Source organism: Cryptomeria japonica, chromosome 1 (genome assembly GCF_030272615.1).
Source record: "Cryptomeria japonica chromosome 1, Sugi_1.0, whole genome shotgun sequence".
NCBI lineage: Eukaryota > Viridiplantae > Streptophyta > Pinopsida > Cupressales > Cupressaceae > Cryptomeria > Cryptomeria japonica.
Genome location: NC_081405.1, coordinates 70,443,845 through 70,515,933, shown reverse-complemented (window position 1 = coordinate 70,515,933; position 72,089 = coordinate 70,443,845).

Genomic DNA, 72,089 nt, shown 5'->3' with positions numbered 1-72,089 from the left:
ATTAAAGACTACCTTGTTAGAGGATTTTAGATTCACAGAAGTGAACCACCTTGTTAGAGGATTTTACAAAGGCTTTTGGGACTACCCAGTTAAGGGCTACAGACTTGTCAAAGATGTGAGTAATCAACAAGCGTTTGATCTATCTAACTACACAAACTGCTTGGTTAGATCCAGTATTGCTCACTGTTAATGTGTTTCAGCATTACTTCAGTCTTCTCTATCTCTCTCTATTACAACTTGATCTTCTCAAAATAAGATCACTCTTACAACAACTCAACAACCACCTTAAACCCTAGCCACAACATAAACCCTTTCAGCAACAACAACTACTACTCCTCAAAACCCTAGACATGATGTCCTTTTTAAGGAATCTGATTTCATGTTGGTCCAATACGATTACATTACAATTTCCTAGGTTCAATGAGTCTAGCCATACTTAGTAACACGACACAAAAAGCATCGTCAGTGTGTCGGCACCATTAATCAATCGGTGGGTTGGTAACTCATCACTGAGTATTACCGGTTCATACAAAATACCGGTTGCCAGTTTGACAAAAATGAAGACTGGTAAAAATGTGTTATGCCACTTTGCTCCCTTGTACCGATTGACATCTGCGAACTGCTTGGGGTCGACATACCGCTTTAGACCAGGAAACACATTCTGCAAAATCACCAATAGTCTAAAGACTAGAATACAACATACCGGTTGGAACAAATATCGGTTGAGCTCTAAGTCATACATATAAAGGGGATCTCAATACAAGTGCTTGTCCATCAATGACAATCACAACATAAACATAAAAAATGCCAACAATCTCCCCCTTTGGCATTGATGTCAACATTTAGGAAAATAAAATTTTGACATCTAAGTGTTTTACACCAAAAACATGCCATTAACAAAATTGCTCCCCCTAAGCATATACACTATCCCTTAATCAACACAATGTATAGCAATTTTGCATACAGAGCATAAACATTGAGATATCAGAGCACATAGCATATATCAAAAACATATATCAAAATTTTAAAATTAGATGCTTCTCCCTATTTGTCTTCAAAATAGATAGAGTACTTCTCCCCCTTTGCCAACAATGACAAAGTACCGCTGAAGAACCCTGTTTCCATTTGATATAAATAAAAAGTTGATGACAACAATGAATAATACTTGTCAAAAATTGATTTATAGTCTTGCAAAAATTGTTTCATGGATAGAGACCAGGACTCAAGTAGGGAGGTGGCCACTTCTTTTTTTGTTTGCATCTGGTATACTTGTTCCTCCATGGCATCAACTGTGCTCAGCTCCTATGTAACTGTCAATGCATCTAGGTTCAGGTAACACTTCTGAAGACTTTGCAGACCTAGAAGTAAAACCAGTTGTAGCTCCTGCAAATCTTTAGATCATGTACTGGTCTCTTTCTCCATTTTGGCTGACTGGATCTGGAACCAGTGAACGGTTTGCCCATATGTTGCACAAGAATCATAGGGTGTCTTAAATGTGCCCAAGTAGGAGTGTTAGTCTGTTTGAAGCTTTTGCTTCTTAGCTAGCACATCATCACAGAATAGATGAGGTTGACATATTTTTCTTAGAGGCAAGTTTCCCTCATCCAAGGCATTCCTTATGTCCTTTTGGTCTTTCAGCAGTTCAGACCGAAGCTCATTCATCTTTTCAACCAGAGCAATTTTAAGACCCTTTTGGTGCTCTTTCTTGACATTTGCCTCAGCTACTTCTTCCAGGCTCTACACCTGATCATCCACTATAGTACATAGTAGTTTGAGCTATGCTAGTGATGATTTAGTGTTAGGAAGATTGGTATCGGGGATTAAACCAATAAGGGTGTCTACAGCCACCTGAATTATGTCTTGTTCCTTTTTCCTGTGAATGATCCCAAGGCGCTCTTGAGCAACCTTGATGCTTTGCATAAGCTCCGACTCACTTGCAGATTGGAGATCGATAGGACTGGAGATATCAGCCAGTTTGGATTGACTCCCGGTTGCCTTCGGAGTCTCCATCTGTGTGCTCTCCATTGCTTTCGTTGTCTTGTCTTCTTCTTCCTTCTTCCTTTTCTCTGCTTCTTTCTTTTTTTCTTGTTCCTTGTCTTCCTCTTCTTTCTTTTTCCTGTCTTCTTCTTTCCTCTTCTCCTCTTCTTTCTCTTTCTCTTCCTTCTTCTTCTTTTCTTCCTCTTCCATCTTTTTCTTCTCTTCCTCTTCCTTCTTCTTCTTTTCTTCCTCTTCCTTCTTCTTCTTTTCTTCCTCTTCCTTCTTCTTCTTTTCTTCCTCTTCTTTCTTCCTCTTTTCTTCCTTGTCCTCTTCTTCTTTCTTCTTCCTTTCCTCTTCTTGCTTCTTCTTCTCTTCATCTTTTCATTTCTCCTCTTCCTCTTTTCTCTTCTCTTCCTATTCCTTAGCTACTTCTGGTGTGTCCTTAGCTTTCTCACCACCATGTTCGGCTTGTTGCCCCTATTCTATTCCTTCAGAAGGTATGTCCTGAGTGACATCTTCTACATCCAAGGCATCGACATCAATAGTGTCGATTGGTTCTTCAATCAGGTTTCCTTTTTCATCAAAAACTTCATCCGGTTTGGATATGACCGGTTCTATTTCTACTTGCCGGTTGACCATTCATTCTTTGTGAGCTTGAATAGCATGATTCATATACTTATGAGTGTCTTTTTCAACATCATCAACTCTTCCTTCCAATAGCTAGAGTCTTCTTCTCCTTGTGAAGAAGAGTCCTTTATTTTGGTCCAACACATCAAACAATTCTGAATTTGAAAGGTCATGAAAGTACTGTGCAAAGACTTTCTCCCTAATCTCCTATTCCTTTTCAATGGAAATGTGCCATTTATTATCTAATGCTTTAAATAAAGAATCCAGTGTCTGAGATTTAATCTCTAATGGCGACTAGTCATTTTTACACAAATAAATAATGATTTCCTATAATACTTCTTCCTTCTCCTCATTACTCAAATCATCATAATAATCTACTAAATCATGAAGTAATTTTCTCCTAATATTCTTAACTATCCTTTGAAAATGTGTCAATGGTTTGTATGAGGAGATATCAATATTTACCGGTGCGGATGCTACCGGTTCATTCTTCTTCATTTTCTTTGTCTGTCTAGCCTTCTTTGGCTTTTCATTAGACTCGGTCTCTTCAAAGTTCGGTTCATTTGCCTTCGTCTTTCTTTTTCTTTCAAAGACTTTTGTCGGTGTCACCTCCGGTTTCTTCTTTGCAGGTGACTACTTGGTCACTCTTGGAGTTGCAGTGGTAGCCGGTGCCAATGTTGCAAGCACTGCTTTGGCTTTCTTTGCTGCCGGTTCTTTTCCTTTCTTAATAGATGGTTCTTCAATCGGCGCAATCCTCTCCAAGTAGGTTCTGGTCTTTTTAGCCTTTGGATCAAGAGGTGAGGCAATAAGGGTTGAGGCATACCCTTCTACCATATCATACATAACTTCATAGCCCATTGGTTCCACTTCCTCCATTCTAGGCTCAATCGCCTCCATTAAGCATTTGTCCACCTAAATGGTGAAACAAATGTCATCTTCGTATTTCTTAACTATATCACCTGAGATCCTTACCCTTTGACTCATCTTTCTTCTGAACTCATCAAATTATTTGTTCAGTACTTCAAGGTAACCGGTTCCAATGGCTTGTATGCTTTCCTTGATCTACTTGGTTACCTGTTGGTCATGAGACCACTGGACATCTCCTACTCCAGGAAAGTAGCCTTGGAAATAGAAGAACAACCCTATCAGTAGTTGTCCAAACTTAAACCTTAGTGCATTGTCCTGTTTGATCGCCTTTAGATTCAATAGGAGTTGCCTCTGCATATCAGTGCATAGGTCAAATGATGCATCCTCTTTAATCATCCGATAAGCGGCATTTACTGTTGCAGCAGATACAAAATTAATCCTGCTGGCTGAGAATGTTCTGTAGCCTATCACCATGCAGGTGTATTTCACCAAATCATCCTTAATAAGATTAACTGTCATACCCCGTGAGTCACTTGTTGAATCGGTGAGCTTGGCCATTTCAGTTTTTCTTACCGTTCTTAGGGCTGGCACTTCCCCTGTGTTACAAAAACTGGTGACTGCATGAATGGCCTGAGGCATGATATCATGCATCCTCTCCAAGTACATCTTGTCACCGTGGACTCTGCTCAAAATGATCCTGATATGATCCTCCGTAAAATCTTCTAGAAAGTATACTGCATTATGGATTTTCTTCTTCTCTAAGATACTAAACTCCGATTTGATCATTTTGTCCTTGCCGCAAAATAAACCTAACTAGGTGTGAATAGATAAAGACCCTAGGTCTTCTATTTTGCAATCAATATAATTTGAAATTCCTTCTTCAACTATGACTGTGGCTGGAACTTGTGATAAGGTATTATATTTGGACTTCCTCTGAATAAAACTTTCCGACTCAATGGATGTGCTAGAACTAGTATGAGATGCAGAAGCCATTGTTGAGTATTTCAAGACCATGAAAAATACCTTTACAACGTGAATTTAGGGCTTCTTGATTTTGCTTCACTCCACTATCCGTCGGTTGCCAAATCACCGCTTTGTGTTCTCCACGACTACTTGTAAACTAGATTTGAATCTCCTTCAAGATTTATCAATTCCTTGAAATCTTAGTTCAAAATCGCCTTTTCTTTGCTCTGCACTTGAAAAATTTTCTTTGCTCGAAAATAGATAGTGAGAAAATGATTTGAAATATGATTTTATACATGTCTCTCACCTACCGCCATTAATGCTCCTCTATTAGGGTGTAAACCCTAATTTGCCTCTTTTACCATTTCTGATCTTCTGCCAAGTGATAGGTATCACATACCGGTTAAGGTCTTTTACCAGTGTGACCGAGGGTTCACAATCATTTCGCCGTTTGCTCCCCCTAAGCCTCTTTGGAAATTAGTTTGTCAGTTCTGATATTTCCACACTAGGTGCAGAAACCGGTTCCTCTTCCAACATTGTTGGTTTCTTCCTCTAGGTTTTGTTCATGTCCACTTGAACTTTTTCAACATCAACTTCTCCTTTCAGAGTGACCGGTATATCATCAGATATACTCTTTCTGCTTCTTTATAATCTTGCAATGTGACCCTATTTGTTGCAGTGATAACAAACCAATCCAGGTGCTCTCCAAGGTCCATTGTTCATATTTCCATTCTTCCTTCTGCATGTAGCCGCAGTGTGTCCATGTCCATGACAAATCCAACAGTTTTCTCTCCATCGGATTGCTGGTTGGTAACCACTATTGCTGAACTGATAATTGTAGTATTAAACTGGTTAGGGTTCTGGTTTACAAAAGATTCTGGACCAGCTCCTTGGGTCCTCTGAGGATATCTTCTGGTAGTGCTCATGACAGACCTGCATTCAGATGCTCTATGCCCAAACTTTTTGCATGCATTGTTAGGGTTCCCAAAGATACTAAGAGGGGGGGGTGAGTCAGTATCTGACTGGTAATGAGATTTTCTTGAAATTGAATATGCAGAACATAAAGTAACAGTATACCGGTATGCAAGAATTAATGTAAATAACAGAATCAAAAACATGCACATGAAAAGAACACCATAACAAAAGTTGTTTAATGAGGAAACCCAGTGTGGGAAAAACCTCGGTGGGATTTGTGACCCACAATATTCACTTACTGGCCAATAAGAGAATATTACTTACAATAGGGGCCTGCACATGCAGGAAGGCCAACTGCCTAGAGCTCACTACTCAATAAGAAGTCACACTGACTTACAATGAGGATTTACACAGATCCAATATTCTGTACTGCTTTACAATAGCATCTTCAATGCCAGATTCAGTACCGGTTCTTGCTCTGTTCTTTACATATACCCTTGACCTACAATTCACACATTAGGTCTGCCTTATAATTAATTTATGTTTTCCTATCCATATGCTACAAATGTCTACAATGATCTCTTTTATATGCAAGAGTCATTTTACAATTTGCCAAGTCGGCTTACAATAATAAACAAAATGTTACATATCAAAAATCCTGTCGGCCTCTATGCCGGTATACATGTTCTTTTCTGTGCTGGTGTACATCTTCTGTGTCGGTGCCAGTGCAGATTGATCTTGTTGATGCCGGTGCACTGTCTTGTTTGAGTAATGCTTTGCCATTATAATGTCTTGTCAGTGCCATAGGATTGCAAGGTTTCCTGAGTAATGATTTGCCAGTATAATGTCTTGCTAGTGCCATAGGATTGCAAGGTTGCCTAAGTAATGCTTTTCTGGTATAATGTCTTGCCGGTGCCATAGGATTGCAAGGTTTCCTGAGTAATGCTTTGTCGGTATAATGTCTTGTCGGTGCCATGGGATTGCAAGGTTGCCATCAATGACAAAACCTTCAATCACACACAATGTCTCATTGGAGTGTCCATATGCCAACAATCTCCCCCTTTGGCATTGATGGCAACACTCATGAGAATTTCAAAAAGATATAAAAAAAAATGTGTAGACCAAAAATGTTACCAAAAATGTGAGATCTCCCCCTGAGCATGTGATCCCTGTGTTTTGAATTTTCTCATCTACTACTCCCTGTTTGGCATCAATGACAAAGGTTAGTAGATTTTGTAGTTGTACCAATTCATAACCTCAACCTTGTAGTTGGGTAGTTATTATCTGAAGAATATCTCCCAAAATTAAGTTTATGCCATCCATAAACTTCTTGCTCTCCTTTATTGCTATCTCAGTTCTGTATACTATACCGGTGAGATGCTGCAAGTGCTCTACTGGTTTTTTGCTACCCTGTGTTAGTGCCTCTAATATTTCCTTCCGTAGAGATGCTAAATAGTCCAATCTTGGACTTAGTTTAGATCTCAAGAATTTTGCCTTGTTTATTATTTTTTCTTTCTCTCTTTCTAATTTGAGCAATTCTTCCTCAAAATTTGTTATCTTTTCCTCAAAAACTGATAATGTATCGGGTGAGTTAACAAAATTATCAGCAAGTTTATTGATCTCTTCCTATACCTTGCTCATCTTTTTGTCTACATCCATGGTCAAAAAGTTTATCTTACAGGTGTCTTTGTACAGAGTTTTGTACTCTTTCAATAAATTGCACAGTTCTTATAGAAGTGTGTCAAATTCTCTGTTACACTTCTTTATTCCTTCCTCAAAGAATTTTTGTTTCTCTTTTTCTACACTTTCCTTTACAGTTTCTACCTTTGTTTGCTCAAAATTTCCAGAAATATATTTACAAAGTGTATCAAAATGGCCTAAAGAATCTTTATTGGCTATATTACAATTGGGAGCTATTGATTTCAAAATTGGAATTGAATCATCTATCACTTTATAAGCTTGTGAGCTATAATTAGTTATTTTCTTGATAGATTCGAGCAATACCTCTGTCACATTTGATGGTGACCCAATAAACTGAGTGCTAGTGGAAGTGACCATGCTAGTATTGACCTTTGGTAGGTCTATTTGTGTCTCCATCTCTTTAAGCACTAGTTTTCCTACATCATTTCTTACCGGTGGCATCTATTCTAGAGCCTTTAGCTCTGTTGATTTCTCTGAATCTGCTGCCGGTTGCTCTTTGTTATCTGATTTATCTGTTGTATCCTTATCTACCACTATGTTGATTTTCTGAGTATCAACATTCACAGTATATAGGACTTCAGGATTAGGATTATTATCCTCTGTGTCCATACTCTCAGCTGCCGGTTGATCTTCTGCAGTTGTTGTTTTTACCGGTGGAGTGTTTAAAGGAGGTGGGGGTAAGTTGTCTCTAATCTTGATACTTGGTGGTCCACCAACTTTACCTTTCCCTTTGTCCTTTTGATATACCAGAATGGGCTTGGGATTCCTATATTCTTTTTGTTTTTCTTTTTCAACCAAGAATGTATCCCAACCATCTTCTGTTTCCTTTGAAACTTTAGTAACTCTACCTGCCATTAGTGATATTTGCCGATGTGCAGTGGAAAAAACTATCCGGTTGGCCTGAGCTATCAGATCATCAATTTCCTTAGGTGAGTTGACCGGGTATACTGCAAGTAATTTTTCTATTTTAATTTTCTTATCCAACTCAACTATTCCTTGCCTTTTGGCCTCAAGTCTTTTATATAATTCATCAGGAATTTCATTTAGGACTTGCATCAAAAACTTTTTATACATGTCCATGTGTAATATAACACTCTCCTTGACTTGTCCTTTCTCATCATCTGATAGGGTGTCATAGATTTTCCCTATGTTTTTCAATTTACCTTCCTCTGTGATCTCATTCAGTAATATGTCAAAAGGGGCCAAGTCAGTGTTTGTCTTCTTCTTCTTTTTGGGGGTCAGCTTTTTCTTAGGTGTGGCTTTCTTGACCGGAGACCTCACAGCTTGTTGCTTCTATCTTGTCCTTCTAGGTGAAGGAGTGGTTATCGATGAGGGGTCTCTTTTCCTAACAACTGTTTTGAAAGTTGCTAGCATATCTCCTTCTGAGGAGGTATCTATCGGTGATAGATGAGTTTCAGGCTATTGGGTTGCCGACTCTTCTTTTGTTATGCCGGTTTTCTTTAATACATCTTCTTTTATGGCTTTTGCTTGTCTGGTTCCTTTCCTCACAAATGCCTCAACTTTCTTTACTCTCTTTTTAGATTGAATTTGACTTTTGATGGTCTCAGCACTACCAAATACTTCTTCCTTTGGTTCATTGGGGGCTTCCAGAAGTGCTTTGGCATAAGTTTCCACTATTTGGTCATCTGTTTCATAGCCCATCTCTGTAACCCAGATTGTTCTTGGGATGACTGCTTCCATCCAGATCTCATCCTTTTTTATTACAAAACATATATCATCCTTGTATTTGTTGACAATTTCCTGTGATAGTCTGATTCTTTTATTCATTTTGACTTTTAGTGCTTGAAAATACTCATTGATATTATTTTCTTTGTTTTCACTGATGTTGTTGAATAAGTCAGATAATTGTTTTCCTATCGGTATGTCGAATCCAAAATCCTTGTAGCCTATATCAGGAGCCTGTTTGGTTATATGTAGCATTAAGCATACAAGTAAATTTCCAAATCTAAAGGTTCCTTTCTTATCCTTCTTGATTTTTGCTAAATTGTCAATTAACTCATCCCTTAACCATTCACAGATATCAATTTTTACATTGTCCTTGACCATGTCATAAGCACTCTTTATGCATAAACTAGAAACTGAGTTAAGCCTATTAGCATGAGTTGCTTTGTAACCTAGAATCATGCTAACAAATCTAACATTTGTGTCGGTCACATCATTAACCCTCAATGATCTCTTGTCGGATGTTGCACCAGTTAAGTTTGTTACCAAGTCATTGGAGACCTTCTTGGTTTTGTTGGGTCTATTACCGGTGGAAGGTAACCCTGTTACTGCTTTCACAGCTACCTTTCTAATTTTATGCACTCAGTCAAGCCAAAAGAATGAACCATGTACCCTACTCAGAACTATCCTAATCACTTCCTTGGGAAATTCAGGAATGCAGAGGATTTCAGTGAATCCTAGGGTATCAATAATTTTATGTTCAGGTTTCACATTCCCGGAGTTGTCACATATAACAAACTTATACATGTTTTTGATTTCTTCATCACCTAATTCCTCTATGTTGCAATGAATATACATTCTAGGGTCTTCTGCATAAACAACACCTTTTGGAATTTTTTAAAAAGCACCTGTGTTGTCATCTTTCTTAGGTACCTCGGGAACTAGCTGAAACATAGGCCTAGGTCATTTTATAACCTCAACTACTATAGGGTTTTCTATGAGTTCAGGTGCAGAGGAGGATGCCATGATGATAAATACCTTTTTTTGCCTTTGGATGGATTGATTGCTGAAGTGATTTGCCTCTTTGCTCGGAATGCCTTAGCTCGGAAATCTTTGCTCTCTCTGAAAGTTTGAATTCACGGTGAAATGAAATGGAGCCAAAAACCTTATTTTATAAAGTCTTTTCTGCTACCTACCACATTAATTGCTTGCCAGCAATGTATTAGCTTAACTTTATTTGCTGGTAATGAAATATTTTCAACTTCTTTTCTCTAACTGAGGGAATAATTGCACATGTGTCATTTGATTGCCAAACCCTCAAGATAATTTTCTTCAATTTGATGAAGAACATCCTGCCGGTGGAGCATTGCTCTATCCTGCCGGTGGAGCATCATATTGTCCTGTCGGTGAAGCATTTGTTGGTTCTACCAGTGGAAGAGTAACCCCAATATTTAGATCAGCTTTTCTAATCCATTGCTTTGAAAATTCTTGCTTAACCTCTTCAACCTTTTCTTTACCTTTCAAGCTAGTAATTTTGTTATCTACAGTGTACCTTTACTTCTACAAAATTTAGCAATATGACCAATCTTGTTACATGCATAACAAGTTACAGTATTTTTCTGAATAGCTTTCCCATAACCTATGCCAGTTTGTGTTCTGCATTTATTTGATAAATGACCAAATCTTCCACAAACATAACATCTTACATTCATTCTGCAATTTTCAGAGTTATGACCAATTTTGTTGCATTTGGTGCATTGACTGGTGGGAGGATTGAAGTTTTGATAATTCCTAGATCTACATTCATTTTCCCTATGACCAAATTTATTGCAGTTAAAGCATTTTCCATTGAATTTGTAAGTATTAGAAGGTCTTACCGATTTGCTGTGATCCTAGGTATTTGCAGTACTGGAGCTTTCTCCAACTTCAAATCCAATTCCAGAAGTGTCACTTTTGGGTTTTTGATTCTTCAATAAGGTACCAAGTTCTTCTGAGCTTTTCTTGAATTTTTCTTTGTGTTGATTTGCAGTTTGCAATTCCCTTTCCAAGATTTCTTTTTGTCTCATTAGTTCATTCGAGTCATTCTGAGTATGCATCAGATCTATCTTCAACATGCCATTTTCATATCTAAGTCTTGTGTTCTCATTTGCTGCATCACTTAGTCTTCTGGTCAATTCTTCTTCATTCTTCTTTCTATCCTCAATCTCTTTACAGAATCTCATAGTCATATCCTGCATTTCATTTTTTCTTGTCATGATCTCTTGTTTCAATTTGCTTATCATATCATTTAGTGATTCCTTTTCATCATTTTCATTTTGCAATTTTTCACAAAGTTCTCTTCTCTTGCTTCTTGTAACAGTAAGATTTTCTTGAAGTGCCTGAATAATGTCCTGAGCTGCTTTTAAATCATCTTCTAATTTGATATTTTTCAACTTCTCTGCATCATAGTCAGTAAGAGCTCCTTCAAGTTGCTTCATCAGATTTTCCATCTTTACCGGTTTCAAGATCTTCCTCAAGCTATTAGGCTTTTGAAAATAGAGGACCAGGCTTTGATACCAATTGTTAGGGTTCCCACAGATACTGAGAGGGGGGGGTGAATCAGTATCTGACCGGTAATGAGATTTTCTTGAAACTGAATATGCTGAACATAAAGTAATAGTATACTGGTATGCAAGAATTAATGTAAATAACAGAATCAAAAACATCCACATGAAAAGAACACCATAACACAAGATGTTTAACAAGGAAACCCGGTGTGGGAAAAACCTCGGTGGGATTTGTGACCCACAATATTCACTTACTGGCCAATAAGAGAATATTACTTACAATAGGGGCCTGCACATGCAGGAAGGCCAACTGCCTAGAGCTCACTACTCAATAAGAAGTCACACTGACTTACAATGAGGATTTACACAAATCCAATATTCTGTACTGCTTTACAATAACATCTTCAATGCCAGATTCAGTACCGGTTCTTGCTCTGTTCTTTACATATACCCTTGACCTACAATTCGCACATTAGGTCTGCCTTATAATTAATTTATGCTTTCCTATCCATATCCTACAAATGTCTACAATGATCTCTTTTATATACAAGAGTCATTTTACAATTTTCCAAGTCGGCTTACAATAATAAAAAAAGTGTTACATATCAAAAATCCTGTCGGCCTCTATGCCGGTATACATGTTCTTTTCTGTGCCGGTGTACATTTTTTGTGTCGGTGTCGGTGTAGATTGATCTTGTTGATGCCGGTGCACTTTCTTGTTTGAGTAATGCTTTTCCGGTATAATGTCTTATTGGTACCATAGGATTGCAAGGTATCCTGAGTAATGCTTTGCCGATATAATGTCTTGCCAGTGCCATAGGATTGCAAGGTTGCCTGAGTAATGCTTTGTCAGTATAATGTCTTGTTGGTGCCATGGGATTGCAAGGTTGCCATCAATGACAAAACCTTCAATCACACACAATGTCTCATTGGAGTGTCCATATGCCAACATGCATAACAATGACCATTGAACTTATTGGATCTAGGTACATTGCTGATAAAATATGGAAAATTATTGTAGGCTTTGCTCCTACATACATTGGTAGTGTGTCCTTCTTTAAGACAGTTAAAGCAAATAGGTTTGAATTTTTGCTTACCTTTTCCTTTGAGTGTTGGTTTCTTCTTTGATGCTTCAACATTTGTTCCTGAGGATTCTCCTTCCTCATGTCTAGAGAAACCAAGACCATTGGTATTCTTTATCGGTCTAGATGACTCAAGATTTTTCTCTAGCTTGACAGTACTTTTGCTAAACTTAGCAAGAATTTCCTTTGACACAGACAGTTCTTTGGAAATAGCAGTATTTTTCTCCATTAGACTTGCATTTTTAGAGATGGCTATGTTCAGTTCTCCTTGCATGTCTTCCTTTTCCATCTTGCTCTCATGAAGGCGAGCAGTCAGTGCACTAATCTCTTGTTTCAATTTGGAGATTTCATGATCTCTGTCCTTTACCCGATCATTAGCTTTCCTCTGGTTCTCAAGCTCTTGACTAAACCAGATGGTCACTCCTTCCAACTCCTTTCTCAGATTGGAGTTTGAATCATTCAGCTTATTTACTTCTGCAATCATGGCTTCCATATTAGCTTCATCTTTAGAACTACTTTAAGATGAACCAAGTGCTCTTCATAAGGAAAACCCTCCGAAAAAAAAGAAAAAGAGGGTAACCAAGAAAATTGTGGTTTTAACTAGGGAATAAATGTCAAATGACCCTAACACTCCTCCAAAAACCAAGAAGCCCACCTAAATGACAAGGAAGACAGTGGCAAAGCCCTCCATTCAAGAACCATCTGTAGAGGCTTCATCTGCCCAAAGTACACCCACTCTAGGATAAAATACACAAGGCAAGGCCTTAGATCATAAGAAGAGGGAGGTCCCTATGAAGAAAGCCACACCTCAGGATTCTAAAAATACAAAATATAGTCTTGTAAAAGGGGAGAAAGCTTTGGCTCAGCCTAAGCAATCTACAATAGTACCACTGAGAAGGGGGTGAATCAGTGGTTTCTAAACCTTTTGACTTTCAAAGTAACTTCAGAATACCAGTTAACCACTTAAGCACTAAAGAATCAAATTGGTAAAGCAAGAAGGAAATCCAAAGAGATCAATCATACAAATGCAACTCACAACACTAGATGTACGAGGAAAACCCAATGTGGGAAAAACCACGGTGAGAAAAGTTGTTGGAGACTATTGCTCCAATCCAGCCTCACAGGTAAAAAAATTAATTACAAAGATTTAGGGCACCAACCCAAGGAGAACCAACCCCTGCACCAAGCTCCAACTTGGCAATGTATATTTAAATACAGTATAGATACAGTTAAGGCTTCTTGTTGCAAATGAATTTTGCAACTCTTGATTAAATATCCTACTACCGGTTGACAGTCTTTTCTCCTCCATTGAATCTCGCCCTACCAGTTGTGAGATTTCTCTCTCTTATTCTTGGCCTATGTTATCTCTCTCTCTCACATAGTCTCACAACACATTGTCTCACACTTGGATGTTGTCTTCTCTAGCACACCTTGCTAGTTTTTCTTAACTATGAAACTACAATTACACCGGTACTCAATCACTGCCGATTAAACCCTCTCACCAATTTTCTTGCTCACTTCCTCTGCAAATTTCTTAGAATAAGTTCTAAGGCTAACAATTCTTCTTTGCACTTAATCTCTCATTTATCTTTTTCTTCTTGCTCTGTCTTGAGCTCATATATTTATCATCATGATCTCCCGCCAAGAATGCATTCAAACACTGAGTGGTTAGGGTTTCCTTTACCTGGCACAATCTTCATGAGATCTGATCCAACCTCTCTTGGATTGATCACATGTACTCCAGGGATGCATCTGTACATGGTTTCTATTATCTAATGCATACTTTCTAAAGATAGCAATCACGTACAAGATTTCCTGCCTTCAAATCTGTCGACTCATAAAACACTTCACTTGTTTCCTTTTCAAAGTCTTCTTGCAATCGGATTTACTTTGCATTGATTCAGGCACCAACTACTCCCTGATCTTCCTCTGTCGTTCTTTCTTCCTTGAGCCGCATCAATCAGTTACAATCCCATGATTTGTGGTTGTTTCATTTATGTCGACTAGCTGTTTCACTAACCATGTCGGTGGTGGCTTTACCGACCTTTGCATATTTTCCACCTTGGCTCCACATGGCATCATCATGGTCAATCACTCAACTCATCGACACACAGTCAGTTCATACTTGAACATTCAGAAAAATCATATCGGTACACATCTTTACCAATGAGATCTTCTTCTTCTACTAATCGAGTAGCGCACATTATACTGATAACATATCTTCACCTCAAATGGTTTGTGATATCTTTAATATTCTCCCTCTTCATCATAAATAAGCAACCAATCTCCAGACTGGTTTATTTCTCTATCGGTTGTTTCTCAATAATGTTAATACACATAGCCTTCATCCCAATTTATGCCTTACCGATAAGCCTTCATTCTGTCTGCTCACTCTCATGTGAATTGTCATCATGCTAGTCTTTCCTTCTTTCTTACAGGTGACCTTGCCAAACTGGTTGACATCAATGATAACTTAATGCCAAAATGCCAACAATATCCCCCTTTGGTATTGATGTCAACTTATTGCAAGACACTTCATACCGGTACATTTATCCCCCTTTGATACAATGACAAAGGGTATGACATACTCCCCCTTTGATCCATACTGAGCTCCCCCTGAGCCATATAATACCTTCTAAGGTGGATGACACAACCCCCAATTTGTGTCAGAGGTACTCAAAAGTGCTTATCGGTAAAGGTTTGCTGAAAATGATTGCTACTTGTTCTCTAGTAGGCACATAATCCATCCTCACCTCCTGTCCTTCAACCTTTTCTCTAAGAAAATGATACTTGATAGAAATGTGCTTTGTTCTAGAATGCATAACCGGATTCTTTTCTATGTTGATTACACTCGAATTGTCACATCAGATGAGAATAGGATCAATGATGTCCATCTGTATGTCTTTGAGGGTCTTCTTCATCCAAAGCACTTGAGAGAAGCATGTAGTAGCAACAATGTATTCAGCTTCAGTAGTAGATAGAGAGACTGAGTCCTTCTTCTGATGAATACTAAGAGGGGGGGGGGGGGGAATTAGTATGCCAAAAGAATTCTCTATACTTAAACACTTACACAGTCTGAAGATAAATTGTTAAAATAGTCTAACAGATAGACCGGTTATCACACATGCAAACCAAAATGCGAGTAAAGCATTCACCCACAAAATGAATACAACCATAACACAAGATGTTTGACGTGGAAACCCAACTAGGAAAAACCACAGTGAGATGGAACTCACAAGTCACTATCTGCAGAATAGAAACCAGACTGGTTAAGGTCTTACAATGTTCTTCACCAGAACAGATCCTATTAGGAATCTCAATCTCTGTTAGGAGATAAGTCCAATTAAAGACTACCTTGTTAGAGGATTTTAGATTCACAGAAGTGAACCACCTTGTTAGAGGATTTTACAAAGGCTTTTGGGCCTACCCGGTTAAGGGCTACAGACTTGTCAAAGATGTGAGTAATCAACAAGTGTTTGATCTATCCAATAGCACAAACTGCTTGGTTAGATCCAGTATTGCTCACTGTTAATGCATTTCAGCATTACTTCAGTCTTCTCTATCTCTCTCTATTACAACTTGATCTTCTCAAAATAAGATCGCTCTTACACCAACTCAACAACCACCTTAAACCCTAGCCACAACATAAACCCTTTCAACAACAACAACTACTACTCCTCAAAACCCTAGACATGATGTCCTTTTAGAGGAATCTGATTTCACATCAGTCCAATAGGATTACATTACAATTTCCCAAGTTCAATGAATCTAGCCATACTCAATAACATGACACAAAAAGCACCGTTAGTGTGTTGGCACTGTCAATCAATTGGTGGGGTGGTAACTCATCAGAAAATGCCAGTTGGTAACTCATCACAGAGTATTACCGGTTCATACAAAATACCGGTTGCCAGTTTGACAAAAATGAAGACTAATAAAAATGTGTTATGCCGATTTGCTCCCTTATACTGGTTGAGATCTACGAACTACTTGGGGTCGACATGCTGCTTCAGACCGAGAAACACATTCTGCAAAATCACCAATAGTCTAAAGACTAGAATACAACATACCGGTTGGAACAAATACCAGTTGAGCTCTAACTCATACATATAAAGGGGATCTCAATACAAGTCTGTGTCCATCAATGACAATCACAACATAAACATCAAAAATGCCAATAGCTTCTTGCTATTTCATGAGACCAACCGGTCACCTAGAAAAAATTCACCACCACTTGTGCTCTTCTGATCATCAATGCAACCTACCCAATCAGCCTTAGTGTATGCTTCCAAGATAAAATCTCATTGTTTAGGATACCACAATCCATAATTGAGTGTCCCTTGTAGGTACCTAAAGATTATGCTCACAACATTCATATGTGATTGCTCAGGTGCAACTTAGAATCTGGCTACCATGCATACAGCCTGAACTATATCTAGTCTTGAATCAGTTAGATACAATAGACCACCTATCATGGATTTATACAAAGTTTGATCCAACACCGGTGATTCATCATTCTTGCTCAATTTACTGTCGGTCCCCATGGGAGTACTTACCAAATTACAATCTTCCAGTTGGAATTTCTTCAACATCTCCTTTGCATACTTGAGTTGTGAGATAAATATTCCCTTATCTTTCTATAATATCTGCAAACCAGGGAAGTTTGTTTGTTCACCAAGAATTGACATCTCAAATTCTGATTGCATCTGATCAGCAAATTCCTTGCAGAGGGTGTCCTTGTTGCCTCCAAAAGATAATGTCATCTACATACACAACCACAATGATCATGTGGTTTCCATCTTTCTTTATGTACAAATTGTTGTCAGCACTCCCCTTTTTGAATCCTTGCTCCTTCAAGTATTGATCTAATCTTGAATACCATGCTCAAGGAGCTTGCTTTAGACCATACATGGCCTTCTTCAAACGACACACAAATGTTGCATTATCATATAGCATAAATGTTGGTATTATGGATATGTTGCATTGGTTTTGTCATTGATGTCAACACTTATCAACACTTATCCTTCTGGTTATGTTCACCGACAAGTTCAGTGACTTATGCATTATCACCAATATTTGGTTCACTGATAGGTTATATTGTTCATTGACATTGAGTATGACTTGTTATCATCTACTGATCACTTGGTTATGTTAAAGACATGGTTTGGACACTTGGTTTTGGTATTCTGGTTATTGGTCTAATCGTGTTGACATATTTGTTGTCATCGACAAATTGGTCTAGGTTATGGACCGACATCTGTTATCTATTCCAGATCAGCATGGCATATTATGGAGATGTTTTAATCAATTGGTATTGTTGTTGAGCCAATATGATGCATTACATCTTGACTTACTTGTAAATGATTTAATTGTAATATTCTTAGTGAGCCAACCTACACATTTGGTCTTAGGTTTTGGTATATATGTAAGATCTCAATAGTAAGATGTAAGGACATGGTATGTAAGGTTATGGTATTGTAACATGGTATGTGTGAATATTTCAGATAATACGGGCAGAACATAGAGAAGGTTCAAGGAAGGTTTGAAGGAGACTATCAGAGCTTAACTGGTACTAAATCTAGCATTAAAGATGCTACTTTGATCAGTACATTATCATTTTATTTAATCATCCAATTGTAGTCAGTGTGACTCTCATCTTGTGATTGAGAAATGAGCTCTTGGTAGCTGGCCTTTCTACATGTGCAGACCCCATTTGTACACATACTATTTGCAGTAGTATCATCTAATTGTGGGTAAGGGACCCATCATTGGTTTTCCCCTTACAAGGTTTCCATGTACAAATCTCTATGTTATGTGTTGTGGATGTTGCTTCTCTTTCTGTTACATGCATTAAGTTTCACCAGTATTGATATTAATTGTTAATCTGTTAACCGACATTAAGTTTGGTTTACCGGTATTATGTATCAAGTTTGATTAATTTATATTTGAGATGAAATTAATAGACAACTTATTCGTCCCCCCTCCACCCTTCTTAGTTGCCTCTGGGTCCTAACAATAAACCCTTATGGTTGCTCCATGTATACTTCTTCTAAATTTCCATTTAGAAAGGCAAATTTTACATCCATTTGATATACTTTATAACCCTTGTAGGCAAAGAAGGCTAGAAACATTCTAATTGCTTCTAATATAGCTACTGGTGCAAATGTTTCTTCAAAGTAAATGCCCTCTACCTGAGAGTATCCTTTGCACACTAGTCTCTCTTTATACCTAACAATCTTACCTTCTCCATTCATCTTATTTTGGTAGACCCATTTTGTGCCATTGATGTTCTTATCCACCGGTCTTGGGCCTAACTCCCAAGTCTTTTCCTTCTCAATTTGTTGCAGTTCTTCTTCCATGGTATCCATCCATTCTTGTCTTTTGCTAGACTCATTGAATGTTTTGGGTTCTACTTCAGTCATGAGGCATAATTTGACTTGTTCATCATTTTGGGCAAGTCTTCTTCTAGTCTACACACCATCATTCTTATTTCCTAGAATTTTCTCTTCTGGGTGATTCAACTGCACATACTAGTTGGGACCCTTCTTGGATGCTTCTTCTGGTTCATTGTCTTACTGAGCTTCATCATCTTCATTACTAGAATCATAATATCGGTTAACCTATGGTTGACATCCTTTGTACATATCCTCATCAAATTTTACATGTATACTCTCAATGACTCTTCTTAGCCTTTTGTTGTAGCATTTGTAGGCCTTGCAGTTAGATGAGTAACCAAAGAATATTCCTTCATCACTCTTGGAGTCAAAAATTCTTAGACCATCCAAATCTTTCTTGATAAAGTACTTGCTTCCAAATACTTTGAAGTATTTGACTGATGGCTTCTAATCATACAACAACTCATAGGGTGTCATTTTGTTGTTTGTTCTTAATTGAACCTGATTCAAAGTATATACATAAGTATGAACAACTTCCTTCCAATATGTGTCTGGCAGACTGGCCTCATTTAACATGGTTCTGGCCATTTCCTTAACTGTCATGTTCTTCCTTTCTACAACACCATTTTGTTGTGGTGTCCTTGGAGCTGAGTATTGCCTTCTAATTCCATGTTTTTCACAATAGTCTTGAAATTCATTTGATGTAAACTCTCCACCCCGGTATGATCTTAGGCATTTTAACCTGCACCCACTTTCTTTCTCCACCATCTTCCTAAATATATTGAATCTTTCAAATTATTGTGACTTATCTTGCAGGAAGGTGACCCATGTCATTCTTGAGTAGTCATCAATAAAGAGCATAAAGTATCTTTCTCCTACAAGTGCTCTTGTCCTAATTGGACCACACAGATTTGTATGCACAATTTCAAGTTGTCTTGAGGTGTTGTTCTCTTTTGTCCTGAATCTCACCTTATTTTACATACATTTCACACATTCATCACAAAATATGCTTACTGATTTGATGATGGGTGGAATATTCCTCACACACCCCTTTCTGCTTACTGCAAATAGGTTATCAAATTTTATGTGGCCTAATCTTTGGTGCCACAACCAACTTTCATCTACTTTTCCTAACACACATTTAGATTCATATCATTCCTTCAGATTATAAACATTTCCATCTACTCTCTTTCCTTCTGCCACAACTTGACCAGTACTATTTTTCTTTATTTAGCAACTAGTTGAATCAAAGGTGAATTTGTAACCTTTTTCACACATATGACTCACACTCAACAGATTGTGCTTAAGGCGTTCCACCTAATATACATCATGTGCCTTTAATTTTCCATCAATACTTGATTAATACTAAGAGGGGGGGTGAATTAGTATACCAAAAAATACTGTACTTAAACACTTTAATAGTCTAGTAGTAAATCGGTAAAATAGTTTTGCAAACAAACCGGTTAACACACATGCAAACCAAATAGCAAATAATGCATTCACCCACAGAAGCACAATCACCATAACACAAGAGATTTTGACATGGAAACCCAAATGGGAAAAACCACAATGAGATGAAACTCACAAGTAACTATCTGCAGAATAGTAACCAGACCAGTTAAGGTCAGACCGGTTAAGGTCATACAATGTTCTTTACCAGCACAGATCCTGTTAGGAATCTCAATCTTTGTTAGGAGATAAGTCTGATTAAAGACTACCTTGTGAGAGGATTCCAGATCCACAGATGTGAACCACCTTGTTAGAGGATTTACAAAGGATTTTCTAGGCCTATGCAGTTAAGGGTTTCTAACTTGTCAAAGACGTGAGTAATCAACAAGTGAATGATCTAGGAAATGGCACAGTCTGCTTGATTAGATCCATTGTAGCTCATAGCTAATGCATTTCAGCATTACTTCAGTCTTCAGTAACTCATCACTCTATTACAGCTCACAGACTTGATCTTTTGAGTTAAGATCGCACATTCAAGAAATTTTTCAACTACTACAAAACCTAACAGCTATACTTGCATACTCTCTCTCTCTCTCTTAAAACCCTAGACATGATGTCCTTAAAAGGAATCTGATTTCATGTCAGTCCAATAGGATTTCATTACAAGTTCCTAGTTTCATTGTATCTAGACACATTTGATAACATGACACAAAATCATTGTCAAAGTGTCAGTGAATGGTAACTCATCGCAAAAAAATACCGGTTGGTAACTCATCACAAAGTATTACTGGTTTGTCCAACTTTCTAGTTATTGGTTGGTAACTCAAAGTAATACCGGTTCAAACAGATTTCCGGTAGACAAAACTTGAAGACTGGGAAAAAGATAACTGCCACTTTTGGCTCCTTTGCTTCGCTCCGCTTGAGATCCTTAGACTGCTTGATCTCTCTAGGCCACTTGGGTCTTTCTATCACTTGAGATCAGTAAACACTTTCTGCATAACAATAGTAGTCTAAAGACTACAACATGATACCAGTTCGGAACAATTACTGGTTGAGCATAAGTCATACATTCTCAAAGTGATCTCATAGCAAGTGTGTGTCCATCAATGACAACCACAATATAATCATAAAAAATTCCAACAATACTGCCTTTTCCATTTATTTTGATGGAAGAGTTATCTCCAAACCTTACTGAACCACCATTCTAGCTTCAAGTTTGATGAATTTCCTTTTGTCCCCAGTCATGTGGTTTGAGCAACCACTATCTACAACCCATAGATTTTTCCTTTTAGCATGTAAGGTAGTCTCTACTATGAGACTTGATTCTACCTTTTCCTTTTCTTTCTCAATCCATACCAGTTTGGTTTCCTTCTTCTTGTCAATAGCTATATTGTGCTTAGATTGAGTTACCGATTTTTGATCAGGATTTGTCTTCTTCTGCTTGATCTTCTGGTCTTTACATAGCTTTTCTATGTGTCCAAACTCTTGACAGTTATAGAATTTTACATCTTCATATAAGGGAAAAAATTTAAAATTATTTTGGGGTACCGGTTTATTCTTCCTATATTTAAAACTTTTATGACCATATCCATTCCAATGATAGCAGACAACATTCATATCATAGAGTGCATTAAATGGATTTCTACTTTTATAACTCATAGAGGGCTTATTGATTAATCTACAATCAGCCATTTTATGCTCAAATTTGTTACACTAGTAAACGTAACCATGAAAGTTTGAAACATACTAGTTAGGTTGCCTTGAAGCTGAATGGGACTGCCTTATAAGGGGTCTTCCCTTCATGTTGTTGAATCTGGGGAAACCTTCATGATCAACCCTTGCATTTCTCCTTGGATCTGCATGTTGATACAAGAAATGTGGCCTCCAGTTCATTGCTATATAATTATTTGAGTGGCAATTTCCAATAGCATCTGCATATGTATTTTTGTTGGTATCCTTGCCCACAATGAATATCCTCTTTTCTTCACCTTCAAAAGAAGAGGTGAACTTTATTTCTTTGCCGGATTTATCTTTGTGGGTTGAACTTTGACCTACTTCAAAGCCTAAACCATCAGTATCTTTGGATTGCTTTTGTTTTCTTAGCATCTTGTCTAAGGCCTCATTGCTGCCTTCATATTTGCTCCTTATTTTTATTTCTTCCTTACTTTCTTCAAGCTCCTTTCTAAGCTTCACTATCTCTGCTTCCAACTCTTGATGCTCCTTTTTCTTCTTTGTCAGATCATAGGATGTAGCTTCACATATCCTCTTAGTTTCTTCCAGCTGCAATTTCAAGTTAGATATAACTTGACTTGATTCATCCAGGGATTGCTTCAAGAGATCTTATTCATCTACTGCAGCAAGCTTGACCTTTTTGAGCTCTCTTCTTGTTTTTCTCAATTCTTCAAGAGCACTGATAAGTTCACCTTCCAAGTCCACTTCAACCTCAATATCCTCCTCTTCATCAACTAGTTCACCAAGTGCCATGAAGAGATTGACTTTTCTATCATTCTCATGGTAATCATCTTCTGATGCATTTTCTTCATATGTTGTATCATCCTCAATAGTATATAGACTATTCTGATTCTGGTAGCCTCTCCTTCCTTTCCGATAGTCGTTTCTTTCTCTATCTTTGCCAGCTGATTTTCTGAACTCTCTTGACCCATCTCCATCAGTTTCTTTGTGAGGACAATTAGCAACAAAGTGTTTAACCTTCCCATAGTTGAAACATTTAAGTGGTAGTTTTCCTTTATACTAGCTAGATCCTCTTTTGAGCTTCCTGAAAAAGTTTGCTACTTCTGCATTAGAATCTTCATTGGATTCTTTATGAGTAGCTTCTTCTTTCCCCTTTTTGGTGATGTTGAATGCTGCTTCTTTCCTTAAGGAAGTGTCACTAATTGTTCTCATCTCATAGGCTGTTAGTGAGCCAAATAACTCATCTACTGTAAAGGTCTTCAAGTCCTTGGCTTCTTCTATGGCAGACACCTTAGTATCATACTTGGGTGTGAGAGATCTAAATACCTTCTTGACAAGAGTCTCATCTGCAATATCTTCACCAAGTCCTCTGATGGTGTTCATAGTTTCATCAAATATATGAAGATAGTCAGCAACCTTTTCATCATCTTTCATCTTGATGCTTTCAAGTTGGCCCCTTAGTGCTTGCAGCTTGGCCTCTTTGACTTTTGCATATTCTTTAAACAACCTCTATAATTCATCCCAAGTCTCCTTTGTTGAAAAACAATGGAAGACTTTGACAAACTCAGTATTGGACAAACTGCTCAAGATAGCATGTTTGGCCTTTGCATTGTTCTCATATTCCTTTTTGGCATCCGAATTAGTGGGAGGAACACTAGGAACAACATAACCATTCTTGACACACATCCACACATCAAAACCCAGAGAGGAAATGTAGATCTCCATTATTTTGCTTCAGAAAGTATTATTAGAACCATTAAACATGAGGGATTTTTAGGAAGTAGACTCATTTCTTTCCATTGTGTTCAAAGTCTACACTCTTCCCAAGGTTTAATGATAACTAGGAACCTAGGCTCTGATACCAATTGTTGAACACACAGCACCACTGAGAGTGGGGTGAATCAATGGTTCCTAAACTTTTTGACTTTCAAAGCAACTTCAGAATACTATTTAACCACTTAAGCACCAAACAATCAAATTGGTAAAGGAAGAAAGGAAAGCCAAAGAGATCAATCATAAAAATGCAACTCACAACACCAAATGTATGAGGAAAACCCAATGTGGGAAAAACCACGGTGAGAAAAGCTCTTGGAGACTATTGCTCCAATCTAGCCTCATAGGTAAAACACTGAATTACAAAGATTTAGGGCACCAACCCAAGGAGAACCAACCCCTGCACCAATCTCCAACTTGGCTATGTATATTGAAATATAGTTTAGATACAGTTAAGGCTTCTTGTTGCAAATGAATTTTGCAACTCTTCATTAAATATCCTATTGCCAGTTGACAGTCTTTTCTCCTCCACTGAATCTCACACTATTGGTTGTGAGATTTCTCTCTCTCTCTCTCTCTCTCTCTCTCTCTCTCTCTCTCTCTCTCTCTCATATTCTCACAACACACTGTGTCACACTTGGATGCTCTTTGCTCTACCACACCTTGCCAGTTTTGCCTAACTGTGAAACTGCAATTATACCGGTACTCAATCACTGCCAGTTAAACCCTCTCACTGGTTTACTTGCTCATTTACTCTACAAATTTTCTAGAATAATTTATAAGGATAACAATTCTTCTTTGCACTTAATCTCTCTTTTCTCTTTTACTTCTCTACAACATCATCTTTCTCTGTCTCGAGCTCATATATTTATAATCATGATTTCCCACCAAGAATGCATTCAAACACTGAGTGGTTAGGGTTTCCTTTACCTGACATAATCTTCACGAGATCCGATCCAGCCTATCTTGGATCGATCACTTGTACTCCAGGGATGCATCTGTACACAGTTTCTTTTATCCAACGCATAATTACTAAAGATAACAATCATGTACAAGATTTCCTGCCTTGAAATTTGTCAACTCATAAAACACTTCAGCTGTTTCATTTTCAAGGTCTTCACGCAATCAAATTTTATTTGAATTGATCCAGGAGCCAACTACTCCCTAATCTTCCTATGTCATTCTTTCTTCCTTAAGCCACATCAGTCAATTACAATCCTATGATTTGTGGTTTCATTTATGTCAACTAGTTGTTTCACCAACCATGTTGATGGTGGCTTTACCGACCTCTGCATATTTGTCACCTTGGCTCCACATGGCATTATCATGGTCAATCACTCAGCTCACCGAAACACAGTCGGTTCATACTTCAAAATTCAGCAAACTCATACTAGTGCACGCCTTTACCGATGACATCTTCTTCTTCTTCTTCTAATCGAGCAGTGCACACTATACTGGTAACACATATTCACCTCCGATGATTTGAGATATCTTTAACATTGTGCCTCTTCATCATAAATAGGAAGTCAATCTCTAGACCGGTTTATTGCTCTGTCATGTTAACGTTGGCATTGTATTGTCATTGATTTCAACCGGTATGGGATGACTACCAGTAGAAGAGATGTATATGAAACACAGTTATGTAGGAGTATAGGATGTGATATCTTGGATAGCACTTTGTGTTGTTGAACACCGGTAAGGTAAGGAAGAGTATTCACTGGTGTTATCGGTACACAAGTTAGTACTTGACTTGTGTGGATGAGATGGATAGGTTAGTGGTACAATGTATCACCGGAAAGGAAAGGATGTCAACCAGCAAGTGAAGTGTTGACAATGAGCAAGATGATTGGATGGTGTTTGTGATGACGAGGCAGAATGTTACCTGAATCACATTACCACCGGAAGAGAATAATGAATAGGACATCAATATGTTGTGAGGTTGCATAACAACAGGACTCCCACCAGATGAAGATGCAGTCACCATGGGAAGAGATGACTGACAGTGAATGTGTCCACATCAGATCACATGTGCCTATTTGAAGAGATGTTGCACAAACAGGGAAGTGACTTGAGTGCATTGCAAGATGTAGATGACAAGGTGTCACTCTAGCGGTAAGTGGAGCTTATCGCCTATTATGCATTGTGTGCATCATAGTCTTGTGAGATAAGGTAGATGAGGTAAAGGTGAGTGCTTAAAGGCTCACACTAAATCCACTGGTGAAACAAAATAATGCCTCAAGTGCATGGAATCAGGGTTATGCACTGGAGCGACTGAGAAGGCATATTGAGATGTCGGTACAGAGGAAGAGTGATGGATTTGTCAATTTGACAAACTGGTTGAGATATGGTTTGAGTTGATCAGAGTCGAAGGGTTAGATTGAAGATGGAGTTCATTGAAGGTTGATGACTACCGGTATGTAAGCCCACTGGTAATATGGACAAGGTGCAGATACAAAAGAATTCCCTCTATGTGGGAATGTTCATGCTTTCGATAGACATTTCTGAAGATTGGTTTAGGTGTTCCACTGATAGTTCAACAATGTACAAACATGAGGAGTCAACCGGTAAAGTGTGAGATACCGGCAGGGTCAGTGAACTGGCCGGAAAGAGGACCCGGTAGTGTGTTTGGTCAGTGATCATATCTAGACCAACATGAAGAGGTCAAGATAGTAGTTGGTTGACATGGATACCACATGGAGTGAAGGTAGCGGACCTACACTTGGATGAGGAAGGAATGTATCGATAGGGCAGATGCAAAGTTGAGTGATATTAATGGAAGATCCCACAAATCATGGGATGTGATGCAAAGGTTTGTGGCTCGAGGTCTGGAGGACAAGTTAGAGCCAGCTAAGAGTGATTGAGGAGATCAAGGTGGATTAAAGAAACAACAAGACCGATCTTGGTGTTTCACCAAGAAATCAGCCGATAAGGGAAAAAGCAGATCACCAAAGATGGAAGCCGTGATCAAGAAGGCCCATTAATGGCGGACTTGTACAGTTGGCTATCTGGGTGATCAAATCAGGCAAGATCTGATTGGATTTGGTTTGCATCGAGGTTGATGAGGAAGCCCTAACTGCCCAATTTTTTGAATTAGTTTTTGGTGGGAAAATGAGGCTATAAATAATGAAGCCAAATTCATTGAAGGGTGTTGTTGAATGGAAGAAGAGTGTGTTGGTGCTAAAGAGAAGAAAATTGTACTGTTGCGAAGTGATTGAGTGTTACTTCTACATGTAAGATAAAATCAGTCAATTACTCATCAATTATCTGAGAAGAGACCAAGTGTGAGGGTGAACCTAGTTGAAGTGTTCAACCGATAGAAGAGCAAAACCGGTAGTGTCCATACTGAGAGAGAAGAAGAGAGGAAAGTTGTAGAGAAGGCAGATAGAAAATTGGCAAAGTGTTGTATCGGTGATGAGCATAGAGTAAGGTGGAGATCCAGTAGAGCAGAAGAAGAGGAGAGATGTACCAGTAGTGTTTACCGACAGTTAAGTAGAAGAAGAATGAGTTGGTGTAGGAGAGAAGGCATCTCACCGATAGAGTAAGGTATATGAAATGGTTGCAAGATTCACTTGTTGATAAGTTGAGAGTTTGACATGTTTTTATCATCATAGCTCTTAGCTTTTTGACATTTTTTGGTTTGCATAGTAGTAGTGATTTACTGTAAATTGACTATATGTATTCCATGTGTTAAACTTGAACTTATGAAATCATGTTTGAACTTTGTCGGTTTATTCCTGCATCCATGCCATTTATTCTTGCAGCCATGTGATTTGTTCCTATTGCTATGTGGATTATTTAGGGTAATATCATATGTGAATTAATAGATGTATTAATTAAATAAAATGTGTATGTATGTCCTTGTATGCTGTTTTTGTTGTAGTGCAGGTAATAAATGATGTCGTGGTGGATATTCTCCTTTTGCGCTTGAAGAAGGAAAGATCACGTAAGAGATAACAGAAAACCAAACTGAAGAGGAGCTAAGCGAGTGCAAGGTACAGCATAGGCGGAGCAGCCAAGAGACACTACTGAGGTCTAACTTTAGTGGGCATTGAATTTGCAAACACCACCATGACATGCAAAGACCATGGTTTGGTTTAGATCTACGTTTCCTGCAGCCAAGCTCTACTTATCTTCTTTATCAGTCAATCATCCGCCTCTTCTTCTGGGTGTGATTTGTGTTCTCTATCATAGTTGATATTCTCTTTATTAATAAACTCTTCTTTTTTCTTTGAGGTTAGACAGAATAGAAACGAATAGAGCAGAGGATTTTTAATAAGCATTCTTAAGTTTCTTTTCAAAATATGTAATCACTTTCAGGAAGCAATGAATAAAAATTATGTTGTTCTGATCCGTTAAAGGTAGTTTTCTGGAAGCTTGATATCACTCATCCAAGGGGGCCCACTTGGTGAGTGATCCTGTGTGTGCTCATTGAAATTAATTTTTCTTTAGTTGCAGTAGAAGTTCTTGCTTTGACTGTTCCTACAACCACTGAAAAATAGATCCACTGACTGTTCCTGTAGCCGAGCTAGAACAGAGTAAATTTTGTTATCCATATTAGATCTTTCCAGCATTGTTTTTAGAAGTTTTTCCTGTAGCCTTCCATAATTTCCATTCTTGCCTTTCCTTTTCACATAATGTTAGTTGTTGTAGTAATGCAGAATAGCCATTGAAGGAACTTAGTGCATATATAGTGCAGACCCATTTCAAGTATTACGTCCCTGGGTTGACAATCAAATGAGAACTAGCCATGAAAATAGTAACTTTATCAGATGAATATCCAAACTTTGGGTTGAGACTTAAATTAGAGATAATAAGGTAGATGAGTTTCTTTATGAAGAGATATTTACAAGATATGGAGTACCAAGGGAAATTGTCTCAGACTAGGGACCTCAATTTACTTCAACATTGATAACAACTTTGGTCAATGAATACAATATAAGGCATAGAAAATCTACTCCATATCATCCACAAGCTAATGGCCAAGTAGAAGTTACAAATAGAGAGCTTGAGGCTATTCTTACAAAAACAGTATCTGTTCATAAAAAAGACAGGTCTCATAGGCTTTCAGAAGCAATTTGGGCATACAGAACAACTTGGAAAACACCAATTGGCTTTACACCTTTTGAAATGGTTTATGGAAAAACAACAATGATGCCTATTGAATTTGACAATAAAACCTTGAGGACAACTTTTTAATTAAATATGACATTATCTAAAGCACACAAAGAATGCATTCAACAATTGAATGATCTAGATGAATGGAGGAAAATAGTTGTTCAACAGACATAATTGATTCAAAATCAAAAGAGAAAAATGGCATGATAAATATATCAAGGAAAAGAAATTTAAAGCTGGTGACTGGACACTACTGTATGATTCCAGATATAAAGATGCTATGGGAAAACTTCAAACTAGGTGGTTAGGTCTGCATGAGATAGAAGAAGTTTTCCAGAATGGAGCTGTTCGTTTGTCCACAATTGATCTTGTTCGATTTAAACTCTTGGTAAATGGTCACCGACTGTGTCTATATCATAAGTCAGCCACCAAAGAGGAGTTCCTACAACAATTTGCTTGATAGGGTGAAACAAAGGTTCCTACAACAATTGACAATGATCCTGCAACAACTCATTAGCTTCCTATTGCAGTTGAGAAAGGTAATAAAGGTAAAGTTCCTGAAGCCTCTGTAGTGAACATGTTTGCTGCTTCATAATAAAATATTTCCATATCTTATGGGAATATTCTTCTATGTAAATAAAATTCTATCCATGTCATTCCATCCCACATTCTTACCTGTCATTTCACTTCATTTCGCCATCATTTTTCATACAACTACAGGTATGTGTATATTGTGTTTTGTTTTAATTATGCATTTATTAGTTCATTATGATTATTCCCTTTTTAAATCTGCTCCACTCCCCAAAATCTCATCAGCTTGTGTGGACACGTGCTAGGTTTAGTTGGGGGGTGCTTTATGGTTCGGTTTCCAAAGTTATTGATTATTCATCCTTTTTGGTACTTCGAATTGATTTCTTGCCATCATTGCTTATTATGCTATTATTTCATGCAAGGGAATAATAAATTCTACCGCTAGAATTAAGATATGTATGGGAATTTCAATTTAGAAAGTCTCTTAGATATTCTAGTCTTCTATTTCTCATCTGCAGAGTAAAAAATAGCAGAGTAACAGATGGGTGGTGATCCAATTCACCATGAGCCAACAGTTCATGAAGTGTTGCTACAGGACACTCTTTGTGAGCATTATTTTAGACACCATGGTTGGATGGATTACTTCTTGAAAATTAGAGATTATAAAGAAGAAATTGTTGTAGAATTTATGCATTCCTTTAATGAAGGAGAACCTTATTCACTACAAAATTTTTAGGAAGCTATGTAAGGAGCCTCCAGATAGATACAGTTAGGTAGGGAGAAATCCAACAATTGGTTACCATTGATCTTTCAGCCCCCAATCCTCATGTGGCCGCTTTTGGCATGTCACCCTACAGGACAGAACTATGATGCAGTCATAGAAGAGTCAGCTAGATGGTCCAGGCTGGAAAAAATGAAGGGATTTTATTGGAACTTGGCTTCAGGGGGGACACGTCAAGGCACTATTGGTGATTTGAGAGTTACTGCAAGAGTCAGAAATTTTCCTTTTACTATAGGATCAACAAGCTCTTAAAGTTAGGGGGCATGATAAGTTGAGACATTGTCATGTTTTTATCATGAAAACTCTTAGGTTTTTGACATCTTTTGGTTTGCATAGTAGTAGTCATGTATTGTAAATTGACTATATGCATTCCATGTGTTAAACTTGAACTTATGAAATCATGTTTGAACTTTGTCGGTCTATTCCTCCAGCCATGCCATTTATTCCTGCAGCAATGTGATTTGTTCCTGTTGCTATGCAGATTATTTAGGGTAATATCATATGTGAATTAATAGATGTGTTAATTAAATAAAATGCATATGTATGTCCTTGTATGTTTTTTTTTGTAGTGCAGGTAATAAATGATGTCATGGTGGATATTCTCCTTTCGCGCCTAAAGAAGGAAAGATCACGTAAGAGATAACTGAAGATCAAACTGAAGAGGAGTTGAGCGAGTGCAAGATACGACATAAGAGGAGCAGCTAAGCGACACTACTTAAGTCTAACTTTAGTGGGCATTGAATTTGTAAACACCGCCATGGCATGCAAAGACTGTGGTTCGGTTTAGATCCATGTTTCCTGCAGCCAAGCTCTAGTTATCTTTTATTAGTCAATCATCCACCTCTTCTTCTGGGCATGATTTGTGTTGTCTATTTTAGTTGATATTCTCTTTATTAATAAGCTCTTCCTTTTTCTTTGAGGTTAGATAGAATAGAAAGGAATAGAGTAGAGGATTTTTAATAAGCATTCTTGATTTTCTTTTCAAAATATGTAATCACTTTCAGGAAGCAATGAATAAAAATAATAATGTTTTGATCCGTTAAAGGTAGGTTACCTGGAAGCTTGATATCACTCATCCAAGGGGGCCCACTTGGTGAGTGATCCTGTGTGTGCTCATTGAAATTAGTTTTTCTTTAGTTGCAGTAGAAGTTCTTGCTTTGACTATTCCTGTAGCCACGAGAAACAAATCCACTGACTATTCCTGCAACCGAGCCAGAATAGAGTAATTTCTATTATCCATATTAGATCTTTCCAGCATTGTTTTTAGAATTTTTTCCTGTAGCCTTCCATAATTTCCACTCTTTCCTTTCCTTTTTGCATAATGTTAGTTGTTGCAATAATGTAGAATAGCCATTAAAGGAACTTAGTGCATATATAGTGTAGACCCATTTCAAGTATTAGGTCCTTGTGTTGACAATCAAATGAGCACTAGCCATGAAAATAGTAACTTTATCAGATGAATATCCAAACTTCGAGTTGAGACTTCAATTAAAGTTATTATTCTTATTGTTGGAGTAGACACTTGTAACAAGACAACTACTTTTGTAATTGATGTTTTCATTGTGATCACTGAGTTGTAGCTCCGTGCAGGGGTTGTAGCTCCTTTGGGTTGTTGCCCATAAACAAGTTAGGGGTTGGTGCTCCTTGGATTTGTTCCCTAAATCAGGGGTTGGTGCTCCTTGGGTTGGTGCCCTAAACATTGTAACATTTTTTCATTGTGAGGCTAGATTGGAGCAGTAGACTCCAGCAGCATTGCTCACCGAGGTTTTTCCCATCTTGGGTTTTCCTCATACTTGTTAGTGTTATGTGATGACCCTTTGTGTAAGAATGCATGTGTATTTTTGTCTCCCCACTAACCGATAAATCTGTATTGTGTTGGATCCCATAACTGGTATACACATCTAGGTTGTTAAAGGGAAAAGATTGACAACCACTGATTCAGCCCCTCTCAGTGGTACATTGTGTCTAACAATTGGTATATGAGCCTAGGTTCCTAGTTAGACGAGCTTTCTCCAGGTTGAGTAGATTTGAGCTTAAGGATACAATGGTTTGTTTAGTGTCAATCCCTGCTCTAGTGTTTGATGGATCAAACTATTCTAGCTAGAGTTGTAGAATGGAAGTCCTCCTATCCTCTCTAGGGTTTGATGTTTGGATGTCTTTTATAAATGGGTGCCCTAGAAAAGTTTGTCCTCCCACTAATTCAGATGCAAAAAGAACAAACCAGTGCAATGAAGAAGCCATGAAGGCTATATTTAGTGGGCTCACTGGTGATATCTCCTCACAGGTGGATAGATGCAAAATATAAAAAAGCTTATGGGAGAGATTGAAGAAGCTCTATGGAAATGAGCCTACCACTACAGGATTGTCTTGTGATGATAGTATGAGAAATATATCTCATGCTTATAGAGATGATGAAGGCAGATCGGCTAGCAGTTTCACCATTGATGAAGAAGGAACCCACCTCTTCATGGCTCAAGAATTAGAATATGAGTTGCACACATTTGAAGGTGATAAGGAAAATGAATCCTACTGGTATGATGTGTTTAGCAGTGATGATGAAGTAGAGGAAGACAAGGAAGATAGATCCATCCATTAGGATCTATTTAATGGTGAAGTTGAAGAAAAAGAAGAAGTGGAGATAGATCTTGAAGGAGAGCTTGTGAGTACACTTGAAGAACTCGGTAGAGTTAGAAGGGAATACAAGATATTCAAGAATGTTGCTATAGTAGAGTAGAACTGGCTAACAAAATGCATTGAAGAATCTGATAAATGCATCTCAAAGTTTAAGACTTAAGAAGAAGGCACCAAGGAATGTCAGTCTGAAGATCTAGAATTAAGGCTAGAAGTAAAAAACAGAGAATATCTGCAACCGGTTGAAGAAATGGAGATTCTCTGAAATAACCTTGAGAAATGTCAAGATGAGCTCAAGGTAAGAATTCGGTTTGATGGCAGCAGTGATTCCTCGGACAAAATGTTGAAAAAGAAAAAGCATGCCAAGGACACTAAAGGATTAGGAAGTGGTGCTGGTGAATGCTCCAACAACATGAATGTCCCCCATAATGACATTCTGTTTGTCTCCTCTAATGGACAAAACAAAGGCCAAACCTTCACAGTTAGAAATGCTCCCCAGAAGAAGGTTGATCTAGATACAACTGGTGAGGACTTGCAAACAAGAAAGAATACCGTTGTAGCAAGAAGGAGGAGCAATGCAGATCCCAAAGTAAAATGGAAGATGGGAGAAGACAGCTTCACCAGAAGCAAGAACATGAGAAGACAACAAATAGGACCTCCTACCGGTAGAGGACAAAAAAATGATACCACCCACAGGGCACAAGTATGGGAGAAGAAGAGACTAGATGGAAGACTTGTACAGAATGGACAACCTAGAGTCCATCCCCAAAGAAGCATAAATGGAGATGTTAAACAGGTAACATCTCCCCATGCATGGTAGAATAAATTTGTAAGTGACTTGCCATCCTTTACCAGTTATTTCTTTGGATGTAATGCTTATGGCCATAAGGCATAAGAATGTAGAAAGATATCTAGAATGAATAGTCTAGGATCTCAAAGACAACATGCATATGAGAAAAATATATCTGGGAGTAGATACATGCATGTCCCCTCTCTCAGTTATGCAAAGATTATTTGTTATAACCGCAATGAATCTGGCCATAGAGAGTTTGAATCTAGGAAGAAGAACTCGTAGTTAATGGAGGTTGGTACAACAGCTATGCTCTGCAGAAAGGTGAATACAAAGCATATGGAAGTCAAAGACCTAAATGGAACCAAAGAAGAAATTTCCTTGCAAGAGAAAGAGGTCCACTCATTTCATCTGCCATTGGGATGGATTCTATGTGCTACTATAGTACTACTTCCGATCGTGACGGAGAATTAGGGAAAGAAATGACCCATCAGCAGAAGAGGGTAAGACCTTCTCCCAAGTCAGTAAATGGGAAGAAGAACAAGACCAAACAGGTATGGAGGGAGAAGACCACAGACCGACACTAAGCATTTAGTGCACAGTTGATATCTCCTAAGGCCTAAAGGAGATGCAAGATCTTAGGGGGAGTAGCACATTGAATTTATCATCACCCCCTTAGTGATGAAGGCAACATGGAAGAACATGTTGTTGCTGGTATGAAGAATGAACATGAAAAGATAAGTGTGTGTAGAGGCTTCTATTGGGAGCATTTAAAACTAAGTCAAGTTTATAGGCCCATTTCAAAATTTTGCCTTGCATTTCCAAATGATTAAAATAAGTCAGTTTGAATGGCCTAGTTGGAAAGGGGGTAAAATGGAGCCGGTTGATTTTTAGAGGGTAAGGCTCGGGATTCATGTCCCACACCTTTCATTTGGCCTATGCAATGATGTGCAATTTTCAGAATTCAGTTTGGATAAGTTTACTAGGTACCCATTTCGAGGGGTGAGCTGAAAGTGCATTCTAGGCATAAGTGCAAATTTTATTAAGTAGCCTACTTTGGGTGTTTATATCTTTTTCCATGTTTATTATCATGAAGAATTTCAAATTGTATTGAATTTTATGCATAAATGTGAGTCGACATGCAAAATTTCAAGTCCTTATGAATCCGTTTGCTCAGTTTTCAAAGCTCAATCCATTTGTAGTTTGTGATGTTTGCACAAGTGTAAAAATGTCCTGGTGAGCGTCATGTCAGAATGTTTGTTTCGGGATAATGTTGGTATAAATGGTGAGCTATGTTTCAAATTTCAAGGCTCTACCAATCCGTTTGATCGGTTTTCAAAAGAGCTCATTTTGCCATCAAATTCAGTTATCCACACTCTAGTGTTATATCAGTTAATGTAGCCATTTTGGTGAGTGCGTCGTTTGCATCCTATCAGTCTGGTGACCAAACTGAGAATTAAAAGATTTAATATGTACTTTAAGGTACATATGTTCCGAATTTGAGGACCTATGGAGGTTGTTTGATATTTTTGAGAAAGGCATCATGTGTTGCCAGAACATTGACTTCATCAGGTCCGCAGTGTCGACAAAGCCAGTTGGGCATTTTTGAAAATTAATATCTCTTTGCTCGGGAATCATCTTGAGAAACCATTTGGTAGAAGTCATCCTTGTATATCAGAGTACACGCTTGTTAGACGGCCAGCTCCAGAAAGGTGTTTTGATAGGTTTGAAAATTACGTCTTCGTGATTAAATGCGAAAATTGTGGCGTAATTGCCTGAAGGATGTAAAATGCAATTTTATGATCTGAAAACGATGTCGATCGTTCCCAGAGGTATATTTGAGGTCCGTGAAGATATTCCAAAGGCCAGTAGCTTGAAAACGAATTTTTTTTTTAGTTGGACCCACTTTGGGGCCCGACCTGGCTCATGCCTGTGCCGTATTATTTTATTGGCAACTTTGTTTAATAAAGGATTTTCAGAATATCTAAGTGCGGATTGTGATTATGTGACATGTCATAAAAGTTGAAAAGACTGTAGACCTCCAGGCAATTTCAGATTGGTGATTTTAATGCTAAATCTCCTTCAGCGACAAAGAAGAGACATCAAAAAAATGCGCCTGGCAAGTAGAGGTTTGGAAGAAGGTTTTAGAACTTTCAAAATGCAATTGGCAACCATAATGCTAATCAATTTTACCCAAATCTCCTCCTTGTGGTAGTTTATGGAAGGGCATTAGAAATTACCAAAGTAATGAAGCTTTCAGCAAATGTGAAAATGGAGTGGGAAGTTTGAGCTTCTTAAACAATGCAATTCCAAGTGCCATCTATGGTGAGAAGGCATTCAAACTCAAAACAAATACGGTGGCATGTGAAAAGTGAAGGAAACTTTGATTTAAATTATCTCCAGCCAACATCCTCCTAGGCATATGGTGTTTGGGGAGTAAAGTTTTCAAGTTTAAAACAAGTTTCAGCAAAATCAAATGCCAATGGCATTTTCCATTCAAACTAATATAATACCAATAGGCACTATATTATTAGCAGCAGACAGGATGAAATATTAGCAGCAAATGGAGATTTGCAACGTATGTGGCACGGTGGAAGACTATTTTAAAGGCTTAAACAAATGCAAATTGGCTGGTGTAAAGCCATCTTCCCAAGCTCCTCCCTACTGGAACGTGGTGATTGGTAGGGGGCAGTTTTGAAGTTATAAACCATTGCAAAGGGGCAGCAAGGAGTATAGTAGTCCAGAGCAAAGCCTCAAGCAATTCCTCACATGGCTGTCTAAACTAGCAAGAAAATAAAAATTGGCAACCATGGCAATTTTCCCTCTTTGTTGTAGCTAATCACATGGCTATATGGAAGTCAATAAACTTCAAATTGGTAGCAATTGAAACCATGGCAATTTTCCCTCTCAACAAAGGACATGGAGAGTGAAGAGGAAAACAAAAGAAATTCCAAGCAAATCAATCAAGCGCCATGAAAAACTCAAAAATCTTCAAAATACACAGTCCCAGGCTTAATCGCATTATCCCACATGCATTGGGAAGTGTTTTTCTTAAATTTTTATATGCAAATGCTTGCTGTAGTAATATGTCTAAGCCATAAAAGCTTTTGACGGATGGTGCCTACGGGCGCCCAAGGTGGACCCATGTGCGAGCATGTTTCCCGAGGTGACAGAGGAGGTGACTGGGCGACGACCAGGTGGACCCCACATGGGCATGCTTCTCGAGGCAGACAAGCAAAATTTTGTAGAGGAAGGTCGGCTTAACGAGTGAGCAGGTTCGAGAGAGATCAACGGGTCGCACTATTTCGTGAAAGGAAGATGCAGGTTGTTTAAAACCAGCGAAATAGCGAAAGTGAACAAGAGCTATCCACTTGTCGTGATAGGTGGCAGTCCAGCAGGTGGGTCCCGGTGAGGTGGCACACAGTTCGCGCACAGGTGGTAGTCCAGTGGTGATGACGTGGCGGCCAGGTGGCAGTGACGAAGCAGATGATGTGGCGGTGATGAGGTGTCATCCTAGGTGGCATCTGATCAACCCCATCGACCAATCAGAGGCCACCATGTGGCAAGGCGTTAGAGCACAAATGGAGGCAAAAACCAAAATTAAAATGAATAAATGATATAGTTCTGACTATATTAAAATTCGAAATATTTAAATGACTGAGCACAAATGGGAATTAATTCGCCCAGGGTCTAAATTTTGGACAAAATATAAAGTATTATATATCACCGGAAAGCTCTCGGAGTGAGGAATCTGATTATGAAGTTAATTTTGACAAATGTGGGATATTTTGGAGGCAGTTTCCATGGAAACAAAATTTAGTCAGAGAGGAGACACTTGGCAATTCAGTTGCAGATTTGATTTTCTTCCCTCCTCTTTTTATTCTGAATTCTTCTCAGTTGTAAGGGTTCCAAAAATTTGGAAAATGCTCCAGATTTGATGGCTTCCACTTTCTGAATATCATGACCCAGATTTGTGAATGCTTTTGTTTTGGTTTCAGGGTACAGAGATTGCAGTGCATTGTTGTAAATATGATTTTAGTTGCAGGTCTTGCTTGTGTCAGGCATGAGTAAATTCCTCACAGTATTGTCTCTAAGTACACATTTCATTATCATAAATTGAATCCTCAAGGAGGATGAAGATTTGTCAATTTTAAGGAAATTGTGTGACTGTTTATAGGTATCTTTCAAGGAAGGTTTTAAATTCTGTAGTCAGTCATGAATGATGAAATGTGTATCCAAATCTGATAAATTTGTGAATGAATCAAATAGTGCATTAATATAAGGTATTTGTGCATGAATATTTTGTTTAAGGAAAATAAGCTTGCATCTATGATTCATATTTGTAGTTCTGTCTGTGACTCTATTGCCCAATGAACAAGGCACTGGTCTTGCAAGTTTGGGGATGTTTTCAGATATATATTTTAAACGACAAATCTAATTTCCCTCCATGTTTAGGGGTGTTTGTGTTCCATTTTTTCCAAGCTGTGTTTCATCCTATTGTTTGTACAGATATAGCCAATTTGTAATGTTTCTTAACTTGTTGAGCTTGTGAAATGATTTATCTGCTTAGTGTTGATGTAGTTATGTGTCTATAATTGTTGTATTTAATGCATCAAAAGGGTGTCCCCCCCTAGGTCTAGCAGAACCTAAAGTGCAGGAGGATCATTAGGATCCTATGTTATGTTGTCCAAGCCCTGAGGTGTTTCATTGATTGAGATTGGCTATCTCATAGATAGATTTATAGGTATCTTGGGTTATCACTTTTGGTGAACAACAAAAATGGCGACTCTGCTGGGGAGTTCATGGATCTGAATGTTTGATTGATGAGGTCAGAAGTTGAATGTATCCTTCGTTCTATCAATTTCATATCCAGCCAGTCTGTCCATTGTGTATGCACAGAGTGTGAAAGTGAATTTATGAGTTAGAAAGTGTTCCTTGTTCTGGATCTGCAGAGTGATATGGGGTACATGTCATATTTTATGAAGGAGTAATAGCGAATGCATTGTTGAGAGTTGTAAAAAGTTCTTGCAGCTGTATGCAAATTTTTCCCCAATGTCATAATTGGGTGGCGACTCTAGTCTTTGTACCAGTGCTTGAAGGAAGATTGTATTCCAGGACTTTCACAAGATTGGTTGATAATCTTATGAATCATATTAAGATGCAGATGGATCTAAGTAGCAGATGCTCAGACATGGTGCTTTCATCATAAAAGTGTTATAAAGTAGATGCAGTAAAAGATTTCAGTCACACATAACTCTGTGGTTCATACCAGTATTAAGAAGCCTGGAAGATGTTGATTGCAATGAGATCAAAGGAGTAACAGAGAATTAAATTTGTGATTGAATGGTGTTCTACTGTTCAAAATATCCTTTGTGCAAGAGGTGGCGACTCTGTGATAAAAGACCGTGCTAAAGTGTGAAGTAAATCTCCAGATCTACAAGAGTTTACAGCTGCAAATCTCCAGGTATTTTCAGAGGTTTCAAATGCAAAGATGTTTGCTCTGAAAATTAGAATGTGTAATGTCGTTTTCCCATTTAGTGAATAGCACTAGTCTAGAGGGAAAGAGAGAATCTCAAAATTGATTTGCATATCTATGCTGCTAAAATATTTAGTGTATGTTATCCTCCGTAGTATGCAAATGTGGAAGAACTTTATGTCAAGCAGTGTTATGAATAGATCAGTATAAGGATACTTGCTTGAAGTTTTCTATCCAAGATTTTGTAATCATTTGTGGAAGTAAGAAAAATAAATAGTAAAGATTTTCAACCTTGTGTATTTCGACATAGAGCCATGCCTGGTGAAGTGTCACAGCCGTATAATAGGAGAAGTTTCGTCATGAACCATTATGCTGCTCTAAATTTTAGAGATATTCCAAGTTACCCAAATCCCATACCCACAGAAATCAGAAAGTATTTGCCCATATTCAGTGGGAAGAAATCAGAATCAGCATGTCAACATTTGAAAAGATTTTCAGATTTGATAGGAGAGTTTGAAATTTGTCAAGAAGATGTATGCATGAAATTGTTTATTCAGTCATTGAAAGAGGATGCAAGAGATTGGTTCTCTTTTTTGCCAGTGAATTCTATTACCTCATGGGAAGAATTGGTTTCAAATTTCATGGATCAATTCGATGAGAAGGTGAATGATTCCGACTTGTTGAAAGAGTTCACTTATATAAAAATCAGGGAAGATAAATTGGTACCCACATTTAACATCAGATTTTCACAAGCTTTGTCCAAAATTTCCAGAAGGTATAAAATTGATGATAAAGTATGTCTGGATGTTTACATGAGTGCATTTGATGAGAAGATGGGTTTCCTATTGAGAAACAAAGAACCCAAAACCTTGTATGAAGCCTTTAACACAGCTAGGGATATGGAAAATAACTTGAAGTTTGGAATGTTGAAGAGATTCGTGTCTCCTATTGTTTCTTGTCAAAGCACCTTCAATGGTGAAATACCATGTGAAGTTGAGCAAATCATTCCTTGTCTAGGTGCATCAAGCTCTGCAGTTCCGAATGGTTTTGTTGATGCATATGTTTCAGATTTGAATGAGAGTCAAGAACCTCTGCTGTTAACATCAGTTGCCTCTCACAGTAATGAGCGAATGATTAGTGGGAAGTGTTGTGAAAATATTGATACGGAGATTGATATATACAAGGGATATGTACCATTTGATTTGTATGCCGGTTATGTTGATTATGTGGCTGCTAATTACCAAGTGAATCATGCATCTCTCCAAGATAATATTGGTGAAAATAATGATGGTGATGACCATCAATCTTTACATGTTGCTGATGTATTTGATGTTGAAATACCAAATACAGAGGGATTACTAAGTGTTGTTGTTTGTGCAAGTGAAAGTGTACAATATGATGAAAATCAGAATTGTTTGGTGCGAACAATAGCTGATCCTCTTCTAAACATTGATGATGTCAATTGTGTTGAGGATGAAGTAAATGTTTTTTCAAATTTCACTTCAGACTTCGTTTCTTATAATCATGTTGATAATCTTTCTTTTTTGAAAGATATGCACAATGTTAATTCAAAAAATTGTAATGGTACACATGATTGCGATGAAGATATAGCACACATGGATGGACAAAAGTTTACGGAATCTCACATGGAATAGCAAAGTGCAATGCAAGTCTAGAAGATTGCAAAACTTAAGAAAGCTCTTGAGGTTGTGGATAAGAAGGTTCAAATGTTGGAGAGCCTTCGAACTATTGATGAAGACCTTTTGCAATATAGTGAAGGGAATTCTTCGGAAAAGGACTGTGAATTGAATGCTTGTATACTTGATGAACATGTTGACCTAACAAATGGTTTTATGACAGAAAGATTTAGTGAACATGCTGAAAACTCATCAGATGAAGTAAATTGCAGCGATGTTCATTTTCATTCTTTGGCTGATGACGAGTGTTCAATGGGTGAAGAAGATCAGTTGTGGCAAGATAAGTTTGATTATCTTGATTTTCGGAATGATGGTCATAGAATAAAATCTCATGAATGTGAAACATGGAACACTGAGGATTGTTCTAGCCAAGTTTCATTTTCTTCTTTGTCTAATGAAGATGATTATGAGGATCGAATGGATGGTGTCTTTAGCAATTTTACTAATGCTTTATTCAATGCTGATATAGATACAGACCAATCACTTCAATGCCATAATGCTCATAAAGGAATTGTCCATTTGGTTTCTAACCCTTTGTATGAAGAAATAACTGATCAGTCAGATGTTGTGGATGATGAACCAGTCCATAATACTGATGGAATTCCGAACAGCAATAGCATGGGTTGTAAAAAATTATTTCATGATGAAAGTAAGAGGCATGGATTATGTGATGATCATTTAAAACCACAAATGAAAGTGTTTCAGGTAGATGTAAGCCTGAAAGAGAAAGATTTAGCTGAGGATTTGCTTCAGCCGGAGGTATGCATTCTTTTCGATGAATGGGATGTTGAGAATGCAAAGGTTTTCAGTTTGATGAGCAAGGATAGTATGAGGTGTGATCAGCATAGTGAAGTAGCACATCTGGATGGTAATGTTCATGTTCCTTGTTTGCATCAGTTGGTTAGTAGCATCCCTCATTCTATTGATTTAAATGATAATAAGGTATCTACTGATAGGAACTGCAATGTTGAAAATGAGTGTTTTATTTTTCAAGTTCAGCATGATGATGTCCTTGCAAATGATAGAGTTGAGTGGGACAGTGAAAGGTATGTTAGCTTGTGGGAAAGCCTGTATGGTGAGTTGTCTCATGAATTTACTTGTGTTGAAGTAGTGCATGGTTACAAAGTTCAAAATCGAACAAGAGGTGAGTGGGACAGTGAAAGGTATGTTAGCTTGTGGGAAAGCCTCTATGGTGAGTTGTCTCATGAATTTACTTGTGTTGAAGTAGTGCATGGTTACAAAGTTCAAAATCAAACAAGAGGTAAACACACTAGTTGTTTCAGTAATGAGACAAAAGAGGTGGATTTTAAAAGCTATGCTCAGTTGTTACTGGAAGGTGCCTTTGTTTGGATCATGGTATTAAGTGATGAGAATTAGATTTTTGACAGAGGTAAATACTAAAGATTGTTTTGAGCAGCTTGTATTCAGTTGTGAGCATGTTTGCATCTATTGTATAGTCGCTTTGCTTCAGTTGTGTGGTTTTCAATAAAGTGCCCTGCTATTTGGGTAGAATAAGGAAGCCCTGTTTTGAGAAGAGAAGAATTGAGAGAAGAATGACCCGTCTTTTGGGTGGTCTGCTTAACCAAAGATATATGGATTCTTGTGTTGATCTTCCAATCAACCATCCCCAGTCAGAGCCACTATTGGGAGCATTTAAAACTGAGTCAAGTTTATAGGCCCATTTCAAAATTTTGCCCTGCATTTCCAAATGATTAAAATAAGTCAGTTTGAATGGCCTAGTTGGAAAGGGGGTAAAATGGAGCCGGTTGATTTTTAAAGGGTAAGGCTCGGGATTCATGTCCCACACCTTTCATTTGGCCTATGCAATGATGTGCAACTTTCAAAACTCAGTTTGGATAAGTTTACTAGGTACCCATTTCAAGGGGTGAGTTGAAAGTGCATTCTAGGCATAAGTGCAAATTTTATTAAGTAGCCTACTTTGGGTGTTTATATCTTTTGCCATGTTTATTATCATGAATAATTTCAAAATGGATTGAATTTTATGCATAAATGTGAGTCGACATGCAAAATTTCAAGTCCTTATGAATCCGTTTGCTCAGTTTTCAAAGCTCAATCCATTTGTAGTTTGTGATGTTTGCACAAGTGTAAAAATGTCCTGGTGAGCGTCATGTCAGAATGTTTGTTCCAGGATAATGTTGGTATAAATGGTGAGCTATGTTTCAAATTTCAAGGCTCTACCAATCCGTTTGATCGGTTTTCAAAAGAGCTCATTTTGCCATCAAATTCAGTTATCCGCACTCCAGTGTTATATCAGTTAATGTAGCTGTTTTGGTGAGCATGCCCTTTGCATCCTATTAGTCTGGTGACCGAACTGAGAATTTAAAGATTTAATATGTACTTTAAGGTACCTATGTTCCGAATTCGAGGACCTACGGAGGTCGTTTGATATTTTTGAGAAAGGCATCATGTGTTGCCAGAACATTGACTTCATCAGGTCCGCAGTGTTGACAAAGCTAGTTGGGCATTTTTGAAAATTAATATCTCTTCGCTTGGGACTCGTCTTGAGAAACCATTTGGTAGAAGTCATCCTTGTATATCAGAGTACATGCCTGTTAGACGGCGAGCTCCAGAAAGGTGTTTTGACAGGTTTGAAAATTACGTCTTCACAATTAAATGCGAAAATTGTGGCGTAATTGCCTGAAGGATGTAAAATGCAATTTTATGATCCGAAAACGATGTTGATCATTCCCAGAGGTATATATTTGAGGTCCGTGAAGATATTCCAGAGGCCAGTAGCTTGAAAACAAAAATTTTATTTAGTCGGACCCACTTTGGGGCCCGACCTGGCTCATGCCTGTGCTATATTATTTTATTGGCGACTTTGTTTAATAAAGGATTTTCAGAATATCTAAGTGTGGATTGTGATTATGTGACATGTCATAAAAGTTGAAAAGAGTGTAGACCTCCAGGCAATTTCAGATTAGCGATTTTAATGCTAAATCTCCTTCAGCGACAAAGAAGAGACATAAAAAAAAAGCGCCTGGCAAGTAGAGGTTTGGAAGAAGGTTTTAGAACTTTCAAAATGCAATTGGCAACCATAATGTTAATCAATTTTACCCAAATCTCCTCCTTGCGGTATTTTTTGGAAGGGCATTAGAAATTACCAAAGTAATGAAGCTTTCAGCAAATGTGAAAATGGAGTGGGAAGTTTGAGCTTCTTAAACAATGCAATTCCAAGTGCCATCTATGGTGAGAAGGCATTCAAACTCCAAACAAATATGGTGGCATGTGAAAAGTGAAGGAAGCTTTGATTTAAATTATCTCCAGCCAACATCCTCCTAGGCATATGGTGTTTGGGGAGTAAAGTTTTCAAGTTTAAAACAAGTTTCAGCAAAATCAAATGCCAATGGCATTTTGCATTCAAACTAATATAATACCAGTAGGCACTACAGTATGAAATATTAGTAGCAAATGGAGATTTGCAACCTATGTGGCATGGTGGAAAACTATTTTAAAGGCTTAAACAAATGCAAATTGGCTGGTGTAAAGCCATCTTACCAAGCTCCTCCCTGATGGAACATGGTGATTGGTAGGGGGCAGTTTTGAAGTTATAAACCATTGCAAAGGGGCAGCAAGGAGTATAGCAGTCCAGAGCAAAGCCTCAAGCAATTCCTCACGTGGCTGTCTAAACTAGCAAGCAAATAAAAATTGGCAACCATGGCAATTTCCCCTCTTTGCTGTAGCTAATCACATGGCTGTATGGAAGTCAATAAACTTCAAATTCAAGCAACATTCTCCCTTCACGTGATCTCGAAAGGGAACAAAGGACATGGTGAGTGAAGAGGAAAACAAAAGAAATTCCAAGCAAATCAATCAAGCACTATGAAAAACTCAAAAATCTTCAAAATACACAGTCCCAGGCTTAATCGCATTATCCCACATGCATTGGGAAGTGTTTTTTTTAAATGTTTATATGCAAATCCTTGCTGTAGTAATATGTCTAAGCCATAAAGGCTTTTGACGGATGGTGCCTACGGGCACCCAAGGTGGGCCCATGCGCGAGCATGCTTCCCGATGCGACAGAGGAGGTGACTGGGTGACGACCAGGTGGATCACACGTGGGCATGCTTCCCGAGGCAGATAGGCAAAATTTTGCAGAGGAAGGTCGGTTTAACGAGTGAGCAGGTTCGAGAGAGATCAACGGCTCGCGCTATTTCGCGAAAGGAAGATGCACGTTGTTTAAAACCAGTGAAATAGCGAAAGTGAACGAGAGTTGTCCACGTGTCGTGATAGGTGGTAGTCCAGCAGGCGGGTCCCGGTGAGGTGGCACACAGTTGGCGCACAGGTGGTAGTCCAGTGGCGATGACGTGGCGCCAGGTGGCAGTGACGAAGCAGATGACGTGGCGGTGATGAGATGTCATCCCAGGTGGCGTCTGATCAACCCCATCGACCAATCAGAGGCCGCCACGTGGCAAGGCATCAGAGCACAAATGGAAACAAAAATCAAAATTAAAATGAATAAATGACATAGTTCTGACTATATTAAAATTCGAAATATTTAAATGACTGAGCACAAATGGGAATTAATTCGCCCAGGGTCTAAATTTTGGCCAAAATATAAAGTATTATATATCGCCGGAAAGCTCTCGGAGTGAGGAATCTGATTATGAGGTGGCAGTCCAGCAAGCGGGTCCTGATGAGGTGGCAAACAGATGGCAGTCCAGTGGCGATGACGTGGCGACCAGGTGGCAGTGACGAAGCAGATGACATGGCGGTGATGAGATGTCATCCTAGGTGGCGTCTGATCAACCCCATCGACCAATCAGAGGCCACCATGTGGCAAGGCATCAGAGCACAAATGGAAGCAAAAATCAAAATTAAAATGAATAAATGATATAGTTCTGACTATATTAAAATTCGAAATATTTAAATGACTGAGCACAAATGGGAATTAATTCGCCCAGGGTCTAAATTTTGGCCAAAATATAAAGTATTATATATCGCTGGAAAGCTCTCGGAGTGAGGAATCTTATTATGAGGTTAATTTTGACAAATGTGGGATGTTGTGGAGGCAGTTTCCATGGGAACAAAATTCAGTTAGAGAGGAGACACTTGGCAATTCAGTTGCAGATTTGATTTTCTTCCCTCCTCTTTTTATTCTGAATTCTTCTCAGTTGTAAGGGTTCCAGAAATTTGGAAAATGCTCTAGATTTGATAGCTTCCACTTTCTGAATATCATGACCCAGATTTGTGAATGCTTTTGTTTTGGTTTCACGGTACAGAGATTGCAGTGCATTGTTGTAAATATGATTTTAGTTGCAGGTCTTGCTTGTGTCAGGCATGAGTAAATTCCTCACAGTATTGTCTCTAAGTACGTATTTCATTATCATAAATTGAATCCTCAAGGAGGATGAAGATTTGTCAATTTTAAGGAAATTGTGTGACTGTTTATAGGTATCCTTCAAGGAAGGTTTTAAATTCTGTAGTCAGTCATGAATGATGAAATGTGTATCTAGATCTGATAAATTTGTGAATGAATCAAATAGTGCATTAATATAAGGTATTTGTGCATGAATATTTTGTTTAAGGAAAATAAGCTTGCATCTATGATTCATATTTGTAGTTCTATCTGTGACTCTATTGCCCAATGAACAAGGCACTGGTCTTGCAAGTTTGGGGATGTTTTCAGATATATATTTTAAACTACAAATCTAATTTCCCTTCATGTTTAGGGGTGTTTGTGTTCCATTCTTTCCAAGCTTTGTTTCATCCTATTGTTTGTACAGATCTAGCCAATTTGTAATGTTTCTTAACCTGTTGAGCTTGTGAAATGTTTTATCTGCTTAGTGTTGATGTAGTTATGTGTCTATAATTGTTGTATTTAATGCATCAAAAGGGTGTCCCCCCCTAGGTCTAGTAGAAGCTGAAGTGCAGGAGGATCATTAGGATCCTATGTTATGTTGTCCAAGCCCTGAGGTGTTTCATTGATTGAAATTGGCTATCTCATAGATAGATTTACAGGTATCTTGGGTTATCACTTTTGGTGAACATTAGCTTCCTTGACTACACACCTTCAGGTGAATGTTGGATCACTACTCTTGTGCCTGTGCATGACAAGATAACAATTGGAATTAGATACATGGTGACACAAGATGTCAGGAGTCACAGGAAGGTGCTTCGGTAGTGATAATGGACTAGTACAAGAAACTAGTATGTGAAGATTGTTACCGGTATGACTGCTAACAAGTACTTGCAGGTTATGTAAGACAATGAGGTTGGAGATCATTGCAATAGCCCCGATAGCATGGAGTGAAGTTATGTTTCAAGTTGTGTTGATGAAGACCTGAATGACATGAGTTGGCCTGGTTGTTGATCATGTAGGCTTGCATATCTTTGGGCTAACCAATTTATTTTATGGCACGATGATGTCATTGCATGGCATTGTGTGAATTCAGGATTGTTTCATAAGTTGTGGTGGATACAATGGAACCGAAGGATCATCAGATGATCATAAATGCATAGCACAAGTGGTATATGGTGAAGATTGAAGTCTCAGTATTGGATCTGATCGGTGATGAGAACCTGAGATGTGTGACTTGAGGGGAGTTCAAGTGATCATTATGCAGAGATGACATGCTTGAACTGATAAGGATACTAACTGCCCAAACTACAGGTGATGGAAATTGCAGTAGGTATACCTAGGAGAATTTCATGGTTATGGGTATATACATGTCTTCTAGTTGGTTGTATTCATGGTACAATCACATTTGATTCTATAGAAATTTGGGATCGAACAGGAGGTGTTGCAGGGTGAGCGCCAGGTGAATAGTATTCACTAACACATCAATAATTGGTATCAGTCTTTTTGCAAATTGAGTGCTCTATCAAATAGTATCAGACTTGGATGCTCAATTGGTGTCGGTTGGTTAAGTTACCTATCTCAAGTGTTGTGACTTGAGAAGATTTAACAATTGGTGACAAGATAACAAGTGGTATCAAAGGAGGAGTTGCATCCAATGAAGATAAAGGGGGAGAAATAATTCTATCAGTGACTAGTAAATACAAGGAGAAATGATATCCTGACAGTGCCATTTGCCATTGTTATCAAAGGGGGAGAAGGATTCTATACTATACTACATACTACATGTGTGTGAATCCATGGATCACGGTAAGGGAGAGAAAGACTATGTAGTATGCTGAATACTACATGTGTTGACATCAATGACAAAGGGAGAGATTGTTGGCATTGTGTTGTCATTGATGTCAACCGGTATGGGATGACTACCAGTAGAAGAGATGTATGTGCAACACTATTATGTAGGAGTACATGATGTGATATCTTGGATATCACTTTGTGTTGCTGAACACCGATAAGGTAAGGAAGAGTGTTCACTGGTATTACTGGTACACAAGTTAGTGCCTAACTTGTGTGGATGAGATGGATAGGTTACTGGTACAGTGTATCACCAACAAGGAAAGGATGTCAACCAACAAGTGAAGTATGGAGAATGAGAAGGATGTTTGGATGGTGTTTGTAATGAAGAGGCAGAATGTTACTTGAATCACATCAACATCGAAAGAGAAGAATGAACAAGTCACCAGTATGCTATGAGGTAGCAGAACAACATGACTCCCACCGGATGAAGATGTAGTCACCATGGAAATAGATGATTGACACTAAATGTGCCCACATCGGATTAAATGTGCTTGTTTGAAGAGATGTTGCACAAATAGGGAAATCACGTGAGTGCATTGTAGGATGCAGATGACAAGGTGTCTGTCCATCGATAAGTGGAGCTTATCTCCTATTATGCATTGTGTGCATCATAGTTCTGTGAGATAAGCTAGATGAGGTAAAGGCAAAGTGCTTGAAGGCTCACATCGAATCCATCGGTGAAACAAAGGAATCCTCAAGTACATGGAATCAAGGTTATGCACTGGACCAACTGAGTAGGCATATTGAGTTGTCGGTATAGAAGAAGAGTGATGGGTTTATCAACTTGACAAACCGGCTGAGATATGGTCCAAGCTGATCAAAGTAGAAGGGCTAGATTGAAGATGGAGTTCGTTGAAGGTTGATTACATGGTGTCATCAAGATTGTCTACCAGTATGTAAGCCCACCAATAATATGGACAAGGTGCAGATACAAAATACTTCCCTTTGTGTCAGAATGTGCATGCTTTGGATAGACATGTCTAAAGACCAGTTTAGGTGTTCCACTGATAGTTGAACAAAGTGCACACATGAGGAGTCAACCGGTAAAGTGTGAGATACCAGCAGGATCAGTAAACTGACAGGAAAGAGGAACTAGTAGAGTGTTTAGTCGGTGATCCTATATGGACCGACATGGATGCCACATAGAGTCAAGGTGGCAGACCTGCACTTGAATGAGGAAGGAATGTACACCGACAGGGTATTTGTAGAGTTGGTCGATATTAATGGAAGATACCACAAATCACGGGACATGTTGCAGAGGTTTGCGGCTTGAGGTCTGGAGGACAACTTAGAGCTAGCTAAGAGTGATTGAGGAGATCAAGGCAGATGAAAGAAACAATAAGACCGATCTCGGTGTTTGACCAAGAAATCAACCAATAAGGGAAAAAGAAGATCGCCAAAGATGGAAGATGTGATCAAGAAGGCGTGTTAATGGTAGAGTTGTACAGTTGGCTATCTGGGTAATCAAATCGAGTAAGATCTGATTGGATTTGGTTTGCATTGAGGTTGATGAGGAAATCTTAACCACCCATATTTTTGAATTCGTTTTTAGCAGGAAAACCAAGCTATAAATAATGAAGCTAAATTCATTGAAGGATGCTGCTTAATGGAAGAAGAGTGTGTTGTTGCTAAAGAGAAGAACATGGTGCTGTTGTGAAGTGATTGAGTGTTACTTCTACATCTAAGAGAAAATAAAACAATTACTCATCGAGTATCTGAGAAGAGATTGAGTGTGAGGGTGAACTTGGTTGAAGTGTTCAACTAGTAGAAGAGCATAACCGATAGTGTCCATACCAACAGAGCATAAGAGAAGGAAGCTGCAAAGAAGGCAGATACAAAACTGATAAAGTGTTGTACCGGTGATGAACAGAGAGTAAGGTGGAAATCCAATGGAGCAGAAGAAGAGGAGAGATGTACCATTAGAGTTTACTAATAGTTAAGCAATAGATGAGAGTATCAGAAGAGCGAGCCAGTGCAGGAGAGAAGGTATCTCACTGAAAGAGTAAGGTATATGAAATGGTTGCAAGATTCACTTGTAACAAGACAACTACTTTTGTAATTGATATTTTCATTGTGATCACTAAGTTGTAGCTTGGTATAGGGGTTGTATCTCCTTTGGGTTATTGCCCATAAATAAGTTAAGGGTTGGCACTCCTTGGCTTGGTGCCCTAAATTAGGGGTTGGTTCCCTAAATCAGGGGTTGGTGCCCTAAACATTGTAAAAAAATTTCATTGTGAGATTGGATTGGAGTAGTAGACTCTAGCAGCATTGCTCACCGAGGTTTTTCCCATCTTGGGCTTTCCTCATACATGCTAGTGTTATGTGATGACCCTTTGTGTGTGATTGCATGTGTATTTATGTCTCCCCACTAACTAGTAAATCTGCATTGTGTTGGATCCTATAACCAGTATACATGTCTAGGTTATTAAAGGGAAAAGATTGAGAACCACTAATTTAGCCCCCTCTTAGTGGTACATTGTGTCCCACAGACCCTAGCCCTCCTCCAAAAACCAAGAAGCCCACCCAAAATAGGAGGAAGACAGTCGCAAAGCCCTCTATTCAAGAACCATCTGTAGAGGCTTCATCTTCCCAAAGTCCACCCACTGAAGGATAAAATACACAAGGCAAGGCCTCAGATCCTAAGAAGAGAAAGGCTCCTCCAAAAAAGCCACATCCCAAGCTTCTAAAAATACAAAACAAAGTCTTGCAAAAGGGGAGAAACCTCCAACTCAACGAGAGCAATCTATAGTGGCCTCTGTTCCATTGGCCCCCTCAAGTATTTTTGAAGAAATTGTAGAGGAGTTAGAGGAGAAAATTGAAGAGATGGAACAAGGGAAGAAGGGAGAAGGAAGGACTCTACTTCAGGATCTCCTAGAATTTTTCCATGGCTCAACCATGCAATAGGGCATGAAAGGTGCATTCAATGATCATGAATCTAGATGTATAAATGCCCACACCAATAACATGGGGTGGGATATTTTTTACTATTTTTATGGAAACAAGGATAAGTCTATCCCAATCTCAAACCCATGGAGGCTGAATTTGGGGAAGTTGGTGGTCCCCAATATATTTTTGGAGCCAATGCTAATAAGAGCATGACAATAAAGAGGGCAGGTGGCCATGTATTAGTTGACATATCTAAGGATGCCATAATTGAGTGTTTCAATTTAGATAAGAGTTCTCTCAAAAGGATAAATAAGGAAAGGTTAAAGAAATAATACTATGCCGAGAGGTAATTTTATAGGAAGAAGGTCCTGCCTCATTTTTTGAAAAGATTGTACAAAGGTGGAAAGAGTTACCTTCTGGATTCAGAGAAGGAACCACTTGATTTAACCCTCTTTGAAGATTATTTTACAAAAACCTACTATGCTCTTTGCCAGATGTTGGGAGAAGATTATGGGTTGACAGTGATGCTAGTAGATTATATGATGAAGAAATAAGAATTCAAAATGCAGATACTAATGAATTATATATTTTGTGGACATTATTCAAGAGAAATTGCATGAGGGCTTGATCAAGGTAGGAAATGTCAAAGAAGGTTTAAAGTTCAAATATTATTCATTATCGTGTCACCTAATTCTTTACCAGAACAAGACAGACTAGGAATAATCCTTGAAGGTGAATCTTTTTAAACCAAACACACATAGGAGTTGGCTAGTATAGAGATGGACCCAAGTGTGGGACAAGGGGTCCAAATATTCAAATTATTGTACAATATTTGATTTCTTTGTCATGAGGGTTTTGATGATGATGGGAGTAAAACTAACTAGGCTCCCAAAGGAAACTATACAAGCTTTAAGACTCAGGAGTGCTAGAGCAGAGAATACAAACACTAGTACATTTGGGTCTAATTTCCGACGGCTAATTGTCGGAAGTCCGACGACACCACGTCGGACTTCCAACCAACTTAACCGTTGAAAATTTGTCACCGTTCTTCCCAACGATGCCATTTGCATCGGATGTCCGACGATGTTATGAACTCTTCCAACAATGGCTATATTTTTTCCCTTGACCAAAAATTTTAACGGATTACCATCACAATTCTGACGGATGCTATGTTTTCTCCTCGATGATTGTCCGACATGGAAGTGACATCAGATATACAACATCCTTGTCGGATGTTTCTTTAGTTGTCATCGGAATTTTGACGATGTCAGATGATGTGGGTTAGATGGCTTTGTTGTCAGTGCATGAAAGCATTGGACGAGTTCTACTATTAAAAATTGCATAAAACATTTATTATTTTTTTGATTCAGTGTTATTTGCAAAAAAGGATTATCAATGATGTTTCCTTTCTCCAAGAATTGTCTAGGTTTTTTCTGTCAGATAATATGTAACATCTAATGACTAAATCTTTTCTTTACAAATGATTATTTAATTTAATTATCATCTAAGTGTTAATTAAAATTTATATCTATATGGAAGCATAACATACAAGCTGAAGACTCATGCGCAAGTAAATTTGGTTACAGAAATCATGTAGGCATTATCTTGAATGACATGGAAACAATCTCATCAACAACCTAGAAGAGAGCAATTGGAGAAAAGAAGAGGAAAGTGTTAAAGGGTGATAAATACATAGAGAGTATGCAATACAAACAAACAATGTCTGGAGTTTGTGATGTGACATCTCTAATTTATGTCCAGAGGGACTAACTAGTTTTGGCGTTCCTACGAAACCTATTGGGCCACGCTTGGAGGAAATCAATGTGTTCATGCAAGGAGAACCTTTTTTCTATTATGAGAATGATTCTTTTGCACCGAAGGATATTTGGAAGGCAATATCCAAAAATTTCTATAGTGTGGAACCAGACTTGGCGGACTTGAAGTAATTTTCAGCTTTTAGAAGACCAAGAGGCTATGTACACAATCTCCCAATAGAAGGGTGATTTCAAGCATTACCTCCCCCCCCATGACTATTTAGGAAGCACTTCCTCAGACAAAGGACTATTGGCCTCCATGGGATCAAAGAAAAAAATTGAAGCATAGACTCTAGACGATGTGGTGGTGTCCTTCGTGAAGAACTCTACACTATAATTGAAAATTCACAAGGGAAACTACAAGATAGTGAATAGAAATACATTCTTGAAAAGTGGGAAGAATGGATCTTGGTTTGGGTGGGGCTAGGTTAGGTGGCTCCTTTAGAGTTTTAGGAGATAGAAATCATATTAGGATTTTAAAAATATCACACTTGTGGAACATCATGTGCAACTGATCAATTGCGTTGTTTGGGTAATGCATTCCAAATAGATACAGTTGCATAGCATTTATCTATCTTGATTAATGCCTTTTTTCCTGATGGCATTAAATTAAATTTATTTCTCTATTTGCTGGTGATCTCTGGAGCAGAGGTTGCTTTGCATCGACCTACGATACATTTAACTTGTGTTGTATTTGTAGAAATATGTATTTTACGTCGATGCAATGCAACCTCTTCTCCACCAATACCAGATAGAAGAGAAATTACTTTAATTTAATGCCATCAGGATAAAAGGCTTTAATCAAGACAGATAAATAGTATGCAATTGTATCTATTTGGAATGCATTACCCAAACAATGCAATCAATCAGTCACACATAAAGTTCCATGAGTGTGATATTTTTCATATCCTAATATTATTTCTATCTCGTCAACCTCTAGAGGATACAACTAACCTAGCCCTACCCAAACCAAGTTCCATTCTTTGCACTTTTCAAGAATGTATTTATGTTCACTATCTTGCAGTTTCCCTCGCAAATTTTCAATTATAGTGCAGAGTTCTTCACGAAGGACACCACCACATTGTCTAGAGTCTATGCTTCAATTTTTTTCTTTGATCCCATGGAGGCCAATAGTCCTTTGTCTGAGAAAGTGCTTCCTGAATAGTCATGGGTGGGAGAGGTAATTCTTGAAATCTCCCTTCTATTGGGAGATTGTGTACATAACCTCTTGGTCTCTTGGAAGCCAAAAAGTACTTCGAATCCACCAACTTTGGTTCTACACTATAGAAATTTTTGGATATTGTCTTCCAAATATACTTCGGTACAAAAGTATCATTCTTATAAGAGAAAAAAGGTGGCCCTTGCATGAACACATTGATTTCCTCCAAGCGTGGCCCAATAGGTTTCCCAAGAATTCCAAAACCAATTAGTCCTTCCGGACGTAAATTAGAGATGTCACATCACACACTCTAGACATTGTTTGTTTGTATTGCATACTCTCTATGTATTTATCACCCTTTAACACTTTCCTCCCTTTTCTCCAATTGCCCTCTTCTAGGCAGCTGATGGGATTGTTTTCATGTCATTCAAGATAATGTCTGCTTGCTTTGTTTTATGAAATTTACTTGCACATGAGTCTTCAGCTTGTATGTTTTGATCTCGTATAGATATAAATTTTAATTCACGCTTAAATGATAATTAAATAAAATAAGCATTTGTAAAGAAAATATTTAGTCATTGGATGTTATATATTATCTGACGGAAAGATCCTAGATCCAATTCTTAGAGAAAAGAAACATTATTGATAAAAAAAATTTCAAATAACACTGAATCAAATAAATTAAAAATATTTCATGTAATTTTTAAAAGTATAACTCATGCAATTCTTTCATGCACCGACGGCAAAGTCATTTGACCCACACCATTATCCATAATAGAACAAATCAATATAATAATCTATTATAAAGAATATATAAAAAAATATGAAAGAACATTAAATTACCATTACAAACCCATAAACCATTAAATAGTGAAAATAGATATAAATTTGTAAATGTCTCCCTAGAAACACCACAACCATAACCAAAACAAAACAAATTCTTACCCGTAAAAACTCACTAGCTAGTGAGTTGCAAGTCTACAACATCTCTCAGATGATCAAACTGTTTCTTAATTTTGTTCTTCTGATTAGTCAATGGATTTAGTTGCATGTACAAGTTTTCTATTTGAAGCCTTTCGTTTCCCTATATTTGAGATTGTAGGATTTTGCCAAGATCAAGGGCACAATGAAAAGCATAAAAAGAGAAACAATAGAATGACAAGAACAAAACTGTATTCTCATCAATATGCAAATGATCAACTGGATTCATCAATAAAATGAATATAGGCTTGCTTATATAGGCAAGGCCATATGGATGTACTAGCACACAATTATGACATGTGGCTCAATGGGAAACAAGGGTAGGTAAGAAATACTAGGGGTAAGTAGGAGAAATAATATAATATTCCACAAGAGGTGGATGACCCACAAAATGTGGAGTGTAACAACAAAACAAGACCACAAAAGGTGGAATTTCTCCTACAAGCTCTATCCCTATGTGCACACTTCCCTAAGTGTCTCAAATCCAAACTACGAAGAGATGCATTATCCTAAGTTAACTTAAGTAAAGTTTAATAATATCCATAATGAATATTTATTTACACCAACACCCCCCTTAAGTGCAACTTAGGGGAATGAAGACTCAAGTCAACAATGCAAGATGGGTCCTGGCTACTAGGCCATGATAGGTACCCATGTACAACATGCAAATGCAAGCAAAACTATGCAAAGCAATCTCTCACAAATGGAGAAAGGGAGAAAACCTAGTGGGAAAAAACTCCCCCCCAAAAGAGAGATGAATGTTCAAAAGAATCTCAAAGAAGAAGGACAAAACCTCAAAGAGGAAAATGTCCCCCCCCATAAGAGAGGAAGGAGAAGTCAGCTGACCCCCCCTAATGACACATTCCGCACCCCCAAAAAGAGCTCACAACTGCTGGAAGTTACTCTCAGTGAAAGGTTTGGTGAATATGTCAGCAACCTGCTCCGCTGTAGGACAATACTACAAATCAATGACCTGCTCCTGAATCAGCTCTCTGATATAGTGCATATGAATCTTGATGTGTTTGGTCCGCTAGTGCTGGACCGGGTTCTTTGAGATTGCAATAACACTCTGATTGTCGCAATTTAGAACTGTCGATCATGGAGTGGTGAATCCAAACTCTGTGAGAATCTACTGGAGCCAAATGGTCTCAGTCGCTGTGTTAATAGTGCCTCGATACTCAGCCTTAGTCGAAGAGAGAGCAATAGCATGTTGCTTCTTGCTCTGCCAACAAATGGGGCCTGAACCAAGGTGAAAACCATAATTGGAGGTAGACTTACGATCATCAAGATTGCTAGTCCAATCGAAGTCTATGTAACCAACTAAGCAAAGTCCTATGCCTGCTACATAGTGAATCCCATAGTGATGTGTACCCTGGATGTAATGAAGGATGCGTTTGGTGGCTTTCTAATGAATCTCATGTGGTTCCTGCATGAAGCAAGAAACCATGCCAACTGCAAAAGAAATATCAGGGAGTGTATGGGTCAAGTAGATGAGACTACCCACAAGCTGACGATATAAAGTGGCATCAACTGGTGGAGAAGAACACTGAGCCTCAAGCTTGACTCCTGAAAGAAAGGGAGTCGGGGCAGGCTTACAATCAGCCATATGAAAGCGTGCAAGTAGATCAAAAGCATACTTGGTCTGCGATAGTGTAATCCTGGAAGGTGACTATGAAATCTCTATCCCGAGAAAGTAGTGCAAAAGACCCAAGTCAGTCATAGCAAATCTGTCATGCAAAGTAGATTTGACCCTGCTAATGATGGATGCGGTACTCCCTGTAATGATCAAGTCATCAACATAGAGCACAAGTATCAAGTGAGAGTCATCCTATCGCAAAATATAGACATTCGGATCGGAATGATACCTGGTGATCCCTACTGAGAGAAGAAAGGAATCCATCTTGGCATACCAAGCCCTGGAGGCCTGCTTAAGGCCATAGAGAGATTTTCTTAGTCTGAAAACAAAGGAAGTATCCTGGATGAAACTCTGTGGCTACTCCATATAAATCTCCTCATCAAGATCACCATGAAGAAAAACACTCTTCACATCCATCTGATGTACAACCCAACCATGAGGTGTAGCAATAGCAAGTGTTAAGTGAATGGAGTTCATCTTGGCGACGGGCACAAAGGTCTCAGTATAGTCAACACCTGCAACCTGAGAGAAACCTTTCACAACAAGTCAAGCCTTATACTTATCCATACTACCATCCGCTGCAAACTTGGTCTGATAGATCCACTTACATCAAACCATCTTTCTCCCCTTAGGGAGATGGACTAAATCCCAAGTGTTGTTCCTCATCAAGGAGCTATACTCTTCCTCCATAGCTTGGTCCCACTCAGGAACCCCTGATGCTTCCCTAAATGTCTGTGGATCAGAAGCGGTAGAAATGAATGCATGTGGTAGATCCTGATGTTGTGATCAAGTTCTCTGTGTATCTGAAGGATCCCCAACAAGAGAACCCACAGACTCAAGTGTCTGTCAAGCCCAACGAGGTCTAGGTGGAGGTGGAGAACGAGGCTCCTCAACTGCAAGTGGACCCTACGGAGGTGTAACCCTACGAGTTGGAGTTGAAGGAGTCTCATCATCTGAATCACTAACATCACTATCCACAATGGAGGAAGGTGGAGGAGGTAGAGAGGCTAAGCTAGGAGAGCTTTCCTCAAAGTGAACACTCCTCTCAATGAACACCTCATGTGTCTTAGGATCCATCAATCTATATGCCTTAACACCCTCAGGATATCCAACAAATATGCAAGGCTGACTCTGAGGTTCCAATGCCTTGTGTTTCTGTAGAGGTATATGAGCCCATGCTAGACACCCAAAGACTCTGAAATGTCTCACAATCGGTTTCCTACCAGCCCAAGCCTCAAAAGGACTAATACCTTGCAAAGCTTTGTGAGGAACCTGATTCTGGATGTGTGTGGCACAACTGATAGCCTCTGCCCAAAAGGCAGGATCAAGAGAACGTGCATGTATCATACAGCTAGCCATTTCTTTGAGAGTTCTATTCTTGCATTCTGCAACTTTGTTCTACTATGGAGTGTAAGCGACAAAATGTTGTAGATCAGTCCCCTCAAATGTACAAAAATCCTTAAGTCTTTTGTTCACGTATTCCCTTCCATTATCTGTGCGAAGAATCTTCACCACTTTCCTAGATTGCTTCTCCACATGAATCTTGAAGTCCTGAAATCTATCAAATACTTCACTCTTATGAATGAGAAAGTAGACCCAAGTGAAATGGGAGTAGTCATCAATGAAGGTGAGGACATAATGGGCCTTGCTAAATGAAGGTGTTGGAAATGAACTTGCTACATCACTGTGAACAAGTTGAAGAACTTCCAAAGCTCTCCAAGCTTTCCCTTTATCAAACTTCTCCTTAGGATGCTTGCCCATGGAACAACCTGAACATACACACTCTAAAAAATTGATTCGAGGTAGACCTGTGACCATGTCTTTAGTGCTGAGCTGCTGAAGATAGCGGTAGTTGAGGTGACCAAACCGCTCATGCCATAGCTTACTTTCGGAATTTGAATGAGTAAGAAAGGCTCTAGAAGGTGAACTTGGCACAAAGTGGGAGAATGAATAAAGCCTTGAGTTGCCATTGACTTTTCCCACTGCTACCAAGGCATCATCATCGAGTTCTTTTACCACAACTGAATCTAGTGTAAACTCAACCTTTTTCCCATTCCCATAGTGAGTGATTTGGTAGATAGAGAGAAGGTTGGTAGACAAGTTAGGAACATAGAGAACATTCTCAAATGTTCCATCATCCATGTCAACTGAACCTTTCCCTTCAACTTCTACTTGTGTATCATCACCTATGTAAATGTGAGGTACCTTAGATGGCTCCAATGAAGAAAACTGCTCCTTTGTAGAACCCATGTGATAAGAGGCACTTGAGTCAAGTATCCACTACTGTGAAGAACCTATAGTAGCCACAAATGATTGCCCTTTTCCCTTAGACTATGAGGAAGAGGAAGGAGTTGAATACTTCTTTGTGTAGGCAAATGGCAAGTTGATGTTGTTTTTCTTGAGAAGATTTGTCAACTCATCAACTTTCTTGGTGTGGCATCGATGCTCATCATGACCATACTTCTTGCAATATGCACAAGTTGGCTTATCCTTCTTAGGTGGTGTCCCCTTCTTGGAAGAGGATTAAAAATCAGCTTGTGATGGAGAGGATTATTGTCCTTTTTCCTATTGTGGCTATGACTTAGATTGCTTCTTCTTCTTGTTGGAATCTTTGCCTTGACTTCCTTGATTCCCTTGATAGCCACCAAAGCCTTGGACTTTGAAGACTTGAGAAGCCCCATGTTCAACAACTTAGATTGTTCCAATATCAACATTTTTTTGAAAGCATCAAATGAAGGCATAACATAGGAACTCCCCACTATCAAATGATGAGTTTGGAAGCTAGACACAAATGCTGCATATTCTAGTGCATGCTTGTCCAACAAGTTGAATATCAATTGAGCATCCTTTTTGTCAATTCCACAATCCTTAAGCTTTGCTCTTAGCTCATTTGCTTTGGTGACATAATCTTGGATTGTATCAAAACTCTTGGGATCCAAGTTGGTGAGCTCATTGTCAATCTTATAACCTCTGATTTCATCAACTTGACCATACAATTTCTGAAACATATCCCAAGCATCTTTGATTGTAGTACACTTTTCAATATGAAAGATGAGGTCATCTGATACATACTTGCGCAAAGTTCCAAGAGCCATGCAATTCTTAGTGAGTCATTCTAACTGAGCATTAGGATCAGCCTTAGGATTAGGTGGTGCTACTATTGTTCCATCTATGTAATGCGTGAGACGTTTTTCCATTAATTTGCTCCATACTTTAATTTTCCATGATGCATAATTATGTGGAGTTAAAGGTGGAAATTTATGAGGACTCATTGCAACAAAAATGAAAGAGCACAAGGAAAGAGAGGCACAATCACACAAGACCCCCCCAAATTCACTCAATCAAAGAACCCCCCCCAAAAGTGATGATTTGACACTTTATACTTAGTGTGTATACAATGGGCCACTTGCAAAAAATGGCAAAGTGGACTTCTGATTTACATTTTACAATTGCCTCAATAAGGCCAAAAGAGACTCAAACTAATAATGCAAGAGATCTAAACAAAGATCCAAGCAATTTACAAGTACCAAATAGGCCAAATAAGACCAATATCTGAAAGTACAATTTCTACTTAAAATATCTGAAATCTGATCATAGATTATGAAAGTAGACAAACAAACATGCACTTTAAAAGAAAACGACACCTGAAAAGGAGGTCGTATGAGCTCAAACGAGGCCTTTGAAGTTACAGAATTGAGGATTGGACAGGTACAGCTGAGAGAATCCAAAAATTCCAAAACACCTATGCACAAAAACCAGAAAATAACCATACCACTGCGAAGAGCACAAAAAAATAGCCCAAATAAAAAAAAATTGCACCCAAAATGGAGCAAAATTGAGCAAGTTATGGGCCTCCAAAGTTGACCCAAAAAACCAAACTGCTCAACGGAGAGGGGTCTAAAAATTTCCAAAGAAAATGCTGACTGGGCAGAAGGTACGGATCCCAAAATTAATTTTCAAATTTTTTTTTTGTTTTTTTTTTTTCAAAAAAAAATTTCAAACTGGAAAATAATTTTCAGAAAAAAATAAATTTTTTTTTTGAAAAAAATCTGAAAATTCCGTACCGTACCGCCCGAATTGGGCAAAAAATTTCCTCCACACCCAAAAATTGATTTTCGCCAAAATAGGTTGAATTTATACTCAATTTTTATGGAAACGGCCTCTCGGACGCAATGGTGAGGTTGAAAACGCTCCAAGATGCCTCCAAAAAATGTAGTTCCTTAGATCCAAAAATAGAAGGCTTCCACGATGTCTCCCAAAACCAATCAATGAAGCCCCAATGGCTCTGATACCATGTAGGATTTTGTCAAGATCAAGGGCACAATGAAAAGCATAAAAAGAGAAACAATAGAATGACAAGAACAAAACTGTATTCTCATCAATATGCAAATGATCAACTAGATTCATCAATACAATGAATATAGGCCTACTTATATAGGCAAGGCCATATGGATGTACGAGCACACAATTATGACATGTGGCTCAATGAGAAACAAGGGTAGGTAAGAAATACTAGGGGTAAGTAGGAGAAATAATATAATATTCCACAAGAGGTGGATGACCCACCGAATGTGGAGTGTAACAACAAAACAAGACCACAAAAGGTGGAATTTCTCCTACAAGCTCTATCCCTATGTGCACACTTCCCTAAGTGTCTCAAATCCAAACTATGAAGAGATGCATTATCCTAAGTTAACTTAAGTAAAGTGTAATAATATCCATAATGGATATTTATTTACACCAACAGAGATAATAAAATTCTTGTGAGTAGAATGGTGAAGTTTATCAACCAAAAAAATCATATGCAAGGGAGACAATCACTTAAGGTCCATCTGATCTTGAGACATTGATGCCCACTTTAGCATGTCACATCCTAAATTGACAAAACTCATGATTGGGACCCAAAATATGACCCCTCATTTCTTGCCTCATGTGTGAGAAAAAATTCGAACACTTTATGTATGATTAGGTATAAAAGAAAGCCTACCCTATCATTTGAAGGGGTCTACCTACAATTCAAGTGATCTCTTAATTAAAAAATCAAATAAATTCTAAGTGAACAAGCAATCAAGCATTCATCAAGCATTGAAGGAGAATTCAAGTTCAAGCACAACATTCATGATCAACAGTCTGCATGACATCCTAAAACCTTGTGTGAGGATTCAAGAAAGATTCATCTAGGTATCATGTTCAATTTTAAATTTTTTTAGATTAGATCTAAAGGGATCATTTTAAAGAGGGAGGAGGAGATCTTTTCCTAAAGATGTCTACCTCCAAAAATAGAGGAGATATTTAATAAAGATATCATCTTTTAAATTAAGAAATGGGCAGGAGATTAAGAATAGAAACCTTCCATATTGCACACTTCAAGGTATATTCAAACCTATTTAACCTAGGAAAGCCCCCATCAACAACCCTATTTTCATCATTTTGTGTGTAGGAAATTGATTTAGGAGTTATGTGAAGAATTTGGCAAAGTAAATGATGAGAATAAAACTCAAATTTTGATGGCATGAAAAGCAGAAGAGTAGACTAGTTTACACCTCCTAGTCCCAAGAATTTTTGACAACCTTTTGATAGTAGATTCTGTTTACCATCCTAATCCAAATAGATACAATTGTGATGTTTGGGTAATGCATTCCAAATAGATACAATTGCATACCATTTATCTGTCTTGAAAGCCTTTTATCCTGATGGCATTAAATTAAAGTTATTTCTCTATTTTCTAGTGATCTCTAGAGAAGAGGTTGCTATGTATCAACCTAGGATACATTTAACTTTTGTTGTATCTGTGGAAATATGTAATATAGGTCGATGCAATGCAACCCCTGCTCTACCAATACCAGATAGAAGAGAAAGTACTTTAATTTAATGCCATCAGGATATAATGCTTTCAAGACATATATTAGGTATAAAAGGAAGCCTACCTTGTCATTTGAAGGGGTCTACCTACAATTCAAATGATCTCTTAATTATAAAATCAATTCAATTTAAAGTGAACAAGCAATCAAGCATTCATCAAGCATTGAAGGAGAATTAAAGTTGGTGCAGGTGCATTTGGAAGACCAAAGGACTCAATGAAGTCATTAAAGAATTTTGAAGGTCTTAGGAGTGAAGAGCCAATCCATTATGATGTCTTAAGGTCCATTATGGTCTTTAATGATGAAAATTGTAATAAGTTTGTAATTTGTCCTAAAGGGCCTAGTAAGGACCTCAGGACCAACAAAAATATGTAATAGGAATTTATGGCTTAGGGAGTCTAGAAGAGTTTAGGAAAGTTAAATAAATCATTTCATGACCTTGTGCATCAGCAATTAAGAGTTTTTGATCAAATTGTTGATGTAATTCTTTGTATGATAGAGAATGCTAGTGTACGGACTGGGACAAGCAATAACAACAAATGTTTGTTTTCTTGCAATTTTTTGGTGTTTTGGCTTATGGTAATTTTGTCTTGAGTGTGTAGTCAAATTCCTAATGAATTGAAGAGACCTTGAACATATTATTTGTAGGGAAGATGCACTGACAATCCATTTGTCTCAGACTTTAGACTAGTTGCATTGACCGTTCTAACAGATTTGTGCAATTTGGCATTTGATTTGGTTGATTTACAATGAGAATGGTCATTCCATGAATGTAAAAGGCCTAATATTCATGGGATAGAACTCCTCTAACATGACACTAAATGAATAATAGGTTGATGTGCAGATTGGGTGGAGAACCAAGGTGATCACCAAAACAACGAATGTAAGAGTGGAGAAATTGCTTGCTAAGGAGCAGTAGTAGCAAATTTTCCTTAAGGAGGGGCACATTTTATGATTGAAAGTGTTTATAAATTTCAAATTAAAGGTGAATACATCATCATTTGGATGGTATAGTGTTTGGAAGAGGGGTATATGAGAAACCCTACTTTTAAGGGTTTGTGAGAGGCTAAATAAGGGATTTTGCATCTAAGTAGGTTAAACCTTGTAAATAATTACATTTTCCTTAGTTTTGAATCTTATTGGATGATTGTTGAGAGTCTGGGAGTCGAGGAGTTAAAACATTATATACTTCCTTTGTAAAATTGTCATTTTTGGAGTTCAAAAATAGTGCATAGTTATAGGAAAGTATATACTTTCCAAAGAAACCATATACAATCTTCTGGTATGTTGAAGAGAAGACAAATGGATGTCTGAATATCCAAATTTTTTGTTTATTTTTTTGGGAAAGTTTAGAGAAAATAATTCATTTTCCTCACAAGACGGCTAATTGGGCAACTACGCCTAGAAGGCTAAAAAGAGGGCTTTGCACTTAAACAAGTTCTTGGAACCACAAAAAAAATTAAAACAACTTATTTGGAGGTAGTACAATCACTCCATACCTTTGGAATCATTTGAAAAAGTGTTGGTTTGCATTTGACCTATTTGAGCCATTTGGGTGCTAGTAGGCCTAGGGGTTTGGACCTTGTATTTCCCTTATAAATATTAAAGGTTCATTTATCACACCCTTCCTCTGCATCACAAGTTAAAGCACAAAATTCATGATCAACAGTCTGCATGACATCCTAAAACCTTGTGTGAGGATTCAAGAAAGATTCATTAAGGTGTCATGTTCAATTTTAAGCATTTTTAGATTAGATCTATCCTTTCCCTCAAAAAGAAAACATTATACTTCAAGGTTAATTCACAACCCGAGGTTTGACCTAGGAAATCCCCCATCAACAAACCTATTTTTTCATCATTTTTTGTGTAGGAAATTGATTCAGGAGTTACATGTGAAGAATTTGGCAAAGTAAATGATGACAGTCAAACTCAAATTTTGATGGCATGAAAAGCATAAGAGTAGGCCATTTCAAACCTCCTAGTCCCAAGAATTTTTGACAACCTTTTGATAGTAGATTCTAGTACCATCCTAATACAAAAAGCATTCATTTTGTCTACATCTGATAGTCATTGCTAAAATCAGTTTAAAGTGTATTGATTTAGGGACCTTTCAAAAAATATTCTCAACTTACACATCATAAAAGGATCTTAAAATATTCATTGTTTATAATGATAAGAATTTAGTTGTTCCATACACCTTCCTTTACTATTTTAAAAATATCATTGACCAAAATATTGTGCAGCAGTAGTATGGAGTGCATTTCATCTATTTTATGCCCAAAGATTTTATCATACCACTTTCTTTTCAAAGGCGACTGATCGATTGCATTGTTTGGGTAATACATTCCAAATAGATACATGTGCATAACATTTATCTGTCTTGAAAGCCTTTTATCCTAATGGAATTAAATTAAAATTCTTTCTCTAATTTCTGGTGATCTTTGGAGAAGAGGTTGCTTTGCATCGACCTGGGATACATTTAACTTGTGTTGTATCTGCGAAAATATGTATCCTAGGTCGATGCAATGCAACCTCTGCTCCACCAATACCAGATAGGAGAGAAAGTAATTTAATTTAATGCCATCAATATAAAATTATTTCAAGACATATATTAGGTATATAAGAAAGCCTACCCTGTCATTTGAAGGGGTCTACCTACAATTCAAGTGATCTCTTAATTGCAAAAGAAAGGAAGAGATAGTTGTAAAAGAGATATTATGGAAACATTACATAATTTAAATGAAGGCAACCAAAAGAATGTAGAGAGATTAAAAAAATCTATAGAGCAACTATTTTACATACCTTAAATACAAAATTGTAGGGTGGAACAATAAAAAATGGAAAATCAAGGAAAGAATAAAAGATCCACACCAAATTCTTATACAATGTAGTCTAGTTGAAGGATTTCCATTCAACACAAGATAGTGAAGGGGTCATTATGATGATTTATTTGAAGGTTCATAAGTTAAAGGTAGTCACTAACATATAAAGAGTGAATAAATTGAAGAGCTCGATGAATTGTCAGCGTAGCATGAGGATGTATGATGTTAACAATAGCAAAATGATATTATGATGGTGGTGAAACTACCAAAAGTTTTGATCATATTTTTATTGAGCATGAAAGCAACCACCTTGATCTCATGAATGATAGGAATCATGTTGTAGAGTATCAACCCTTGTTGAACAAGGGTGTCACATTTTTTAGGCCTGATCAGTGCAAGGAGACATTTTTTGTATATGAAGTGGTTTCAATTAGCCATTTTGTGTATAAGTAGAGATGAGAGGTCAATGTCTTTGTTTATTTTCCTACAAAAAAATGAAAAAGGTCCTAATCAAGGAGCATACACGTCCAAGCAAGGAGAGAATTTGGATTCAGGACAATTCTATGCAAGAAAGGATATCAAGTTATAAAAGATAAAAATCAACAAAGGTAAAGTGGATCCTTAAAAAACAGGAACAATTGACAACTATTATTCTTGCTCCACAATGTAGAGACAAGAAGAACTAGGCTATTATGTTGCCTCCCAAGTATGATTGCACATGAAATCGTAGTACCATGAATGACAATGAGCCCCTAATAGGTAATTAAGCTACCAATGTCATATAGAAAGATAAAAACATAATAGGTTATAAATGTCATTTAGAAGGGATATGATGAGAATATAACTCATTGTCACCTATTAAGTGGTTATTGCTTGATTGCCTTTATCACACGCTACATGAGTTTGGGCCCAACCCAATTACATAATTTCTCAAAATATATATTGGACCTACCCTATCTACAAGTTACATTCAATATAGGACCACAAGTTACATCACCCAATTAGGGTCAGACCAAATTACAAGTTACATTTATAGGGCATGTCCTATCCACATGTTACATTATATATAGGTCTTTCCCAAGCAAGATATAATTACAAGTTACATGTATTTGGGCCCAACCCTAAGTTTGATTTACATAATAGATAATACATGTGTATTTTAATTGTCATTGACAACATTAAAATACAATAGATAGGTATCCAAGATAGCTACTATTTCAACACATTCTAACACATGTATCTATTTCTATGCAATAATTAGTAGTAATTACATAGATTGTCATGGTATATAAGTTCTTTTCTAATAGTGCCCTTCATATGCAATTCTTTCAAGATTATTTAGTTGTATCTACCTTCTTAGGTTATGCAAATGGGGATTAGATAGGCATGAGTTGCTCAAATACGTGCACCACAATTGTAAATGATTCAAATACTAATAGTATGAATATGATGGAATATCATGTGGATGGGGAACAATTATCTTTGGAGTAGTCTCACATGCTGGAGTAGTTAGTTGCTAAAGATAGGGAAGTGCAATGCTTTGATATTCTTTGTTGAGCTGTTGGCCCTTCTTGCTCTGTAATTCTCGTTGTGTTTAATAAATTTTTATCCCTTTGGTTAAAAAAAGGAGGTTGATGATAAATATCTATGTTGTCTATTAGTTTATTCCCATGCCAAAACTTATCACACAAGCTGCAATATGATAATCTTGGTTGAAAAATCTCATACAAAAGAATAATGAGTTATGCCTTAAGTTTCATTGCATGGTGTTATGTGACATTGGATAAGTTCGCTACTGTTAATCATGAAATATGATGGACTAATCATGGATGGTGCTGAAATTGTTATGACAAACCCAATGGAGTCATGGTTTACTCACAAGGTTGATCAATATGAAATTTCAAGCAGCTTCCTGGGTTCCATAACAATTGCAACTATGGTCTACTTCACTCAAATGTCACAAAAACAAAAAGTGTTAAGATCGAATCAAAATTAATAGGTGAATTTGATGAAATATATACTCCTCAAACTTGGCATCCGAGTTAATGAATGTTCGTGATCTGCAGGTTATTCTGCTAGGATGTGTTTCTTAAATATAGTTCCCAACAAAAAATGATTACATAACAATGGTATGTCCACGAATACATGAAAAGCATGACGAATCTGAGTAATAAACCTATCCAAGGAGATGTACATGAAACTTATGGATATGGTAGCGATGAGATACAGTTTCAAAATCATTTTATAATGTCAAAGGTTATTATATGAAATATGTTGATGGTATGAATCTTCTTCATTAGTGTATACACCCAATCATATGTATCCCTAAGACCTTGGAAGTATAGTGGTGAAGTGTTGTATAATTCAAGTGTAGCTTTTTTATCTTATGTATATGTATAGATGTCACCCTAAATCTGACCTCTTTAGTCACTCAATTTTTAGTTATAAATAATAGGATCTCACTTGCATGCTTGTCTATTTGTCTATTCATTGGAAACAGACTTAAAAAGTTATTTTTCTTTGTATATGTGGCTTTGTGAGTAATATGGCTTCATTGTTCTGTGTGGATTGTATGTTGTTTATTTGTAAATCACAAGCAAACTCTTTGGCTTAAGAGACGAATAGAGGGATGTGCCACAAAAAACCATTGCATGTCAAGCCTAAGCTCCACTCTTGCTCAAGGCTTCAAGATGCAAGTGATGCCATTATGTGCCTTATGTGATTGAAAATGGAATGTGAAAGCATAAAGTGAGCTACTCATGAAGAGGCCACAATCTGTAAATTGCACTATGACATGCTAGGTTTAACTGATAGTCTTCTTATCCTTCCCTAGCAATGCACTTGAAGTGATTCACATATAACAAGTACATTGCATTTCCTAAGAACTTGGGTACAATTGAATAATTTCTTTATATTAATAAACAATCATTACATGTTTCCTGGTGTTGTCTACTTAAGAGGGGACCATTAATATGAAGAACACATAGTAAATATACACCATAAGTGTGATCAAGTACTAGAATAAGAAATGAGAAACTCCAGAAGTACATCTGAAAGGCAAAAACACCCTAGTGGCTATCCTTGGAAGTTCAACTTTCACCACAAATAATTGTTGTGAATGTATATGGCAAATGAAGATAAGATTTAGTGCCATGATTATCAAATCGAAGGAATTAAAAGTTTGATATTTGTCCATGGTAAAGGAATTTATAGATTTAACAAATTATGTGTAAAACATGCAATAAACTCAAAAAAGTTAATTCTTGGTCAACAATATGTGTTGCACTTGCAAATTAATGTCAAAATGATTAACTTTTGAAGTTGCTATACTCTAGTTAGGCATAATATATTTTTCTGATACAAGTAAACTGAAATTGCAAAACTAACAGATAACTATACCTGCTCTACTATATTCTCAAGGTCATGACCAAACTTGTTGAGAACAACAGCATATGCATCAATAATGCCAAGGTTTCCAATTGCATTTGTCAGTGCACATCCTTGAAGATATTTGATTCATGATTGATTGCGAAGGACATAATTTAGTTCACCAAAAAATGCCATGGAAATCCTCTTCGCCCTACCCCTAAATAGATCGGCTCGTTATCTCTCTCGAGAAATAGTGAGCTAAATAGAAGCCCGGGTTTTGCTTGTATCTCTTCGTAAGTGGGTGTGGAAGTACAATACAATCTACTTCTGCTGGTGTCACTACCTTTGTTGCCTTTATAATGACCCATGCATGTGATCCTACAACTCCAATTCATACTGGTTTGACCCTTAATAACCTAATTCTTCTGTACAAGTAGGCAAGACCAACAATACTACATTATCTTTAGCTCACTTTGTCCACTCTGTATGCAGATCCTCCAATAGCAGTTCGAGATATAAAACCCACTTCAGGATGCAGGGTAGACGACTTCATTTGATTGTTCGGCTCACTCGAGAAAGGTTATGGCTCCATCCTCCCAGAAAAAAATGGTCATGGCATTACGCAGACACGACCTCGATATAGTTGCTAGGGTTTAATAGAGGTGGAACTGTGGGCAGGAATATGTTGTTAGGGTGGCAATGTGAGAATGGAAAGAGGCCGCCAAAATGATTTGAAATGTCTTGGTCTTTTTTTTTTTTTTAAGTAATACCCATTGTCGTCAAAATTTCGATGAACACGGGCACTTTTTGTAAAAAACACAAATGTCGTTGCCAATTCCTTCTTTTCCGAAAACATATATTAAATTATTGTTGGAATTCCAACGAATGCAAGGAATTTTTCAAATAAAAATCAAATTTTTTCACAATATACCTTCTCCGTCAGAAACCTCCATTGGAATTTTAGGCCAAATGTATTAGTGAGAGTATCTTGAGGGTGCCTTCACCCATAAATTTGGGTATTTCTTTTTTTTCTCTAATTATACATTAATAAGGGTCTATGGATGCAACCAAGATCCACACATTTTGCCCATTACAATCACACCAAGGATGGTATTCATTGAATTCATTTGGAAAATGTTATGGTCAGAAAAATAACAATTAAGAATAGAGAAGAAGGTGAATCATCTCCCCCAGATGGTAAGGTATAATGAATTCAATGTATGGTGTGACACGCTTGATTAAGTATAGGAATTCCTGTCTAATAATTATAGACTCAAGGTGGGTCAAGAAAGGCACTATGAACCCGAAGGCTATATTAATGATGTTAGAACAAATAAACTGAGGGTGAGGGATTTCACTCACCATTTTTATGAGAGGAAGACTTGATCATAAATGTGTACCCCTCTGAGGCCCTGCAAAGGAGAAGGAAGTGGATTTATTTGAGTAAATTAGAGAGGGAATGAAAATGAGGACCTTGAATCCCAGGTATTTTATTCTAACATTCTTAATGACTTTGCTAGGATGTCCTGCAAGGTTAGAATTTTTGATAGATTGATTGAAGATGAGTTGGCTCGAAGGCAGGCTAAACAACCTGGCAGGGTAGAAGAGGAAAGGCCTATATTTGACCCCTCTATAAGGTATAAGGGTAAAAATGTTTTGAGGGGAGAATCCTCAAAGGATGCACCACAACAGGTACCATAAGGAGCAGAGAAGCCAGCTCCCAAAATAATAAGGAAGGTGGAAAAGGGGAAAGAAAAGATCTCTAACTTTGTTGATATTACAGTGGAAGAAGTTGACACTAGTGTGCCACCCCCATCCCCTCCCCATGATGCATTGAAAGAGGATGTTGTTGGTGAAGTTTTAACATATTTGGATAGGGAAATCATTCTAAGTGTCATCCCTGAGGATCAAGTCACTGATGAGAGGGTAACTACCTCAAAAATTTTCTCGTTTGATGATAATTTTGTTAATTCTGATGAATTTAGATATTTTTGGTTAAGGGAAAAACTTAAGGATTTATCTGAAGAAGACATCATTTTGTTTTATAATAATAATATCAAATGCACTCCTAAAGAAGGAAGAGAAGTAGTAAAGAAGAGTGGCATTTTGATGCAGAGGGATCCCCTACTCTAGACCTCTCAAGGGTTCAGTCACTCAAGGAGACACACAAGAGGATCCTTCTACATGCTAGGTGAAACGCACTCTCCCTTCCAACTCCCATTGATCATGATTGGTCATCTCATCAATTGCCTAAGGTTACACTCTTAAGGTTTTGATAACCTACTTATTCCCTTGGACCCAACTCTAGGATCAACACTTGGCTCCTAACCCTCCTCAATACCCTAACACCAAGGTATAATCTTTCCACATTTTATTTGAAATAATTACAAACCACTACACTCCAAACTAGGTTCGCAAGCCAAAAATGCTCAACACTTTGATTGAATAAAACCAAAGTTACCTTCTTGATGTCCTCTTAGATATACCTATACACAGAGGTATATAACTTTTAACCTAGTTTTGAACTCCTCAATCACTCCAGTGAGATTCTAAAGAAATTGTTTTAGAACAACATATTAAAACTTTAGACAAATCTAACAGTTCAACTCTGAGATATTCCCCCTGCATTAGGCTACATTTTTCTGTGACTGTCATTTTGTCACACTGGGACTGCAACAATCAGAAAAACCTCTTGCATGCACATACCAACTCCTTCACGGAACCATGAAAACACCTTTTACAGGTAATATACATCCTTTCCCTCATCCCTACCCAAAATGAGGATTGTTTAAGGATTAAAACAAAAGATATTACATTTATGAAGCCACTGGTTACCCTAAGGCAGGGTTCTGGCAGATTTCACTAAAACTTTGATATCTTTATCAAATGAACACCAAATCAAATGCCGCTACCTCCAAAACAGATTTATATTATTCCTTTATCATCCACAAACAATAATATTTCAAAATAAAAACATTAAATGCATCAAAATTAACAAAATATCTGACTGTCCACGTTGAGAACTCAGAAAATGCACATGAAAATATGGTTTTTATTGCTCCAAATGATTGCCTTCGACCATACACTCACAATATATCCCAATGTCATTTTTTTACAACCTTTTGTATAACTTGTGGTCTTAGATACTGAACCATAACCACCCAATTACCTCTAACCACCTATTTTTGTCATTTTTTCATTTTTGACAATAAAAGTTGCTCTCAAAAGTTGTCATTTGACAAACAAAGTTGTCAACATGAACAAACTTGACCCCTAACTATACCAACACACAAAAATGGTCTTAATATAACCTTACAAACATTTTAAACATTTTTTATTCCTCACAAACCTTTTCTACCCTTCAAAACCCAATTTTAGCCCTTTCTAGGCCTAATTGCCAATTTTGACAATTTTACACTTTTGGATCTTTCTATTACATTTCATTGCGTTTATTGGCTCTAATGGCCATGATTACATTGTTTTAAGACCTTAAAGACATTTTAGACTTTATTTCTCATTTATTCTCCATGAGGGCCTCTCAGTGACCCTAGTGCACCTTGGGTTAGGGGTCAACCCAAGCATAACAACCTTTGTTGTATGGTTTAGACCTCCCAGCATAGAGAAGCCTATGGTTTTGAGGGGGATAGAAAATAAGAACAGGTGATGCATTGGTAAGAACTCTCACTGAGACAA